We start from the raw sequence: 72089 nt of genomic DNA, 5'->3' as shown, positions 1-72089 counted from the left end.
CTGCATGCTTTATGTTGTCATACAGTAACATTTAACATACTTGACATCTTCTCACAGAAGCCTCTAAAATGCAAATTAGTTGTAATGCTGATGGCCTTGAATGGAGCAGAAAGTGACATAGAAATGTAAAGTTTTTCTTGAAGGTCCCCGAGGGCTTAAAGGTGTAGAAGCCTTGGATGTGTATAAATAGTCCAAGGAAGCCGCTGCATCCCATTTCCCAAATTAGAAATTGACAGGACAAACTCAAGAAGCAGCCCTTGGCACTCCTTGATACTCAAGGCCTGAGGGAGCTAAGGAGGAATGACTCAGACTTGAGAAATGACTAGACCTTCTGAAAGCTCAGATAAGAACCAGTAGAGTAGAAGGAGGTCTTCCCGGTGAACTGTTGGAGATCTCAGTCAAAAGTAGGCTATTTGTCTGAACTGGAAGAGCAAGTGTCATTTGAATGTTAAATGGCTGAGTCAACAAAGATTGTCCTAAATTAAAAGGACTATTAACCTCCCAGGGAAGAAAGGGAGAAAGAATAGTATGTTTTAAAGGGTGACATCAAAAAGTAGGTTGCAAAGACTGAACTGGGATCATTCTTCCCACACTTTTGTTTCATTTCCAACCACAGTTAACATTTATCAAATTAGGGACCTGAAAGAGTCCATCAAAGTGACAGATGGAGCAAACTGAACTTTACCTAATTCAGTTTCTGCCAAGGTGATGTTCCACCAGTGAACTTCAGTACTAAAAGGTCCCAACTAATAAGCTACTCCTGAACAGGCACCCAACATCCATTTCCAGTGTTGGTTTAAGGAAGAATTTAAAATATCCTCGCAGAACACACTAAGCCTCCACATGACAGTCATTAAAATGTTGTAGAAAATTGTTCAGATGTTGGTGTTACAATGATTAGGATTCGTATGCTCTCATTTAATTGCTTGCAACTTAGAGAATACCTCAGTATGTTTAACTACAAATTCCCCACCTAGTAAAATGAATGTGATGGAACTAGCCACATGTACTCATACAAAACATGCTAAGTCATGTGTATGAGGCATATAAAAGGCAAACATGCAACAAATGGAAGTTATTTTTATTAACCTAAAAAGAGGAAAACCCAGATGCCATTAATTATAGCAGAGTCTTACCAGTGCGTATATGACATGATCAAAGCATTTCACAAGTTCTATTGAAATTAAATAAAAGTGTTTCTCCCTTTTAATTAAAGGAAGATGATGTAAAGCCCTGGATTAGGGCTTCCTATCTCAGAATATCTGTGTTTAATTCCAGGAATTTTTCTGGTGGAGATTTTCTCTGAGTTACCACCGCTACTGAATAAGTCGTTACCTAGCAGTAACTTCTCTTCTCTGTAGTTTAAAAAATCCCTTGTCAGATGCCTTTTCCCATTTGTATACAAGATATTTTGTTTTGTGGTTACAAATTATCCTAAGTTTAGGAAGTATTTATTTGCCTTTGACTTTTTATCGGATGTTCCGTGTAGTTAAAGCCAAGTTGTAACCGGAGATTTCTCTCCCTTCTGCCAGTTCCTGAATAACCTACTCTGAGGTTTATTTTTAATTACAAACTGTTGAGTCTATTAGTTCAGGATTATTATTAACTAGCTCTTACAACTAAATTAACTCATTCTTATTAGTCTATATTTTACCACAAGGCTTGTGGTTTGTTACCTCACGTCTTGCTTCCCCAAGCAGCTATTGGCATCTCCCCAACTCTGCCTTTCTTCTCCCTGTATCTCTGCCTGTATTTTCCCTGGCTCTATTCTGCCTGGCTATTGGCCAAGTCAGCTTCTTTATTAACCAATGGTAATAAAACATATTAACAGCATACAGAAGGGCATCCCACACCAAGTGACTGATTTCCAAAAGGATTAGAAGGGTGGGATAGTCTGGCCAAATCTTAGTCTTCACTTGGATTGAAATAACTCTCCCTACATATTAAAAGTGCCCGCATATGTAAGTTAACATATCACCTGATCAGACAGGGTCTGATCTTAGTCTTCACTTGGATTGAAATAACTTTCCCTGCATATTAAAAGTGCCCTCATATGTAAGTTAACATATCACCTGATCAGACAGGGTCTGGTAGATCATTTGTCCTCATGAAGTACTCCTCTTTTTGCTATTTTGCTCTCTTTGGGGCATGAGTAGCTACACAACAGACTTTCCTACTGGAAATTGAATTAAGAATCTAATTTTTGTGTGTAATATTGGTGTAACTAGAATACTGACCATACAGCCTTAAATAAAATAGCTTCAAAAGCACTATCGAGTTTCTACAAAGAAAAAATGAATCTTGAAAAATGTACAAAATTAGCAAGAACTAGCTATCTGACCTAACACTAGTGTTTTTCTTCCAGTCAAGTTTTCCATGTGTTAGGCTTACTGAATTTCCATATGTGTCATCTTATGCAACAAATAAATAGAAAGTTAAGTAAGGGGTGAAAATTAACAGTGTGCCTCCTGTACCTCTGTATTTCTTTCTAATTATGGAAGATGCTAATTGAAATAAGATGCCACTGAACCCTGTGAAGCAATCTCCTGGGTATTGTAATTGGTTTGTGGAGCTGTTGCCTAGGGTCATTCACTATAGTGAGTCCTGCCTGGACTCAGAGTGACTGAAAAATTCTCACATAAAAAGAAACCTCTAGTTTATGAAACAGACATTCCAGGAGATGTGAAAACATTCATGATCAGACTAGATTTTTTGAATATTTATGGAAGAGTTAGAGGTTAGATGAGTTTACAACTTATCTTACCTTGGTAGTTATTTCCATTGACTCAGTTTTGGTCCCTTCTAGACTTTTCAACAGTTTCACAATAGCCTACAGAACAAATTGGACCATCCTACAACACTTTGCCATTTGGTCTCACACTAGCTTTCCACTTTTTTCTCTTTCTCCTTTGTTTTTAAAATCTTTTTTTTGTTAATTTTTTATTTAAAAAACAGTCTCACTTTACATACCAATCCAAGTTCCCTCTCCTCTCATCCTCCCTTTCCCCCACCACCTCCCCATTCCACCCCCCCCGTCTCTTTCTCCTCTTTCATCCACTGTACATTCCAAGCAGATTTGGTTGTCCCACTTTAAACAGTCTGTATCTCCCCACCTACTAGGTATATGGATGCTACCCAACTTCCAGCACAGTTATATGCTGATAAACCTGCCATGAGTTGGAAACATGCTGTATATGTACTTAATAGACCTAACCTACTTAGCCAACATCATCACACAGAAACAAAGTGCACTGTAGTAATTTCCCCCTCGTGATCATGGAGCTGAATGAGATCTGCAGCTCACTGGCTCTACCCAGCATTGTGAAAGTATTTCACCACATCTCACTAACCTAGAAAAAAAATTAAAAGTACTCTTTCTAACAGATGTATTTTCTCTCCATACTGTCATAAACTCGAAATATTGCATTAAGGACCATGGAATCTTACATGGTTCTACTCAATGAGAACGAACATGATAACTTACTCTGAGACCCCATGTAGCACCAATATTTATCTCATTTGCACACCTGTTATGTATTAACAAACTAATTTTGAATTCAAAAGTAACTTTATAAATAAGCAAATATATTTGTATTGCTTCAAATATAGTCTACATAGCACTTTTCTTTATTTGAATTTAGAAGAAACTAAGGACAGTAAGAGAGACAAATTAGGGAGGGTAATAAAAACCTTAAGAACAGGAAACAAATGTACATCTCTATAGCATTTACACAAAACACTGGAGAGACCTTATAGCAATAGATAAAGGGAATTATTCCACTTTGGTAGAAGTATAGGTCATACCTGTGTAGTAATATACACACATACAGAAATATATGTATATATCTTACTACATCTAATATGCTATTTAATGTTTATATGTATGCTACATGTGTATGTTACAGATATAACCAAACATATATTTGTATATATACATATATAAAACATAAACAGATGACTCCAAAAGCTGGTTGTGATAGTGTATGCCTATAATCCCAGCACTCAGAAGCTGAGACAGACTGGTGAAAAGCAAGAGCAGCCAGTGTTACATAGTGGGGCTTGTCTCAAGTAAACAGAATATTTTTTGAGAAATGTGATATAATATACTATAACCGATATACTAAATCTATCAGATTTAATTTGATTTAATATTATTATAGCATTTGACAAAGTAGTTCTTTTGTCATCTGTCTAATTTAAGGTAGAGAATATCAATTACTTCAAGGAAGAATGAGTTTGAAATGATAAAAATATTCAGGAGTTTCCATAAATAAGACATATAAATGAATATATAAAATAGAATACACATGTGCCAAAGAAATACAAATAAGAGTTGAAGGTTAGAGAAGAAACAGGATTTCTCTGCAGAATTTGTGTAGTTCAAAACAGATTTTGGACATGGGAGGAATGTATGCACAGAAGCTGGGGTAGGAAATTCCATACAGGAGGAAGAGCCCCAGCAAAAGTATTGAAAATGTATTCCCTTCTGGCAGAAATGCAAGATGCAAATGGTTATTCAAACAACAACAGGCAGCACCGATAAAGCAGTGTCCACAGGCGGTTATCTTATTAACACTTTGCATGTCTTATTTCATTTAATTTTACACCTTAACAAAGGGTAGACTTAGGATGGTCAGTTTCCATTTCCCATGATCAGGTTAAACAATGCCTGAAAAACTAATGAAGCATACCTCTGTATGTGCCTATGAAGATATGCTCAGAGATGATTAGATCATGGGGTCTCTGACCTAATGAATGAAGAGTTCATTGATGGATTTATAATATGAGGGCATTGTTGGGTGGTATTGGGAAGTAGGGAGTGGTGTCTAGTTGGAGCAAGTGGTTCCTGTGAGTATGTCATTAATGCTTGTCTTAGCACATATCCTTCCTCTAGTTGTTTTCTTTGTTTTCTTGCCATCATGAAATGAACTGCTATGCTTTCCCATACTCTTCCTAACACTGTGAGCCGACATCTTTGAAACTGTAAGCAAAAATGAATGATCCTTCCAAGTAAATTATCATGTCAGATATTTGTTCACACTGAGACAAAAGCAGTCAACACATATGTAAAGCTTAAGGAAAACAAGGACTTGGGGAGGTCAATTTCTACCACATGATTTCTTGCACCAAATGATACCATCTAACTATCTTTTCTTAAGAACCCAGCTGCCCCTGTAGCAGTCACATGACCAGCATCTCCCTAAATGAGCTCCCTGAATTTTCCTTCATTACCCCTGTGGAGGCAACAGAAAAAGAAACAAGGGCAGCTTTTCCTAAATAATCATGCTGCATTATTTTCATTACACTATTTATTCTCCTGTATGTTCTCTGGTACCTTCAGTCTTCAAGTGTGGATCATATGGCTGATAGATAAAACTGTATTTAATAATCAGTTACAGGTGAGAAACACTGAGAAACATATTGGGTCCAAACTCACAAGGGGAAGAAAATTTTCTTTCCCATCACTGGGTTTATGACTGAACTGTTTAAAATAAAATACAGATGACCAAGACATTATCAGATTTATTTAATGAGTTTTGCATGACATAGAAGTTTCCCAAATGAAGATCTAATGAAAAAGGCAAGCCTATGTATTCTTATGTTTTAAGTTCACCGATGACTCTACAGGTAAGGAGAAGTATGATTAGACAAAGACATTATAGTAATAATGTGGGAAAAAATAGCAATCTGTTCTAATTAGTCTGTGTTCTGTGTCTTCTCTGTTGACAAGGTGTACTTCCTGTAGATGAAGGGAAAAGTTTTATCACGTGAGTTGGTCTTCTTTGGAGGAGGTGTGTGAGAGCTTTTGCTGTTTCAGCAAAAACCACACTGTCATATTTTAGGGCAGAATATGATAAACTCCATCATTTAATAACATATAAAGTGTCACACTTGCTTACTGTAGCAAATTACCTGAAAATATATGCCAAATAAGAAGGAGCAACAGAAGAAACTTCCTTTTTCCCTTAAATATCTTAGTGACACAGTCTCTCCACCTCATTCTTTCAAGCTTCCCCTTACCTAATACAAATTCATTAATGTGACTTGGGGAAAGAGTTAATACATGATAATGAGGTACACATGAGAATGACTAGATTTATAAACCCAGGGACAGTCATGTAACAACACATACAAAGTTTAAACACAGATACTTTATGTAGGAAGGCATATATTTTTAATATATTTATGTGTATGTTCTTTGTATATGTTTGTGTGTATAACTGTGTTTTAAACCGTGTGTGTGTGTGTGTGTGTGTGTGTGTGTGTGTGTGTGTGTGTGTGTGTGTTAATGGCAACAAAGATTGAAACTTTTGTCTGAATGCTTCAGGAAAACCTTCAGTAACATACAGTTTTTTAAAAGTAATTAATGTCCAATGCTGTATACTAAGAAACACTTGTTGGCTGCTAAAATAAATGAACAATTTAGATCATACATATTCATAAGGTTTTGGAATTATTCCAGTAAAGGTTATATGTAAAAAGAATGGGCTTGCATTAAGCGTATTTTGGTAATTGGTAGTGCAGCCTCCCAGCTCCCCTGAATGTGCAACTCTAAAGGGATCATCTTCTAAGCCATGATGATTATACAAGCTCACATGCACTGATTTTACATAATTAAATTTTAAAGTAAATTTAATGACATGTTCAAGAATTTCGGGTAATAATCATCATTGCTGCAAACAAGGTAGCAAAAAAGAAGAATTTTCATGTTTCATCTTTTTTATTATAGCCAGACTTAATGTGTACTTAAAATACTCATATATGTATATATATCTTTTTAAATAAAATAAGAAAGTTAACAAGCAAAAAAGCTGAGAGAGGGAATAAAAGAAAGGAGGGAAGAGGGAGTCCAATGAATACCAACTTTCTCAAACAACATTGAACTCCTGTTACCCATGAGCACACAGGTGAAACCACAGCGTTTGGGGAACTTTACACATAACAGGCTCACTCTGCTGCTTTCCTTCTGGGGAGGAAAAGCCCTGGAGTTAGAACTGTAGCTGGCCTTTTTAAGGACATGAGGTGGGGCTTGTTCTAAAATCTGAATCCAGAACCTTACATATGCTAGGCAAGTGCTCTACCCTGAGCTATATCCAATTCCTCAAACTACAGTTTAAATTGTTATAAATAGCTAAAAGTTCAAGTGATTTAGCCCGCAAATTCAATCAATCAAAGCTATGCTGATAGGGATGATTTTGGAGAATTTTGTATGAAAGGTCAAAACTGACAGTTTTTTATTGTGTTAAGGAAAGGGTCACACAAAGCAGTGTCCATGAGCCTGTAGAATGGCATTATTTGACTGAATACAAAGTGAGAAGACTTTTATTCCTACCTTGAACAGAATTCCTTGATGGTTGTCATGACAGTTTGAGGAAGCTTCTCTGGTGTTTGTGTATTTTCAATGGCTACCTGTCCTTAGCTAATGAACAACTGACACAATGTGATAGTGGAAAGTGCCCTCTCTGCCCTTCCAGTCCTCTGGGACAACTGCCCATTCTCTGTGTCTGAGCTATGTCGTCCCTCCAACCACTGCTCTGTGAGCACATGGAAGTCTTACTTAGTACGCTTATCTTACCTTGTTTATTTAACTAACACATAAGAGAATGACCTAACTTGAAGAAGCCTGCAATATGAGTAATGGGGCCTAAGACTTCTTCATGTCTTTTATAGAGAAAGAAAATGCAAACCCCCTAAAATAGAGTTACTTCTCAATGAGGAAACGTGGCAAACACAATTTAAACAGGTGATGGTTGCTGATATTGCTAGTGGTTTAGTTCATGCTGATAGCGTGAACCTCCTAGTAATGCATGATGACAAGGTTCTTCACATCCTCCCAGAATTCCACAGCCCCAAGATAATCATGAGAAATACTTCTTACTCAGAGAAGTGGGTTCATCCTACAATATATGAGTATTCTTCCAGCCTATAAATACTATGAAAAACAAGAAAAAAAGCAAAAATCTATCACAGGTTAGAGGAGACAAGAAGAGTAAATTCAATGTGGTATCTTATCTTGGATAATAAAACAGGGTTGCTGGGGGCAGCATTAATAGAAAGACTAGTGGAATACAAATGAAGTCTGTAGTTTCCTTAATAGCAACACTTTTGTAAGTTTGACAAGCATACCATGCAGGACATTAGCAATGTAGGAAAATTAGATTAACTCTATATACCATCTTTATAACCTTAATGTAAATTTGAAATTATTCAAAAAATATTTGAGCCCAGGCAAACTGGGAATTCACTGTGTAGATGAGACAGACCTGGAACTCACAGAGATTCTCTTGCCTCTGCCTCCCCAGTGCTGGCTTTAAAAGCATGTGTCATCATGTCATGCTTCCCGTAAAAATATTTTAAAGTTTAGTATAGAAAAAAAAGTTTAATTGAGAAATATACATTATAAGATGAAAATTACTTGTCTTCTTGCTATGACAAAACAGCTGGCAAAAAGAGAGTACTTATTTTAGCTCACAGTTTGAGGAGACAGTCCATCATGGTGGGTGTTGTAATTTAAAAAGTGGCACAAGAGAGAAAGACATCATGTGACAGAGCTCACATGGAAGGTTTTCTTTTTTAATTAGGAGAAAAGTAATGGGAAAATAGGGGGGGATTGGCCCCTGGGGACAGGAGCAGCAGAACAGAAAAGAGAGGAATTGGGGAGGGAGACAAGACAGGCAGAGAAGCAGAGACAGAGAGAGAGGGAGAGAGGGAGAGAGGAAGATGGGAAGCAGGCAGGGCCCTGTGTGAATATATACAGGTGGTGCTTTAGTGATCCAAGCTGAAGACTTATCCTGTCAGAACCCCAAGGGCAGGCCCGTACATAAGCCTAAATACTAGCAGTGGGAGATTCATGGCAGGAGGTGTGTGAGGTAGCTCATCATACTGGGTCATCAGGAAGCAGACTCAGATGAATGCTGGAGCTTATCATACCTTTTTAGTCAGTTGAGAGCCCTAGCTAATGGGATATGACACTTACATTCAGTCTGGGTCTACTTGCTTCAACTAAACCTCTTTGGAAACTTAAAATCATAAATTCAGCCAAATGTGTGTCTCTTAGGTTAGTTCAAATCCCATCAAGCTGACAACCATAGTTGCCCACTATAAAAAAAAATCTTCTCTCCCTTCCTTAACCAAAGTTAACCACTATAAAAACCTTTTTTCCCTTCCTTAACCAAAATTAACAAGTATAAAACCTTTTTTCCCTTCCTTAACCAAAATTAGCAAGTATAAAACCTTTTCTCTCTTCCTAAGTACTTTTGCCACATAGTTTGTTAGAAGAAAAGTAATTAATGCCTAACAGAAACCCTATAATGTATAAATGCTATCGATGACACATGAAAGAGGCTGTCTAGTATTTTTTTAAAAATTGCTAAAAACTCAAACCTAGAATAATATTCAAACTATAGGAAGTCAAAAGTGAGTCCTACACCAAAATCTATATATAAGGAATTAGAGGTTGGGGTGCTGGCATGAAGATGTAACATCCATTTATCTAAGTTTTATCTCAGATGTTTTATTGTCAAGAATGAATTTCCTACAGACTGAGCTCACTCTTTCCAGATCCCTATACCAGTCACGCACTGCTTGAATAATCTGCCGACTCTGAATTTCTGTCCCTGCCATTGGCATACAACAGGAAGCATCCCCATCTTGGTCCATCTAAACTGAAACTATGAAGCCTTGATAAAACACTAAGTACCAATCCTGATTACTGATCATTAGAAAATCTTATGGGATCTTACTATCATTTCATAGTAATTTTCCTGTATCACAATCTCTGTGTCTCTTGTGTCCTTGAAGTATTCAAAGTTTATGGATAAATTACATCTGTATACCCCAAGAAGAGGAAAGCTATCTCCCACCACCAAATAGAATATTTATCTTTTTAAGTATGTTTCATCTCTGTTCTTGGTATATTTGTCTTAGCAAATTAAACTTCAGCAACTTAGACTTTCTGTCTCATGAGTTTATGCTATCAATGAATGGCTTACTTCATTCATTTCAGTTCGTCGTAAAGTGGATGCACCATGAACTATTTGCAGTGGAAATTCACAGGCATGTTTGGGTAAGGAATTACCTTCACAGTCTGCAAGAGGCTGTAGCCCTTACAACCTTGAAGAGGAAATGGAAGGGGGATGGGAAATCAGAGTAAGGGCAAGCTTTTAAGGAATATAGTGTGTCATGGATGGGCTGACCTTCCCCGAATGACATAGTCTCAGTTTGAAAAGGGATATGAACAGTGGGTAATTTGCAAATGAATGCAGCTGCAAATGAATGAATGCTTCCAACACAATGACAGCATTGTGTCCAAGATTAAACCATATTGCTCATGGCAGCAACTTCCACTGAATTTGTTTCTCCACCATCTGCATCAGTTCTACTCCACTCCCAGACACAAGGCCCTGAAAAAATGCAGACCACTAAGAATATCCTGTGAAAGGGGCTGTGTGAACAGCCATTATGCTTGTGGTGATTCCTTAGTACTCCTCTTTAATGAAAAAGAGGAAACTTACATCAGAAGCAGCACTTAAAATGCAGTGTGGAGAGGCCTCTACTGAGAAGCTTTTCCCCCTAATCTTTTCCTCTTTCTTATGTAATAATGTCTTTGGGCTAAGAGGGAGCCCAATTCTCATACCCATGACTGAAAGGGAGGATTACTTTTAAGAGGTAAATGGATAATTTTATTATTTAGATTTTGCTATGGCTATTTATAGCATGATGTGGCAATACCATCTTAGCATTAATACATTTCCCCTCAAATTTATTTTCTTAACTCCTTCCTCATACCTGTCTTACACACAGCCATTTTAATTCCATTTGCACTTTGTTTAAAAAATGTATTTTTATGCAAGCCTTTTACTTGATATTTAGTTCAAACTTACACTAATGAAGCCAACTAAATTACCTAAGACCAAATTTCCATCTAACTGCTTTCCGCAGGCAGGCCCAAATGAACTAGATTGGCAAATAGGGAGATGCACCATTAGTTGGTATTGTCTTTCTTTTCAGAACACTTCACATCGTTTTGCTACAGAAGGGTAGATTTAACCTTGACAGCCTCCTGGGCATCAAATCCTGAATTTATAACTTGAGCCCTGCAGGTAAATTTTTGATGACATCCCTGTGTTTCTGTAACAAGAGCCTTAGCATCTGGAACACATACCTCCTCCTTTGAAATGTATGTTCAAAAGAATAAATAATACATTGAAAATTAAAGAAAGTACACAAGCAAGCATGTTGTCCCTGCTTTGATGAAACTCCTCCAGGAGTTCTAAGTCAGCACACAACAGAGATTCCTGCATGCCTATGTTTATTTCAGCATGGATCATAGCAGCCAAGTTACAGAATCAGCCTAGATATTTATCAATGTGAACAGATATTTATGATGCCACATATATACACAAAGGACTTTTATTCATAGAGAAAAATGAAATGTTTTTTGCAGGAAAATGGACTGAATCAGAGTTAATCCTGTTAAGAGAAATAAGCAAGACTCAAAAGACAAATATCCTATGTTTCCTGTCTTAGCAGGAATTTAGGTATAAACACAAAAGACATGGAAGCACGAGAGATATTAATAGGGATAAGGGAGAACAAAGAGGACCAAGGGCAGGATGAATATAACCAAAGTACATTACACACATGTATGAAAATAGTTTAATGAAACTTCTTATTCTATATAATTAATGAGCTCAAGGAACAATAAGCTCATCAAGACTCTGGGAAACAGGCCTAACCAATCCTTCAACTATTAAACAAATATTATAAGGCCATCTTAACATAGTGGCACAGATCTGTAACACCAACACTATGAAGCAGAGGCAGGACAGTGTCCTATTGTTCCAGGCCAGGCTGCCATGCACAACAAGTTCTAGGACAGTTAAGGCTACCATAGCAAGACTTTCTAAAAAAAAAAAAAAAAACCAAAGGAAATGTTTTAATTATGAGACTGTTGTTTTTTTGAAGTACGCTCTTGAACCAAGACCCACCACATCAGATGAAAAAGTGTGGAGGCCACGCTGACAAAGCTCCAAGTTGCCACACAGAACACTTGCTGAGAAACATGAAAGGGAGCCCACAAAACTTCCGCAAATACTCAACAGACTGTAGAGTTTCTCTGTGTTAATCCTTAAGCCCTAGAATCCTTTAATTCTCAGGAAAAAAAAAAACAGCCTGAGGGAAGCTGACATTAACAATCTACCATTTCTTGTTTTGTTTTCCTTGCACTATCTTCCCTGGAAAGTCATTTTTGAAATAGCCAATCCATTTTTCATCCATTGTTTCTGCTTCCCTCAGCCAATTTCTGACTATAAACTCAGCTTCCCCTACCCAGCCCACTAGAACACTGTCCTTACAATATGGAATAAGGTAATTGCATATTCTAGAGTCAGAAATAAAACCCACTAAGAACTTGAAATTAAATTTATTGTAACACTTCAAATCAAAACTAATCAGCAGAGATGGGGAAGGACACTACATACTCATCAAAGGAAAAATCAAAGAGAACATTGCAATACTTAACATCTATGCACCCCCCTCCCAAAAAAAAAAGAGCACCCAAGTTCATAAAAGAAACACTACTGCAGTTTAAATCACGTATTGACCCTCATACACTGATACTGGGTGACTTCAATACCCCATCCTTGCCAAAAGACAGGCTACAAAGACAAAACTAAACAGAGCAATACAAGGACTAATTGGCATTATAAACCAAGAGGATCCTAAAAAATATTTACAGAACATTCCACAAAACACAAAAGAATATACCTTCTTCTCAGTACCGCATGTAACTTTCTCCAAAATTGACCACATATTCAGACACAGCATTAGTTCCAACAGAAAATTAAAGTCACTTTAAAAATTAGTACTCCACCGAATTAGAAAATCTAAAAGAAATGGTGAATTTTCTCAATTTATACTACCAAGGTTAAAACAAGACCAGATAGGCCATTTAAAGAGACCTATAACCCCTAGTGTAAACATCCAAATTTGTTTTGTGATGCTACAGTACCCAAGTATTCAAACCACTACCCTAGTATTCAAACCACATTAAAACCTCAACAAAGAAAGTGAACCACAGACCAACTTTGCTTCTGAACACAGATCCAAAAATTTCCTGTAAAATACTTGCAAACAGAATCCAAGAACACATCAAAAACAAATCTACCATGATCAAGAAAGCTTCATCCTAGAGATTCAGAGAAGGTTCAATATACATAAGTCAACAAATGTAATCCACCCTATAAACAAATTGCATGACAAAAATAGTATGATCATCTCATTAGATACAGAAAAGGCCTTTGATAAAATCTAAGGCCATTCACCTGGCATTGGTGGCACACATCTTTAATCCCAGCACTTGAGAGGCAGAAGCAGGAGAATCTCTGTGAGTTCGAGGACAGCCTGTTCAACAGAGCAAACAGAGCGAGTTCTAGGACAGTCTCCAAAGCAATACAGAGAAACCCTGTTCTAAAAACCAAAAAAGAAAAGAAAAGAAAAGAAAAAAATCTAAGGTCATGCAAGATAAATGTCCTGGAGATATTAGGAATACATGGGATGGGATATATCTCAACATAATAACCAATTTTCACCAAGCACATAGGCAACATGAACTTAAGTAGAGAGAAACTCAAAGCAATTCCACTAAAATCAGGAACAAGCCAAGGCTGTCCATTCTCTCCATACTTACCTATTTAATATAGTACTTGAAGTTTTACCTAGAGTAATACAACAACTGAAGGACATGAAGGGGATTACAGATAGGGAGGGAAGAAGTCAAAATATCTTTATTTGCAGATAGTATACAGAAGTGAGCCTGAAAATTCCACCAGAAAATGCCAACAGCTGATTAAAAAAAAACTTTCAGCAAAGCAACTGGATACAAAATTCACTCACAAAAATCAGTAGCTCCCCATTACAAACGACAAACAGGCTGAGAAAAAAAATCAGGGAAGCAACATCTTTCACAATGGCATCAAAAAAATAGAATAATCTTGGGGTAACTCTCACCAAACAAGGGAAAAACTTGTGTGATAAAAACTTGAATCCACTGAAGGAAAAGTTTAAGACAGCTGATGATAGAATGATCCCCTGCACTCATGGATTGGTAAGATTAAAATAGTAAATTGGCTATCCTATCAAAAGTATTCTACATATATAATGCAAACCCTTTCAAAATTCCAACATAATTCTTCACAGACCCTGAAAGGACAATTATCAACTTCATATGGAAACACAAAAAACAGGATATCTAAAACAATCCTCAACAATGAAGAACTGCTGGGCACATCATCCCCAACCCCTGATTTTACGTTGTACTATGGAACTGCAGTGATTAAAAAAACACCATGGTGTTGATGCAAAGCAAATAGGCTGATCAGTGGAATAGAATTGGAGACTCAGACATAAATCCACACATGTTTGGGCACCTGATTTCTAACCCCAAGCCACACAAAGATACAACTAAGAAAGAGGACTTCAGACCAATATCCCTCATGAACATTGATGCAAAAATACTCAATAAAATACTGGCAAATCGGATCCAAGAACACATCAAAACACTCATTCACCACGATCAAGTAGGTTTCATCCCAGGGATGCAGGGATGGTTCAACATACGAAAATCCATCAACGTAATCCACCATATAAACAAGCTGAAAAACAAAAATCACATGATCATCTCACTAGATGCTGAAAAAGCCTTTGACAAAATCCAACACCCCTTCATGATAAAGGTCTTGGAGAGATCTGGGATAACAGGGACATACTTAAACATAATAAAAGCTATATACAGTAAACCAACAGCCAACATCAAACTAAATGGACAGAAACTCAATGCAATTCCTCTAAAATCAGGAACAAAACAAGGCTGTCCACTCTCTCCATACCTTTTCAACATGGTACTTGAAGTTCTAGCTATTGCCATACGACAACAAAGGGGGATCAAGAGGATACAAATTGGGAAGGAAGAGATCAAACTTTCACTGTTTGCAGACGATATGATAGTTTACATCAATGACCCAAAGAACTCTACCAGGGAACTCTTACAGCTGATTAACACCTTCAGCAAAGTGGCAGGCTACAAGATCACCTCAAGAAAATCAGTAGCCCTACTATATACAGATGATAAAAGGGCTGAAAAAGAAATCAGAGAAACATCACCCTTTACAATTGCCACAAACAACATAAAATACCTTGGGGTAACTCTAACCAAACAAGTGAAAGACCTGTATCGTAAGAACTTTGAATCTTTAAAGAAAGAAATTAAAGAAGCCCTCAGAAAATGGAAAGTTTCCCATGCTCTTGGATAGGTAGGATCAATGTAGTAAAAATGGCAATCCTGCCAAAAGCAATCCACAGATTCAATGCAATCCCCATTAAAATACCAGCACAATTCTTCACAGACCTTGAAAGAACAATAATCAATTTATTATGGAAAAACAAAAGACCCAGGATAGCCAAAACAACACTGTTCAACAAGGCAACGTCCGGAGGCAACACCATCCCTGACCTCAAGCTCTATTATAGAGCTATAGTCCTGGAAACAGCTTGGTATTGGCACAAAAATAGACAGGTAGACCAATGGAATCGAATTGAAAACCCGGGTATTAACCCAGACACATACGAACATCTGATCTTTGACAAAGAAGCTAAAATTATACAATGGAATAAAGAAAGCATCTTCAACAAATGGTGCTGGCATAACTGGAGACTGGCATGTAGAAGAATGCGGATCGATCCATGTTTATCACCATGCACAAAACTTAAGTCCAAATGGATCAAAGACCTCAATATAAATCCAGCCACACTGAACCTCTTAGAAGAGAAAGTGGGTGGTACCCTTGAACGAATTGGTACAGGAGACAGCTTCCTGAACATAACACCAGTAACACAGACAGTGAGATCAACAATTAATAAATGGGATCTACTGAAACTGAGAAGCTTCTGTAAGGCAAAGGACACAGTCAGCAAGACAAAAAGGCAGCCCACAGAATGGGAAAAAATATTCACTAATCCCACATCTGACAGAGGGTTGATCTCCAAAATTTACAAAGAACTCAAGAAGCAAGTCTCCAAAACACCAAAGGACCCTATTAAAATGTGGGCTGCAGAACTAAATAGAGAGTTTTCAATAGAGGAGTCTAAAATGGCTGAGAGGCACTTGAGAAAGTGCTCAACATCCTTAGCCATCCGGGAAATGCAAATCAAAACAACTCTCAGATACCATCTCACTCCTGTCAGAATGGCTAAAATCAAAAACACCAATGACAATTTATGCTGGAGAGGATGTGGTGAAAGGGGGACACTCCTCCATTGCTGGTGGGAGTGCCAACTGGTTCAGCCACTTTGGAAATCAGTATGGAGATTCCTCAGAAAAATGGGAATAAAACTACCACAAGACCCAGCAACTCCACTCTTAGGCATATATCCAAAAGATGCCCATTCATACAACAAAGATGTCTGTTCCACTATGTTCATAGCAGCTCTATTTGTAATAGCCAGAACTTGGAAGCAACCTAGATGTCCCTCGCCTGAAGAGTGGATAGAGAAAATGTGGTACATCTACACATTGGAGTACTATTCAGCAGAAAAAAATAACGGAATCATGAGATTCGCAGGCAAATGGATGACACTAGAAGAAACCATCCTGAGTGAGGTAACCCAGTCACAAAAAGAGAAACATGGCATGTACTCTCTCATATATGGATTTTAGTCATAGATCTGGGGAGTGCCAGCCTACAATCCTATGGCCAGAGAGTCTGGGAAACAGAAACTTCATTTAGTGGCTGATCGAAGAACAGGCAGACTCCCTTGGTTAAGTACTGAGCTGAACTCAAGAAAGCCAGTAACAGAGAGGGAGGACTGATGATCAAAGGGATTAAGACTGGGCTGGTTTAACCCCAGAAACAGCTGACCAGACAAAGGTTAACTCTTGAATCCCAGGCATCAGCCTGGGAATCCAGCATGGGACTGATCAAGACCCCCTGAATCTGGGTTTCAGTGAGGAGGCCTAGGGAATCTATTGAGCCTTGGGCAGCAGATCAGTACCCATCCCAAGTATACACATGGACTTTGGACTCCCATAGAACAATGTGAGGTGCACTCTCACCCTGAACTCTTGGGGAAGGGTCTAGGCCCTGCCCTATATGAAATGACAGACTATGGACACCCCCATGGAGGGCCTCACCCTCCCTGGGGGAATGAGGGGATAACGGGGGGGGGGGGGAGGGGACGGGAGGAGGGGAGGGAATGGGAGAGGGACCTGGAACTGACTTGTGAAGCAACCTCGTTTCTTATCTAAATTTAAACTGGAAAATAAAATATAAAAAAATATTAATAAAAAATAAAAATAAATAAAAAAGAAGTCAGAAATACACACTGGAAATAAAGACATTATCTTCAACAAATTGTGTTGGCTTAACTGGATGGCTACATGTAGAAGAATCCAAATAGACCCGTACAACTCCAAATGGATCAAAGTCCTCAATATAAAAGCAGACACTTGAGCCTGATAGAAGAAAAATTGGGGATTAGTCCTTTCTGCATTATCACAGAAAAAATACTCTGAGTAGGCACTAAGATCAATAGTTCATAAGTGGGGACTCATGAAACTAAAAATCTTACACATGGTAAAGGGTACCATCAACCAGACATAGCACAACTGAATGAGAAATGCTTTTTAGCAACTACACATCCAATGTGGGCTAATAGCCAAAATATATAAACATGAATAACTATACCTGGTTTATTCCTTAGTTTTTAAAAACTAAGAAAATAAATAACCCAATTTAAAAATGGGGTACAAATCTAAACAGAGAATTATCACATGAAGAAACTCACATGGCTGAGAATCAGTTCAACATTCTTAGTCATCAGGGAAATGCAAATCAATATTACTTTGAGTTTTACACCAGTCAGAATGTCAAAGATCAATGAAACAAATGGCAGCTCATGCTGGTGAGGGTGTGAAGTAAGGTAAAACACTCACTCATTGCTGGTTCAAGTTCAATCTCTTACAGCCTCTATTGAAATAGGTGTGATGGTTCCTTAGGACAATAGGCAACAATCTACCTCAAGTTCAGCTATAACATCCTTGGACATATACCCAAAGGATGTTCCATCCTATTACAGAGACACTTGTTCAATCATGTTCATTGCTGCTGTATTCAAGATAGCCAGAAATGAGAAACAACATAGATGTCTGTCAATGGCTGGATGAATAAAGAAAATATGGTTACACATTGGAATATTACTTCACCTTTTTAAAACAAGGAAATCATGAAATTTACATGTGAATGAATAGAACTAAGCAAAACATCGTCCTGAGAGATATAGTCCAGACCCCAAAAGATAAATGTGTTCACTTATATGTTCATGTTAGCTGCTAAATGTGGATGTTAGCAACACCCTGTGGAACTTCCTGGGTATGTATAGTGTAAAGAACTAGGGGGAAGGACAGATCTCTCAAAGAAGGGGAAATAGAATAATTATGAATGGATGGGGAGAGGCTGTAAGTAGAACAATGGGTAGATCAAATGGAGAGGAGGGGGGAGGGAAAAAGGAGTAAGGGAGAGAATACAGGAAAGGAGAGCTAAAATTTAAGTCCATTTGAAAGGTTGTATAGAATCCTAAATTATATACCTCTATGACGGTGATCTAAATGAAACTTTAAATGAAGGGAGAGACATAGCCCCAAATGAACATCTCTCATCATCAAATGAAGCTTTGATACAAGGAATGGGTTACATATAATGGAGGTATTGTCCAAAGGAACCTCATGGGAAGCCCTCAAGCATCTCAGGCTGTTGCAAAGGCTATGGGATGCTCTCCACAAAATGACTACAAGGCATTCTTGCTGAAGACACCACCTATACAACTTACTTAACATGGGGAGGTTGAGCTGGTGTTGACCTAGAGCCTTCGTTCTCACTGACTAGTGTTCTTGGTACTAGGAGGTACTCTGCATACTATGAAAAGAGAAACACAAACACCAACCCAGCTGCAAACCGGTCCACTTACACTGATGTGCTGCCTGCAAGATATGTAAATGCAGTGGTGGCACAAAGCTTGTGGAATTAACCAATCAATATGAGATTTGATATAAGGCCCACTCCATACCCAACACTGTTTGGGTGATCAAGAACTTGAGACTAAATAGCACAAGGACTTAGGGGAAAACCTAACATTACTGTTCTTCAAAAGGAACATAGTGATAAAATGACTCCTGATGGCATTCCACTATATTCATAGTTCTTTGCCTTGCCATCCATCACAGAGAAGCTTTCTTCTGGTTTATACTGGAACAGATACAGATACCCTCAGCCAGACAATATTCAGAGAGAGATATCAGAACACTTAGTGCTAAACAGGATCAAATACCCCCCCCAGAGCTCAGGAGCCCACAAAAGAGCAGGTAGGAAGGGAATTAAGAGCCAGGGGAGACGGTACCAAATAAACAAGGCCTTCTGAATACAGCAGGCCAGAGGAACATATGAACTCACAGAGACTGAGGCAGCATTCACAGTGTACAAGTATGCACCAGAGGGAGTCATAGAGCTGAAAGAAGTGGACACATGCCCCATCCTAACCCAAAAACTATTCCAATTGATAACTACTTGCAAAATCAGCTTTCTGCAAGGAAGTCTCACTGGAGAAACAAACTACTCTTAAGGGTAGATGACCAACAGAAAACAAACTCTATAAAATCTTTGGAGTTACATGTCTTATACTGTGTCAAGGCCTTTTCTATTTTAACTTTTATTTTACTTTATTTATTTTCCCCCCTTATGGGCTTTGTGTTTTATGGAATTCCTGAGCGAAAGAACAAGTGTGTCTCTATGTATATATCTGTTTCTTGTACTTTTTTCTTAACCTTTTTTCCGTTTGTTTGGCTGTTTTGCCCTACTCTGGTTTTCTTTGTTTTTGTTTTATCTTGTTATACTATATCTGTATTATTATCCCTTACATGTCTGATTGTTTTCTAATGAGAGACAGAAAGGGGATGGATCCAGACTTTAGTGGACATGGGGAGGAACTGGGAAGCATAAAGGAAGAGGAAAACACAATCTGAATATATTCCATGAAAAAACTATTTTCAACTTAAAAATTATTGTAACACTTCTTGAAAACACTATTCAAAGAACTCCATGGCAAGACCTAACAAATGTTTAAAAACTTCAAGGGACTTGAGGAAACCTAAACAATTTCCCATATGTTCCAAAGTGTAATTAATTTATCCATTCCTCTATACTATTAGGGAAACCAATGCAATATTCAAACCAATGCAAATTTTTTGCAATCGTCCCATTTCCTAAGTTGTGTAAGCAGAGAAAATTTGCCAAAGCACAGTCTAAGTAAAGGCTGTTACCACCATCTTGTCAAAGTAAAGTTCTACCTCTATATTTTGAAGTAATACAAGCAAAGAAAACTTTTCTTAAATTCATCTATCAAAGATCAAAATTTATTTCTAGAAAATGTGTGCTTTCATTCCCATCAATGGGTATGTTTTTAGTGAATAATTAAGTTGTTTGCAATCTGTAATCCCTAGTCTGGGTACAGGACAATTTCTCTAAAATAATCCAGATTTCTGGAAAGTTATATATTTTACCCAAGAAATAACAATAAAAATATAGGTAAACATTGTTTTTCCTTCCATTAATCTCAGTCAAGTGTTTTCTACTAATTCAGCTTTTAAAATATCTCATTTTTAAAATTTCCCCAACCCGTGAGAGTGTAAAATTCTAACTACACAAAGGCAAAACAACATAATGAAGTGTGATTTATCTTCGCTAAAGCGCCATGGTGACACAGTATTACTTTGTCTAAATTAAGCAGTTATGACATAACAACTGAAGAATTCTTCCATGAAATAGTCATGCACTCCTGCTGTTTTTTGTGACTATAGAAACAATTTCAGAGGCACACAATGTACAATGTTCTGATTTTCTCAAAAAAATAACTGACATCATAAATAAATTATAAAAGAATGTTGTATACCCTGCAACAATGTAAATGACTTGCAGTAGTAGATTCCTGGTTGGAGAAACTATTAGTTTAATTTACTTTAAAGTAAGGAAACTTTTGAGGGTGTTTTGTTTTGTTTTGTTTTTACTGGCAAGCAACTTATAAAACTACTAACTTATTTTACCATATTACTAGAGTTCTCTAAAATGACCCAACTTCATTATTTGCTGTAAGAGGAAACCTTAATTCAGAAACAGGTCTTATATGGAAAAAAGTAATAAGAACATTTCTTTCAAACTAAAAAGCATGAGGTAAGATCTTAAAATACAATGAGGAAAGGGAGGAAAATTCTCAATATAAATTTGATACCCTTTTCATCCTTTTCATACCTATTCCATCTGTGAATCTAACAATAATCCTCCTCAATATCTTAAAATGATTTTTAAAATTAGTTAAAAACTCATGTTTAAGGCAAAACATACCTCTCTTCCTTTCATTAACTGCTGGATAATAAAATTAAAAGTTTAGAAGCAAACCCATTCTTAATTCATAAATATTGAAATAGTAAACATGCTGTTGGTTTTGGAAGTTGAGTACCTAGCCCTGGCATATCTAACCAATGATACGTTGGCTCCCATAGGAATGGGATCACATGTCACTATGGGATCAACTTCACACTCAGATACCATTAATGCAGCCGTAGAAGTCTGACTGATGATGGTCCCCATAGACTTAGATATTTGAATACTTGGTTCCAAGCTGGTGAAACTGTTTGGGTAAGATTAGAAGGTATGGCCTTGTTGGAGGAGTGTTTTACAAGTCCGAGGAGCTCTCCCTCTCTCCCGCTTGGTTGTTATTTCAACACACATAAATGCTCACCTGGAGTTATAGCACCATGTTTGTCCATGTTCCCTGACTTGATGGCCATAGTCTCACTCTCTGAAACTGTAAACAAGTTCCCAGTTAAATGCCTTCTTTTATAAGTGGCCTTGGTCATGGTGACCCTTAAGAACATTAGAAAGGTAGCTAAGACCTCAATGGAGCTTGAATTCACACTGAAGACACAGAAAAAGGCCTGCAGGTTAAGGCTGCAACACCTCTTCCCTTGTGGCAGTATGTATGTTAGGATACACAGGTACCCAAAGGAGCCCTCTGTATGCACAGGCTGTCGGCCAGAGATCAAACCTGTCACTGGGAGTACAAATATAGCCAATTGCTTGTTAGTGGCCAAATGACTTATCCTTGTCCTTTGTATATCTATATTGGTTCATGTTACCTTATGATACTGAAAGATGACATGATATCCTACAAGTTATCTGGAGTTTATAGCACACACACACACACACACACACACACACATGCAAACACAAAAACCACGAGTTCCTACACATGCAAGAACACATAGTAACAAAAGTAGCTAGTTAGCTCAAACATATCTTTCATTAAAAAAGGAAAGCAGAGGACAGGACTGTCCTATATATAACTTTCTGTGATTAAAAAGTGTGAGTGGAGGTTATTAGCCACTAAGGATACATCCACATGTTTGCTTGATGCTTGCATGATTTGCTGAATCATCCATATAAACATACACCATCAATACTGGTTTTCAAGGTCCCACAAAAAGGACACTGTTACATGATCGTAAGCATGAACTTCCCATTTGAAGTTTCTCAAATTCTTTCAAGTATCTCCTATACTCTCTGCCTCATCTCCTAAGAAGCAGAGCAGTTTGCCACTGTAGTAAATTACAGCCCATTCTCTGCTTATTCCGTCTGTAAATGCATTGCCTCTCATGTCACCCACAGGAATGGTGCACATGAGTACTTGTGCAATGATGACTTCTAAATCCATATTTACAGCCGTGACCTCCCTCCTGGGTTCCAGAACTCTGTAACAGCAGCCTGCCAGCTGCATCCATCATGCCACACACTGCTATTTCAGCTCCAGAAATAGGTAATTATGTTTCGAAACAAAATATATTTCTTCTCTTCTTTCTTCGCTAATCAAAATATCTACTCAGTATCCAATAAGCTAATCTAGATACATGGGAATTCTGAACATCCTTCAGCACCACTAGTCAATACAAAGGTTAAATATGATAATTATAGCATTCCCCAATCCTGCCTTTTTGCTCCATCCTCACAACTGTTTCTGTTTTGGTTTTTGACCTGAACTATAGGACCCTAGAGCTACTGATCTTCTGTATTGCTCTCAACCCTTCTAAATTTCCATCCTGTGAACTCCAGATGGATCTTTACAAAATATAAAAGTGATCATGATATGTGCCTGATAAAGTCCTCCAAACCACTGGTGAGATTGTTTACAGACCAACATGAGTATTAGGTGTGTGACCATAAGAAGAACCCATGGAGTCTATTACCTAGTAACTCACCAGCAAATAAAGTAAACTGGAGAGATAACTTAATGGGTAAGAGCACATGCTATACAGGCTTGAGATCAGACCCAGCACTTACATCTGAGACCAGGATCACTTGTGGACATATTTGCAACCTCAGTAATCAGCAGGTTGAAGACAGAAGGTCCACTGGGACTTTCTAGCTGCCAGCCTAGCTCTGGGTTCTGTCTCAGATGAATAAGATGGAGACAAATAGAGGACACCTGAGAGTCTACTCTGCTCAAGCACTTTTAAAGACCTGTGTATATATCACGCACATGTGCGCGCACACACACACACCACTTACACAGTTACATATAAACAGAAAATAGAAGAAATCTCAACAAATGATTCATCCACTATACTGCAGAGTACAGGAAACTTACAAAGCAAAGGCTACTGCAATCTGTCATTCAAAATAAAAATTGCCAGGGCCTCAGTTGCCCTTAAATAAACCTACTTACAATAGCCAAGGACCCTGGGAATGAAAATAGTGGAACATCTGCAGTTTAGCATTTTCTGAGGTTTATTATGGTCCTTATCAAATCTGACAAGAATAAAGAAAGCCTAGCAGAAGAGTGGTAAAACTATTGCATGTCAAATTCTTATTCTTCCTGGGCAGTATAGTTAGGAGTGATTTTTCCTTAAGGTTTTCCTCATCAACTTATTTCTTTAATTGAGCAAGAAGAAAAAAATCATCTGTCATTCAGGAAAGATTTGTTGAATGTCAACTGTGGTGGTGACATCTGCAGCAAGTATCACTGGAATCTCTCTCTGGCCCCTGCTTGGCTGCCTGACCTGTCCCTGTGATCTTCATCAAAAGAATTTAAATGAGACACACCATGTAGTGTAGAAGATAGATAGAGTATATTACAGAGCAAAGTGGGATACCCTCAAAGGATGAGAGAGAGAGAGACAGGCAGTGGCCAGGACTTCATTGCAGAGCAGAACACATTCACAGAGTGACAGTGACCAGAGAGACTATTGTGTTCATATACTTTTAGACACACAAATTATTTCTACATGTTGCAGACAGACAGCTTTCCTGAAGGGTGTTTTCTATCCTGGTGACTGGTGGGCAGGTTAGAACTACCTCCTCCATGAGGTGGCAATGACCTTTCTTGTTATCGGAAAACTCCCTTCTATATAGTAGTCCCACACAGGCTAAGCTCTAGGAATCAGGCTTGGTAAGTCAGTGGCCTTCTGGACAGCTCAGGATGCCATGCTTTCTCCCAGGGCCAAAAACATAACTTGGGTCCAGTACCTCTGTCCAGTAATTAGAGTCCTACAGTTCCAGATCTTAGTTTTGTAAGTTGCTAATTGAGAGAGGGGCTTGGCCCTAGTGTCCTCAAGTCCTGCTAACATCTAACTAGCCACCTAACATTAAGTGCTGGAAATTTAAAAACATTAATGTCGCAACCTCTGCCTTGAAGAAGCTTCTGTTGCCTTAATGAAACTATGCAAGAATGTAATTAGTAAGTAGATCCTTCAATAGCACTTACAGTATCTCAGGCACTAACTTGACAGCTTTATTTAGAAATGCCTTTCTGTTTTATAATAATCCCGGGAAATAGATTCTATATTATCCCATTTAACTGAGGTGGGAAACAAGACATGGGAAGGTTGTGAACTTATGACGAACCCATCCAGCTAGTAACTAAACACAAACTCAATCCCAAATGTTCTGGGTCCCCAGCACTCCATCCTAATGTAAACAGCAAGTTCAAAATTAACAGTATTTTCACAGTATAGGAATCAATTAAAAATATATCTAAGAATATCTAAGCTGCACTTATGAAAGAAGCGTGGAGAAATTCTTTTAATAATAATAGAGGTGATGTGCATCACATGTATATCCTAAGAATATGCAGATCCATGTCTGGGTTGTTTACTGTGTGATAAATACATGTACTGGCCCAATTCAACCTCCCAGAACTCCATGGGCACAGGTCATAACTACCTTCATTTTCTCCTTTTTCTGAATATTTTTTCTATTCTTTTATTTTTACATCCTGACCTCAGTTTCCCCTCCTTCTGCTCTTCCTGGTTCCTCCCACCTACCCAGCCCACATCCCCTCTCTTTGCACCCCTAATCCACTCCTCTTCCATTTCCTTCATATTGGTCTCATGAAGCCCACACTGGCCTGCATCTCACTTTGCAGCTGAGGAGGTCCTCAAGGCCCCGATCCTCCTGGCTCTGCTTCTTAAGTGCAAGAATGTGCCACCATTCATGGCCGCTGGCTTCCAGTTAAAGAAGATGAGAAGTTGGTAATTTATACAACTAGTTTAGTAAGTGCCTAAAACTTCTGAGCTTGTTCTCCAACACAAAGTAGAGTTATCTAGCACACTAAGTAAATGCTGGGAAGTGTCAGCAAAGACTACCTGTGCAAGTATGTGTATGAAGGTTAAATGGAGCATAAGTCACACAGAAATGCCAGTGTTCCCATCATGTAAGGGCAAAGGGGCAAGGCACCAAACAAGAGTCTAGAGTCTAGCATAGCAGATACCAGAGGAGCTAGTGAGTCAGACTTCTAGTTTTACCTCTCAGGACAGGTAGATAGCAGATGGATATGGCCAGGCTTATTCTCATTCTCTCTCTCTCTCTCTCTCTCTCTCTCTCTCTCTCTCTCTCTCTCTCTCTCTCTCTCTCTCTCTCTCCCTCCCTCCCTCCCTCCCTCCCTCTCTCTTTCTCCCCCTTGGTTGTTCAAGACAGAGTTTCTCTGTGTAGCTTTGGAAGTTGTCCTGGAACTTGCTCTGTAGACCAGGCTGGCCTCGAACTCACAGAGATCCGCCTGCCTCTGCCTCCTGAGTACTGGGATTAAAGGTGATAGCCACCAATGCCTGGCCAGACTTTCATTTTAAGTATAAACGACACCTAGCTTGGCTACCATAATGGCACTAATGTTGTGAGGGAAAAGGCAGAAGGAGAGAAGAAAGCCAGAAAATAACTAGAAAATAAGTAGACTTCACGCAACACTGTCTTCTCTTTCTGGTAGATTGCTTAGTAATTCACACCACCACCCATCTGTGGTTAGTCTCTCTACCTGCATATCTCTAACACCACAGAAATTAGTCTTTGGAGTGTTGGTCACACTGTCAGTGCTGGGCTCTTTTCACAGTCTGTATCTCAGAAGCTACCATAGGTTCTGTGATTTCTGTTTTGATGTAAAGGGCATCAAATAAAGAGTTCCTACTCTGCCCTTAATTGGATCAGGTGCCTTGTGTCTATAATGATGAACCAACTTTGCATTTAAAGAATGTCCACTAGCTTTCCTTTATGTTTTATATTATGTTTAGTGTTAATTTATAGTTAAAACCCAACAGTTTATGTCTGTGGTGAGGGACATTTACTAATGGCTAACACATTATCATTAAATAAGAAAATAGAGTAACAAAGATCTGAAATGATGATGATGGGGGAAAATGTAACTGAGGCAAACAGAAGTTCCTTTTCATGACATAAGAAGAATCCAGAGGAAAGAAGATCAAGAGAAAAATAAAGAACAGAGGCTCTGCCCAGCATCCTACTCTCCTCCCTCCCTCCCTCCCTCCCTCCCTCTCTCTCTCTCTCTCTCTCTCTCTCTCTCTCTCTCTCTCTCTCTCTCTCTCTCTCTCTCTCTCACACACACACACACACACACACACACTAGCGCCTTCCATCATGATGATTGTGTGTCTACCTTTAGGCATTCAGTGGACATACCTAATTAATAACTGGGGCATCACACATGCTAAGGCAAGTACTCCACTGAGCTACAGCATAGGCCCAATCCTCTAGACCTCAGTACATTTCACCAGCCACAACTGGTTCCAAGATGTTAAAGACATGACCAAATTCATCTAGATTGTTTTGAAATAAGTTTTATTGATGAGAAGTAGCAGGGGCTGGTGTAATAGATAAAAAGTAAAATTCCCACAGGGAGTGACATCATGAAAGACATAGCATTTGTAGAATGAATGGCAATGTAAGACCATGGGAAGGTGCATTCTAGAAGCATACAGACACATAGCAAAAGACAGTGCCGTAGCCTCATTTCCAGTAACAGATTGGCATGCACACTCCCACTGCACTTGGCAATCCACACATCACTAGTAGAACTTGTGTAACAATGGTACTACACATTGAAGGAAGCATGAAAGCAGTTTAAGAGATCTGAAAGTGTAGATACTAAAATAACTGGCAAAGGCAGGTATGGCCCCAAGTTGTATAAAGAGCTTAAGGAAGTAATGCTTCTGAGGAGGTTTGGTGAAAACAAATCCATGATGTAGCTACAGGAAGTGTGAAGAGATGCTTCCTGTGTGATTCCCTGTAGGTATATGTAGATGGCTACTATATCAAAGGTGTGATAGGAAAACATGAAAACTTTCAGGCTTCTATCCCATAAGTAGTATCAGTCTTTATTGCCATTGCAGAGAACTGCATATTCTGTCACTACATTCTCTTCTTCTTGCCTCTGGATTGAAATAATCACATCAGCCCCTCTAATTCCAAGACTGGGATTTATCAATTTAATACTGTATTTTAACTAGTTCTTATCTTGTTGATTCTTGCAGTTACTTGGAGATTTTTATCGAATGCTAAAGGAAAAGAGATATCATCCTTCATTCCTTAGAGCATGCGGGGGACACAAGAAATTGTTTTTGAGCTCTTTGATGTCTCTTTTAGGAGATGAGCTACATTTTCACACAGAGGAAACATACAGAAATATTATATTGATTTTCTTAAAGTTATGATGAACAAAGTGACCTAATTTCCAGCAGGGTCTCTGCTATGCTAAACAGTTATTCAAAGTCTAATTTATCACTGCAAGTATATTCTAAGCCAGAAAATCTTAGGAGGGTTTTGTGAGATAACAGTAAACTTGTTCTTTCAGGTTTTACCTCAACGCAAGAGCTCATCCAGCTCCTCTAATTCTGAGTGTATTAAAGATCTCCTAACTGTGAAACATTGTTTTAATTAGCTCTGTGGTAACTAAAATGGAAACATAGCAACTAATTATTTCCAGAGATGCCTATAAGTTATACAGTCTATTGGGTTTAGGTTCCTAGTTAGAGTGAACTTTCCATCCAGAAAGGATGCTTTGTCACACTTAAAGGAAGGTATGTTAAAATCTACACTCCATACAATATCATATTAATCTGAATTTAGTAATCTCTTGGGTAAAACTAAGTCCATTTAAGAGGAGCCAAAGTTCTTTTTAAAAAATCTCTTAAATTCAATTCTGTAGAACTGCATTCTATCTACATATAAATATTCCTTTTAGAGGTTATAAACACCAGTTATGAAAGGAATAAATGCAGGGAAGATGGACATAACCAATGATTTCCAGATCTCAAGAGGTGATAGGCCCTAAAGTTCAGGGTCTACCCAGATAACAAACTAAATGGAAGAAATGGTGGCAATTAAATTGACGAATGGATTTCAGCAGAGTTAGGAAAAACTTATAACCATTAGGAATTTCCAACTTAAGCAGGAATTAATGAATTATTTTCATTGGAAGGACACAATCACTTGGAAATGAATAATGTTTCTACATTCGAAGGGCATCTATTCTCTTACAGAGCCCCCAAATTCATGTTTTTCCTTATCATCTTAAAAGACATCCCACTGGCTCAGCTCCATGAAATAATTTCTATGCCTTCAATGAGTAAGAAGATGACGGCAGTTCAGGGACATAAATGACAGGGCTAAAAAGAAAATGAATTGTAAGAATGGAGAGGCACCTTGATGATTGACTAGACTCTCTATACATACAACAGCAACAAAACAGTGAGATAGAAATCCAAGGTCTGAAAATTGCATGACCCAGGAAAGATAGAGCTCTTACAGATGGGGAATTTGGGACAGGGAATCACTTGATGATACAAGACAAGAATAAATCAGTCAACTGAATGATGGCAGGAAGACCCAATCAAAATGTGTATAAATTTTATTGCTGCAACAAGGCTGAAAACTTATCGAAAATCCTGGTTGTTGTCCTACCTTTCATTCTGACCTCCACTAATGCCAACTTTTCACAGAGCAGAATTCAAACCACAATTGAGTTGAATCAATCATGTTTTATATCATGTGTTGGTTTCTCTTGACATACACCTAGCCAGATTCTCAGTGTATAAATTGTGCTGCTGGCTTGAGAAAGATACTGGAAAACTGCATTGGCTTTCTCCAGTCACTAGGATACTATTCTGAAAATTGCAGTTTCCATGGATGAAATGAGTTAATTTCTTGCCAAATAGAAAGAAATGTGTTCTCTTCTTGCCAACAGATTACTTAAATGCTTATGGCAAAAGCCACTGAGCCCATTCAATCAGGTTTATATTTGACCAACATTGCAATTTCATCAGAGGGTGTTATAAACAAAATTATAAGTAAGGTTCCTATTAGATGCAACTGGAGATATGCACAAAGATGAAACTTAGACCATTGCATAAAAAGTTTCAGAATGTAAAACTTAAGTTGTGTGTGTAAATATGGATACTTCAGGTTTTAGGTTGATAATTATCATTGTAAATTCATGATTGCTATACAAACATATAAATTCTTTAAGTTAAAATGAAGTTTAATGCATGCAATAGTCAGCATGTAAAAAATGCTGAAATTTGAAAAAGTGTGCAGAGATTAGCCATATAAATTCTAGAGCAGGGAGCAAGTATTACTAAAGCACCACACCAGTCATGGGAACATGTGGAAGATTCCAAGGTGAGAAGGAAATGGTGTGTTTGAAAAACGTTTAGAATATCAAAGTAGTTAGCCAGGGGAAGCAAGGGACAAGGCACTAAGAGATGGGGAAGATCATGCATGGTTTTATAGCTCACCTTAAATATTCTGGTCATTATCTTGAGAACAATGGGAAATGCTTGAATGTTTTTTAAGGAATAAAAAACCATTATCAGATTTACTTCCATAAAAGCACTACTCTAGTTGCAGAGTGGAAAATATGTGCATTGGAGGGTAACTAAATGGATGCAGTTAGAGAGCTATTGCAAGCAGGAGATGAGGGGAGCTGAGACAAGGGTAATGCTATGGGAATAGAGAGAAGTGAATGAATTTGGAAACTAATAAGCAAAATTGCATTGGTAGAATGGAGTCAATACCATTGCCAGCAATTATAATTAACACAAATAAGGTAACTTCTTCTGAGGAGTTTAGATTTCTCGTTTTCAGAGACTACAATCATATATGAACAATAGTGTAACAGATATTTACAAGAATGAGATAGAAAAGAAATAATGTTCCAAGAATAACAGATAGTTGAGCAAATCTTTTAGGAAGGTGTGGAGAAGTTTCTATGATGAAACAATGCTTGAAAGAAGAGATAAACAAGAGTGAATGTCTCTCCATATGCAGTATTGCATCAAAAATAAATCACTGCGGTGTACGACGGGCAGGCAGCCCCAAACAAAAGCTTGTATAAATGTTATTGTTCCAACAAAACTACAGACTTCCTGAGAATCCTTGTTGTTACCACACCTTTTAATCTGACTTGTACTAATGCCATGCTTTCAGAGAAGTCAAACCAATGCTCCCTGCATTGACTCAGTAATGTTCTGAATCATGCTATTGCACATGTTTATTGTGCTCTATTGAAAACTGGGAAGAGGAGCTCTTCCTTGGAAGACCCAAAGAAATGCCTGCCTACTCACCCCAGAGAGAGAACCAATGAGAGACCAAAATCATCATTCCACCCATAATTCAACTTGGTGAACCAATGACTTCATTGGACCTGCTGCAGCAGCATGGATTAGTGATCACTCATGGAGCTTCTGTGAACCCAAAACAACTACATCAAAAGTGTCGTATTCCACCATGGATGATGATTCTGCAGAGGTGCACTGATGGAGTCTGCCCTTCTCAGTTATCCTTCCACACTCTAGCGCTATCTAAGGCCATAAGACCAAGTACAGAAAGGTAGAATCATTTTGCTGGAAGGGGGTGAAGGAGGGAGTGGCTATCAAATCACAGGTGAGAGTCTGATGACCTACACACCTGTCTTCTATGAGGAATCATCAGAGCAGTCAGGCTACTCTAATTAAGACAGTACTGTGGCTCTTGAATTCTACGGCAGACACAGAGAGAAGACATATCAGGCAGAAAGAACAATTGCAGAAGTCACATAGCCATGGCTATCCTGGTTCATTCAAACAATGACAAGCAGGGCAGTGTAACTTAAGCAAAGCCCAGCATTGAGCTGAGTGAGGCATAGCCAAAGGTATGCTTATTGCAATAAGACACTTAGAAGCAACAAGTTTGGGACAGAAGGCCATGGGTACAGTTTTAGACATGTTGAGTTTCAGCCATATTTAAACCATCTAAAATGAAACTTTTTAACTAAGCACAATATGGATGTACCAAATTGGAGCTAAGCGAAACCTAAGATAAAAATACCAGTTTCAGAGTCCATATTATACAGCTGGTTACTTAAACTGCGGATGTGGATGGAAGAACCCTAAGAAGGATGTACAGAAACTGGAAGGACAAAGGATGGCGTTTCATGGCGTTTCAGCCATCAGTGGCCACACAGAGGGAGATGAGCCTACAAAGGACAGAAGCTAAGTGGGAAAGCCACACAACTGTTTCAGATGTCAGCGGCAGGAGCATTTCAAGGAGAGTGGCCACCGGGGTCAGTGGACTGCAGAGGAAAGCACACAGAAATGGATACACCGATAAGAACTGTGAAACCAGTGAAGGTGCTCTTAAACACAATCAGTTCTGCTAAAGATAAAGAGAATGCCCGATTAGAGTGGATGGATGGGGGACAAAGAAACACAGAAACCGATGGAACGTTACTACTTGGGACCAGTTTTCTGAGGATTTCCAATCTCAGGATAAATACTTTGTTAAAGGAGGTGTTAGATGAGAAATTGACTCTGAGATGAAGTTTTGGGGGTTGATTTAGTTGGTTTTCTGTTTTCTTTCTGAAAAGAGCATTTTTTTCTATTCGATGTTAAATTCTTTTTACTATGACCTCATTTAAACATATGAAAATATAAAGCCCTACAGTTAGGCTTACAGTTGTTAAAGAATTGCAAAAATAAATTACCAATCAAATATAAAATAACCTATCAAACTAGTGCAGTTGGGACCAGTCCGGGGAAGTCTCCCTTAAACCCGTTGTCTCCTCACAGCACAGAAGGCCCTTGGCTCTGATTATTCTGTAAGTTGGAGTCCAGCCTTGTCAGAAGGTTCAGGATTGGTGAAGCCTGGATTAACTGGAGAATACAAAATTTAAGTCTATCCAGACATTATGAAGATGTCTCAAAACATAAGACTAAATAAATCAAAGCAGGAGCTCTCACTGATATCCACTTGGGCCCATTTTCAGTCTGGCTGTTGTTTGATACTTTCTCAATTTCTTATAGCCATAATATACAAAATTGAGCAGATAGTATTTTACATATCCAAAATTCCTATTTGTCGTCATCAAAATGAATGCTACTTTAAATAAAATATATCAAAATCAATGTGATATGTTAAATTAGAACCTGAAGAAATATAGAACAATATAATCATATGTGTTCATATTGGGTTTTTATTTCATTTTTGAAAAATATTATAGAATAAAACATAGGAGAAAAAACAGAACCCCAGATCTATTTCATCCAGAAGTCTTCACAAAAGACATAATTGATAAAAATATAATAATTTCACAAATTAGTATATCTTCATAATTATTTTGCTTAGTATTATATTTACAATAAAATCTCAAAGATAAAAGAAATAATTAAAAATGAAAATAGATAACTAAGAAGACAAATCTCATCCAGTTGTCTGTCAACATTAAAAGTTGTTCAAATACATAAAGTATAGTATTCAGATCTATCTTTCATTGTTAATTCTATGCATGTCTGTGCATGGGTGTGAGCACATGAGTGCAGGTGTCCCTGGTGGCCAAATACAAGGCACCCCTAGAGCTAGTGTTCCCGGCAGTTGCTACCAGCTGGGACAACTGTGAGTACTAAAAATGATCCTTGTAAGAAGAGTACTTTATCAGGAACACTGTGCTAACTCTTCAGACCCTCTAAATCTGAGCTTGAGGGAAGGGGAGGAGGAGGAGAAGATGGAATAAGAAGAAGACGAAGAAGAAGAAAAGAAGAAGAAGAACAAGAACAAGAAGAAGAAGAAGAAGAACAAGAACAAGAAGAAGAAGAAGGAGGAGGAGGAGGAGGAGGGGAGGAGGAGGAGGAGGGGGAGGGGAGGAGGAGGAGGAGGAGAAGGAGAAGGGGAGGAGAAGGCAGCTCCATTATGTTACTCCCATACAGCAAAGATATCACTTAATATTAGCAAACCATTTTTAATTTTCTCTCTTGCAAAGATAAGAGTAAAATTACATACACTGCAAATTATTGTTAATAACAACTGACAAGGAATCTGGATTCCATACTAAATACAGCAAAACTCTTCTGTTTGACCAGCAAATAGTTATCACCTGGTAAGATGTGAGGTTAGATGGACAATTAAAGATTAACTCAAGTCCTAGCCACTCATGATACAGTGCCCCTTACATACCATACAAGGTTTTAAATGATTAATCATGGACCAAACATCTGAAATAGAATGAAACACAAGCCAAGGTTTTACATTCTGATTTCTCTATCCACAAAAATGTTGTAGATACCCTTGGGGATATTTTATAAGATAGTATGACTTTATTGAGTTAGAACACAGGAAGAAATATGATGCCTTGAAAATAAAGATATAAGAAAAATAATAGAAATTCAAAGAGAAGACACATGACTCAAAGACAGTAGAAAGCATGCCAAGAACTCCTGTCTAACATGCTCAGGGCTTACATGCACACACACAGAAACACACACACACACACACACATACACACATGCACACACACATACATACACACATACACTCATATACACACACTCATACACACACACATACACTCATATACACACACATACACACACATGTGTTAGTTTGCTAATGAAAGTGGGAGCTCATTAATGTATAATACTTCATGTATTGTTCCCACTGAGTGGGCAAATGCAGAGTGCGGAGATACAGTTGGATAATTAACCAAAGACAGAACAACAGCTAGTAGGTAAAGAATTATTCTTGGGGAAAAAAAACAGTCAAGGAAAGTGACCTATTCATAGAAAGGGATAGACTCTGGATTTGCCAAGGGAAAAAAATGATTTGAGTAGTGACCTTGGGAGGGTAAGATTTGGCACTGGGATCAGAAGAAATCTGGTCTGATGCCAAAAAATACATGGAGGCTTCTCCCTTTCAGATTGAATAAGTCATACTTCCTAAAATGTAACTGAGATAAATGTAAACATGAAAAAGACTTAAAGGGGTTAGACATAGAAATTAAATCTATATAATTTTTAAAACCATAGAAACAAAGAATTAGGGAGAAATTTATTTGAGTCCCTCTAATGCTCCACATAAAACATCCCTCAGCTTATTGGATGTGTTCTTCCATGTCTGAACACAAGCATACATACCAAGGCTGATAGAGACCTTCTACTTAACATTACATGCAGCGTGAACATTTGAATGACTTCAAAGTATTTTGGGAGTATTTCTGAAGGAAGGACTGACCTGCTCGTCACACTGTCAACATGAAGTCATCCAAACACTCTTCTGTGGCAATGAATCCTGGCAAAGGTTAAGCACAAAACAATGAACCCACAGCGCTGATATTTCTCCACATACCTTCTGTTAATCATTATTCACCATTTATATTTTTCTTGTAACCCACCAGTACAAAAGGTAAAAAAATTGCAAACACACCTACTGACACTGGTGATTAATGATCCATTCAGATAGGCATGAGGCGAGAGAGCAAATGATTAACCACTTCATCATTGCCCTGCTCATTTCCAGAGCCATGTCAGTGTGAAGGATGTTCTGAAAGCAAACACTCACGTATCATCTGTTGGTTTCGGGCAAGCAATGGTCCTTTCAAAGCTGTGGTCTTAAGTATTGATTTGTAAAATGGCATCAGGTCTGACAAGAGACCTCAGAGGCTTTGGTGACTGTGAGCTACAGCTTAATTCCCAGAGTGACCTGAATCAGAAAAATATCTCAACTATGGGTAATTTCTGAGTGACAAGTCTCTTCCAAAAGGCAAGGTACCTAACCTCAGAATATGATTCTTGTTTATAATCTAAGTAATGCTGACATAACAGCTTCTGATGTTGAAGTACAAGCTAAAGGAAAACAGGGCATATTTAATATAGTCAAGGTTCTAAAGGCCATTTTTCATGCATTGAGAATCCATTTTTCTTTACATTTGCCAAAGGTACCAAGCCTAGCCATGTTCTCCACAACTGTTCAGTCTTCACGCAAAACTTTCAGCTGTTTATTTCCTTTGACTAAGATTCCAACCACATATTAGGAAAATACAACAGATTTAAACAAACAAGTAGCTACTTAGGTCAAGGTGCTGTTCTTTCTAGTTATGACTTAGTATCTATAAAATCTTCTCCCCAAATATGTCACATATAATATTTTGCTTTCTCTTCCCCAAACATATTTCAGAGCTATCTAGGTTAAGTTCTTTAATGTACATGTATGTCACCCTAACAGACTGCCATTTTCCTGCAAGATTAGAAGTTCAAAATACTTCTGAAATTCTTTGGATTAACAATAATTGCTTCAGACTCTAGGCAGAGTAAAGAAGTAAAAGAATAATTTTATTTCTGTTTTTATTTCTGTTTTTATTGCTTCCTAGGAGCTCTGGGAGAAGAAAGTTGATATTGAAATATAATTTATTAATAATAATTTGTTTCAAAACTTTTACAGTGGAAAGGGAAGATGGAAGGATCTGTGAAAAGCTTTAGAATTCTCCGAGAAGGTGGCTTGCTCATGGTGTTAAGTATTGACAAGAATAAAAGGATAGCTATTAGTGCTGCTTTTATGAGTACAGGGCCACATTCTCACAGTCAGGCTTAACAGCTTCCTCAGAGTAGACCAAGGAATTTTCCACGTTACAAGTTCTCTATACAAAGTTTCTGTCTCACTCCCAAGCAAGGGCAGAGGCAGATCTCGCAGGCCATTAGCACCATGCCTGACTCATACATCTTGGTCTCCCTTACTCATAAGGATCCTCTCAAACAAAAGGTAATCAGATACATGGATGCTGTACAAATTGTAATTTGCACCCAGAAACTCATTTATTTAAAGTAGTAATGCAAGAACCAGGAAATACCCCCCCCATGAGTAGTAAGTCAGACTTCTGTTGCTATCAGGTTCGTAGATAAAGAAGGGATGTGAAGAAACTCCCTGGAGGAATGGCCAAAACATAAACATTTTCTGCAAGAAAAATGGAAGAGGATTTTGGTTGTGTGGTTAAGAGCAGAAAAAAATCAAGAATTTTCTGAATGTAAGGATAGAAATATTTTTTTTGTTTTTGGAAGAGAGAAGGGGCATCATTGATTAATTTGTCTGAACTACATAGTTTGCAGTTAGCTCCATGGACCTACCTTGGCTGTACCACAGCTTATCTGGGAGTCTTTAAAAGCTGCCAACACTAAACCAGGTGTGGTGAGGGAGGCCTGTCATCCCAGCCCTTAGGAGGTAGATTGAGTTCAGGGTAGATGGCAGCATACATTTCAGGTACAGAGCAGCCTTGAGGCCAGGCTAAGTTATAAAGACCTAATCTCAAGCATTTGAAGTTCATACTAAGGATTCCTGCAGTGAGTTTATACCAACCAAAGGTATCAACCAACTATGGCTTTCACTTTATATTTAATGTTTGGAGGGGTCTTGCTGTGTAGACCTGGGCCTGGGACACGGATTATAGATCAGGCCCTCCTGCTTCAGCTTCGCAAGAGCTCTCACATATGGCTTTAAAAATTGTCCAGATGTTCCCAATGTGCCACCCGGATAGCAAACCAATGACATGATTGAAAGCAGTTGAGATTTTCGGAGAATTGGACAAACATCATAAGGCAAGTTTTCCACAGACCCCAGACCCAGATTAGATGCAGAATTTTATGGAGAGCTGTTTGGAAGCATAAAAGACACGCTCATTTCCTCACTCTCACACCATCCAGTGACCCTTGTAAGATTCTGATGAATGCTGCCTCTCCTGAAGAAATTTCAGTTACACCCCTTTGAGTCTTTCCCTTTGTGGTCTCGGCTTTAGTCTCCACACCTGCTGGATCTACAGAACACATTTTAGCCAGAAACCTAAGTCAATTAAAGGGAATCCACAGCCTTTCTTATCTCATTTCCACCCTTCACTAAATTCCTAACCCAATCATCTCAAGCCAGATATTAGGTCATTCTGCCTGCCTTCAGCAGCAAGCCTATTTGGTTGGTAGAGTAAAACTTTCTCTCCATTCAAATATCCCCTTACTGATTTTCCAACTGCTAATCATTCCCTCACTCCCTCCAACCTGCATGGCTATAAATTTCCACTTGATGTTGTCTTTCTAGTTAAACTCAGCCTGTCTCTCTCTGCTTCAATGGTCTTGCTTCCTGCTGTGAATGTCCTGAATAAAGTATTTCTTAGCAATATAGCAAGAGTCAGACTAGCTCTTGCTTTAGCACATGACATTCTGAGACAGTGATACTTGCAGCCTTCTGCCTCCTGGTTCCCTATCAGGAACCACTTTTATTTGCCACCTGGGTGTCACCACTTTAAACTGTGCTATCACTCAAGTGTTATGAACTTGGGTACCACCAAGGTCCTAAGGGAAGAGCATAGTAGAAAGTGATATATATAAGGAACAGATATGTGATTTTCCCCCAAAAGATAAGATGAATAAATGTGCCTCAGCAGTAAATATTGAAGGAATAATATCCCTTTGGGATAACAGATGCAGAACTATAAAAATGGATAAAGGGTTGATTGATGGTTTGGGTAGTAACTAGGTGTGGGGAAGGAAGAGGCAACAAGATAGGATTTTTTAAAAATACAAGGCAGCATTTTTAAGAGACTCATTTTGGGAAGTGAAATAATGTTAAAGCTCAGCTCAAATCAGAAATGGGTCCACAGAGAGGAGGCCAGGTGACAGATTCCTCAATCAAGACCTCTGGGTTCTAATGGGATTAATGAGAGAGTAGTACCTTACTTAAACATCTTCACAATTGACCTTGGAACTTAAGATGCAACCAAGCTACTTCTGGTAAATATGTTCACCTCATCAACAGACTTTACCTAGTGTGTCATTCCCAAGTGTAATATATATATATATATATTAGAAGGAAAGCTATGTGTACTGATTTTCATGTAAAATTCCATGAAAACAGTATCAACACATATAGTGCATTCAATATTTTGAAAACTAAACATAGCTTTTTATCATGTGAAAGTAATAGGCCCAAAAAGTCAAAGATTTAACCAAATAACCTAAGCCTGTCTTTATTTAGTTTTTGCAAGTTTGTGGAGAATTTTGATTTTAGATTGATTTTATGGTTGCAAAAATAAGGGAGGTTGGAGGGAGTAGAGGAAGTAATGGTAAATGGACGTTCCCAAGGTGTTAGAGAGGATGGCTATCGGAGTTAAAGTTATAATTTATGGCCTCTTAATTGCTCAACTAATTACTATGCCTGCTGTTAAAAGCACTAAGTTATACTTTCTGAATACCAAATTTGATGCCCATTTCCTGTGATATCGAGAGAATTACATCAACTGGAAAGCTTGCTTTACTTTTGATGGGTATTTAGAATTTAATTTCGCATCGATTACATGCGGTTTTCAGAGAAATGTTGTCCACAGTGTGTAGGGCAACTTGCTTGCACAGAAATAATGGATATAGTGGTTTATTCTTCGATTGTAATCATTTCTACTGCCTCTCAAATTCACTCTAGGATGTTTTAAAAATATAAGATATCCCCGCACTGACAATGTAAATGAGGAGTTTGATAAAGCAGCCATCGTTATTCCTTACATGGTATAAAATAAATGGGCAGAGTGCTAGGGAGATTTCTTAGTGGTTAAAACACTTACTATACAGGCTGGAAGAGTAGAATTTGAACCCCCAGGATGTATTAAATGCTGAATGGACTTGACAATCTGTCTGTAATCATAGCACTTGGGTGGCCAGGGATAGTTGATCCCTAGAAAAAGCTGGGAAGCCAGGTTAGCTGGATAAGTGAATAAAGGAGAGCAATTGAGGAAAGCTACTGATATCGGTCTCTGGCCTACACACATACACACACATACACACACACACGCGCGTGTGCATGCATACCACACAAAGACAGATATACATAACAAAAAGGTAGATAAAGCTACATCTTATGAAATATGTTTAACTTTTTATGTTTAACAAGTCTAAACTTTTAAAAGCATTATCACAAAGCCTTGTTGCATAAGAAGATTTGGATGTTCACAGCTTTTATTCAGAGCTATGATGAAGGGTAGTGAATGGAAATATTCAAGAAGAAATCATTAACTGAGCAGTGATCCAATTACTAGCCTCAGAAAGGTGTGTGGGAAGAACTGTGGTATGGTCCTCTTCATTTACATGTTGAACTCCTAACTCTAACACAAAAAAATAAATGACCCAGGTTTGGGGGTTCAAGCTTTAAGCTGAAGATCACAACAGCAAAGGAACAAGCCACTAGCTCTTACCTCTACTTCAGGCTGAAAGGGCTTATCATGTCTCCACCAAGCCTCAGGCTGATGCCTCTCCTAAGTGTGGCTGGAGAGAATTAATGCCTTCCTCTCCTCAGTGTGGGTGGAGAATGAATGCCAGCTCTGAGACCCTGTTCCTGTCTTAAATACCTCTCATGAATCCTGGGATTAAAGGTGTGAGCTCTGATACTCTTTTAGACTGGTTTAATCTCATGTAGCCCTGGGTAACCTTGAACTCAGAGAGATCCATCTGCCTTTGTCTCCTGAGTCCAAGGATTAGTGTGCCATCACTGCCTGGTTTCCATGGCTAACTAGTGTGGCTGCTTTGCTATTTTGATCTCCAGTGGCTTTAATAAATCATAAACAATATATCACCCCACCTAACCCCAGGTTATCTTCAACTGTTGCAGAATTTGGAGACAAAAAGTCTGCTAAGAAATAATGAAGGTAGAATTGGGCTTCAAGAGTGGACTCTGGGCTGTATAACTACCGTTCTTATAACAGATTAAGACAGACACAGAAAAAAAGCCCCACAGAAGATGATTATCTACAAGAAAAAGAATGAGGCCTTAGGAAAAGCCGACCCTGACACCCTAGCTTTGAACATCTACCCCCTCAGAACTATGGTAGAATAAATTCCATTTGGTTCAGCTGAGGAAACTTGGATTTTGATTAGCAGCCAAAGCAAACATCTATAGAAGCCACTTTAAATATTCTCAATCAGAAAGCAAGAGGCTGAAATTTCCCCATCCTTTGCCCTAGTTAAACTTTTCTAAGTTGAACATGATGTCCAAACTGCAGGTACCTCATACTGTCTAAATGACAGCCGGTCATAGTATGATCATTATTTTCTTCCTGTTGATGCATTTGATGCATGAAATTAATATTCTCTAAGAAATATTAGATAAATACCTTGAGTAAAATTTTAAAGTTCAGGAAAGAAAATTAATAGAAACAAAACGTCCTTTCAAAGAAAAGGTCTTTTTCAGAGAAAAGGTACAGACACATACTTTCTATGCTCTGTCACAGCTGGCTCTCCTTTTTTCCCCCCTTTGCTATTTCTAAATCGACCCTAGGGACTATGAAGTTTATTCGTTTAAGAGAGCCACAGAACACTACATGGCAGAAAAAGTGCCCTGCTTCACAATTTTCTCATTCACCTTGATTTTCCCTTAACTTTCATCTATAATCTTCCAAATTATGAGTTTGGAATTTGAGGTTAGGAAGGTCCTATTTAAGAAGGTACATCTTAGACTAATTCTTCTCTCTGAAGAGCCATAGACCCAAAACATGTGTCTCCTTTCTTGTTATTCCCATCAATCCCAAATTAACTAACCTGGAAAAAGCAGAAGGGGATGTCTCCCACACAGCTGGTTATACATTGATAAATAAATCCAATTTTTTTGCATGCCAGTATATGACCACTGGGGATCCTCCCAGAAAAAAAATTAACCAACCCTTTCTGTATTGAAACAAGGCAATGAATAACAAGGGATGACTTCAACCCTAATCTGGAGCCATAAAACAAACTGTATGAAGCATGATAATTCAGGAGGAAGGAGATTACTGACCCTTCATAGACTGGCAGGTCTTTAAATTAAGACAACTCCTAAGAGGCAAGGAATGGTTCTTCCAGGTCAGGCAGCCTGAGGTCTCGTTAAAATTAAAGTTGAGTGTTAGTCCACTGAGTTTTTTGAGGGAAACAAAGCAAATATAAATAAGGAAGAATTCAGAGTGATGCGGTAGAGCCCCCAAAATTCAAGAGAAGCTGCACTCGGTCTCACACTATCAGTCACTGGACCTGAGTGTTGTAAGCCCACTGATATAGTGGGGTAATTGTTTTGACCTCAGAGAGATTGTGGAGAGCAAACAAAACATGTAAAGCATTTGATAACATACTGACATAGGGAAGACACATTCAGTTGTATATTCTACTTCTTCCCTTATTCCTTCATCATGAGTTTATTTTATAGCATTGCCTGAGTCCTCAACAAAAATGAATCAAAGAGTAGGAAAGCCAGGCCCTCTTCTGTACTTGCTGAAGTGTTCTGTAAACCATACTGAAGGTCACAGTGACCTAGTGAAGATTTCCAACTGGCTTTTCCCTGTTTCACTTTCACAGCCTTTCTAGTCTGTTTTTGTGTTTGCTATTTTAACTGTCTGGAGGGGGAGCACTCAGTCTATCAGCTAGGTCAGCTGTGTAGAAGGAAAAAAAATGCTAATGACAAAACTTGAAACATTTATATTAATTTCATAGAAAGCATTCCTAACAATCAAGTAAATAGCAAAATAATAAACCAGATGAAAGTTATTTGTAGATTGTCTTAGTGTGAGCTCCAAGAACAAAATGCTACAGACAAGGGAGCCTAAAGGTCAAAATTTATGGCTCATGTCTCTGGAGGATAGAAGGTCTAAGATCAAAATGCCAAGACTTAGTTTTCTGTAGAGCCAACTCTTCCTGGCTTACAAATGGGTATTTTGATACTCTGGCCCCATATGGCCCTCCCCGCTTCTTGTATGTAGATCCTATAAGGACACTAATTCCACAGTGAGATCCCACCAGTCTCACTTCTTAATCTCATCTAACGACCTCGTCAAAGTCTCATTTCCTCATACCATCACATTAAGAGATATGGCTCAATTGGATAATTGAAAGGTCATGCAATTTAAATATATATATATTTCTTTTTATATTTCAAATAAATAGAAGCCCCTCTCCTGAAAAATTCTAAGAAGGGTCTCCTGTGTAAACTGCTATCCCCATGTGGGATCTCATAGAAGGTAGGTACTAATAGTTTATTTTGAATGAAATTTACACAAACTTCTGCAGCAATAAGTCTCAATTAAAAGCACACTAGAACTTCTGCATTTCAGAAAATCTGTATTTTTATTTAAACAAAGTCCTCCATGTAATTCAAGGAATAAATCATAACATGTTGAAAATGCCATTTCCGAAAGGCAAAGTAGGTTGGAAAAGGAGAACTACTAGTAAGAAGCACATACTTCCATCTCATTTTAGCAATTTGAGGAAATAAGATTAACATTTACCCCGGGATTAGGAGCAAAGAGTTGCCCACACAAAGAATGAAATGGTGGAACTTGAAGAAGACACAAACTAGAGCAGCCTGTGCTAAAGTGGAGATGTATAAACACACGTGTCAAAAGAGTTGGGGAGTTCATTGGCAGTGTCTTGGAACTGAGACTGACAAGAAAGCTGTGGGAGACTACAACTTTTAGTAGCATGGTCACTATGGTAAGAGAAGACAATGTTCTGAGAATGAGGCTACAATAAACTCAGGAAGAAGCTGGAGCTTAAGAGCAAGCCAGGGGTCCTAGCCTAAATATCAACAAGAATTCTTGACATTCCACCATCTCTTGGCTGTAGGGAGTCAGAGACTCAACCCCAATAAAAGCAGTGGGAGGGCTCAGGGTTCTTGTGGCCAGCATTGTCTATGAAGTTGCCTTCTGAGGCACAGGGCCTAGTGTAAAATGAAAACTTAGAATCCTTGGTAGGAGCAGGGATTTCAGTCTTTTTTTTTTTTTTGGCCTGTCTCCAACCCAAAGGAGTAGCCCAATGGGCTGTAGCATCACTGTTGAGACAGGCTTAGTATCCATATATGGAAAACAGAAAGTACCATGGCATTGCCAGCCTGGGGAGTAGATGGCCCATGCTCTTCTACTCTAAAACTACACAAGGTACATTTTTCAACCTTACCTCCCCTATGTCAACACTTGAGCTCCTTCCAGAGACAGAGGGCATGGATTACACAGGATGCAAACATCTCCCCGTTAACACAGAGGGCAGATGTTGTTGAATTATTGAATCTCCAAGACTAAAGCTCCCCTTGAATGCTCTGTTTTCCCATGGGACTTCACTTATGAAACAAGTTCAAGGATAAAATTGTGCAGAGCTAGATGACTACAACTTCATAGCAGAAAAGTGTAAACTTGTAACTCTCAGCATGTGGCCCCAGGTACAAATCAGAGAGCTGCATTGCATGGTCTTCAGTGGCATGAGAGCTGATGCCCAGTGCAATCTATTTTATTCCTAAATCATTCTATCCTAAAGTAATTGCCTCCATCTCCAGTCTTCTTTGCCACCATCCATTCCTAATCACTGGTAAAGCCTTCTTACTGTTCACCTTGATCCCTCTCAATTGGATCAGAAAAAAAAACCGAAGCATCTACAAAGTTATAAAAAGAAAAAGAAACTGTTCACAATTGGTTCTTGAGCTTTTGTTTTGTTTTGTTTTTTTATAGACCTGACGGTAAAGACACACCACAGTTCTCTCAACCAGTTGCTTTTGTCACTGTTATCTTTGGGAAATGCTTTACTTACAGAGTAAAATAAATTCGAAGCACTTCAGAATAGAAGAATTCCACCTCTCTGTGGAACTGTTCAACCATTCAAGAGTTATCACAAGTAAGATTATTTGTTTTTGTTTGTTTTCTATGTTTACTGGTAGTTATGATATAGACTAATAAAAATACATAAAACCTTAATTTTTGCTTTATCAGTAAAGACAATGAAAAGTAGCATCTCTAGTCCTCTCCCCACTCTCTAACTCTTGCTTCACTACTCCACCGTGTTTGGCCATTTCTCTGTTAGAAGTGCTGATGCATCCTTGGTTTATCTTCATCCTAAGTACCTGCAGGTAACTTTTTCATACAGGTATCGTGTGTAATGTTCTGGGCTCACACACATTCAAAATGCAAATTTGAAGCTAATATGTGAGAGGCAGCTTCAAGCGTCACCAGGAATTACAATTTGACTGTCATTTGTACCTCCGTTTTGTCATCACTTAGTTACTGTCTCTCATTTGGAGTTGCCAACATTATTATTCTTTCTCTTTTTTTAAACCATTAAATCCGTGTCTCCAGAAGCTTTTAAGAATTTTTCTTTTCTCTTGGAATATTCTCTTTTTTTCCCATTACTTCCTCAGTGTTCTGTTCACCTTCAAAGTGTCCTGAGGCTTGAGTTTCGTTATATGCTATTTTCTTCCTCCTTTTTTGAAGGAGGTGGTTGGTTTCTTATTTTTTTGAGATAACATCCCACTATGTGGTTCAGACGGATCTTGAACTCATCATGCAGCCCAAACTTCCCTCAAACTGGAGGTTCTTCTGCCTCAGTTTCCCAAGTGTTGGGGTTAGAGTCACATGGCACCATGCCCAGCTATTCCTGTCTTCTACCAGACTTCATTAGCATTTGTTAAATATGCCTTTATAGTTTTCATCTCTCAGCTTTATTATTCATTCCAGGAGATTTTGCCAACTTTATTTTCCATATAAGCATTTTTATTTTCTGCCATGAGCATACCATTGTTCATCCTGTCCACTAAATTTTGTACTTTGGCACTTACATTATTTATGTCATGGTTTTCTTTAAAGTGAATCATATATTTCCTTCATGTTTCCCATTCTGTGTTTGTTAACCTTTCTTGGAAGCCTTATCTTCTCTACTCTCTGGGTGCTCAGTGCTACCACTGCTTCCTCTGTGCACATTTGTTACAAATTTTTATCTTTGTTCAGATTTCAATGCTTTGTTCTCTCTAAATTCCAGTGGTCCTAGTATTGGTGCATTTACAAATAAAGCTCTAACTGATTAACTTAAGCAATTGATCTGGATTTCCTCTGCATTTATCTAAGTCCCTACCTGCACTTCCCTTATTAGACAGATTCTCTAAAATAAGGACTGATTACCTGTTCTATAAAAGGAATAGTGTGTGTTTGCAAACAGAGAAACCAGGGCAAGTGAGCTAGCAGGTGCAGAAGTTCGATACCTTTGTGAACAATAACTCAAAACTCAGCATCCATTCTAGAGTCGTGTGATGGTGCGCGTGCGCGCGCATGTGTGTGTGTGTGTGTGTGTGTGTGTGTGTGTGAGAGAGAGAGAGAGAGAGAGAGAGAGAGAGAGAGAGAGAGAGAGAGAGAGAGAGAGTTGTGAATGTTCCTTTTGAGGATGGTCCAAGTATTTCTTAGTTACCTACTATTCTCTGCTCTAAATTTCATTATAGGCATTCTGGGAAGTGACACAAGTTTAGAGAAAATAGGGCTTGGCAAACCCTTGAATGGAAGTCTCTGAACTTGTAGGAGAAAGAAGGTGTTTAGATACAGTTACTAACAGATTTATCTTGACAGTCCTTGGCCAGGCCTAGTGTATGCTCCTCTTCTCACTGGGGTTTCTGGTTGCAGATTTTACTAGTTGAGCTGCAGATATGTTACTTGGCTTTAGTCTCTCTGGCTGTGCTCCTCGCATTTCTGATTTTTTTTTCCTCCAACAATCCAAATCAACTTGCTTTCATTTTTTGAAAATTTTTATTTTATGTGTATTGGTGTTTTCCTATGAGTATGCCTGTGTGAGGGTGTCAGATTACTCTAGAACTGGAGTTACAGACAGCTATGAGATGCTATGTGGGTGCTAAGAAAGGGACTTCCAAACTCTTCCTTAACATTGGTTAGTCTAATATCTGGTCTTAAAATAGTGATCATTTAACACCTATGCATATGCATGGTAATTTCTACAATGTCCCTATCAAAGTCTTCAATCAGTCAGGGAGTGCCACGCTGTAAAAACTGAGACTGAAATGTTTCATTTAAATTATTTTAAGTCAATATAAACATTAAAATGATTTCTCTCTCTCTCTCTCTCTCTCTCTCTCTCTCTCTCTCTCTCTCTGCAAACAGACAAACTTTAAATGTAGCCATTAGAATACAGTGGCCTCAATTCATCTAACTTGGAGAAAATAAGCATTGTCTTCCCTAAGGGTTTAAAAAGCATTAAAATAAGATAATTATTGAAAGAGGCGATTGACTTGACATGTGTAGAGAAAGTTGGCTAAAGTGAGTGGATTATAGTGAGTTATGGAGAGATTCTGGCTAAAACCCTGAATGGATGAGAGCCATTCGTACTCGATTCCTGCTCAAAGTGCCCAACTCTGCAATAACACAGCTACCATTAGCCTGCAGCTTACTAATTAACATCTTGCATTGTCTATGTTCTTCCTTCCTAAGCTTATTCACAACAGGAAAACACACAAACCAACCTCACGTCTTACTGGGACTCAGCATTAAAAGCAGATGCTTAGATTCTCAATTCTATATTTACTCCCTTGAGACCCTTTGGGATCTCATCACTTCTGTACACCACCTGGAAAGAAAGAACAAACATACCTATTCTTTAGATGTAGGATTCTTTTAACTTTAAACATGGATCATATGATTAAAATTAGTACAATCTTTTCTAGTGAATATACTAATCAAATATAATACAAGAAATAATGTAAACCAATACGTAAAGGTTCAAAATCAACAAAATGTATCAGAAGTTTATCTGTCAAAAGTTTTAGTGCTGACTGAAATATATCAATCAATTGACAACTATCAAACTATTGAGAAATAAATGTTTCCTGTTATATCATCATAGGACTTGAGTCAGTCAAATGCCAGTTTGTGGATTGAGAAAATTTATTTCACTGTGATGTTTTTTTTAAAGTTGGGACCTCTTAGGGTACAGTGTTTTGTTTTATGGGTTTTTTTTCTGAACCAAGGTGGATAGCATCCTTTGGAAAGAATTTTCTGATATGGAATATTCCTTAATGATGACTGTAGAATCTCATCAGCTTGTAACTTCCCACAGGAAATACCACAGCTGGTGAAGAAGGAAGTAGATGTTTCTTTCTGCCTAAAAACCCGATCTTATTTTATTTGAATTGCTAAAGCTGTACTTTCATCTCCCTTTAGTCATGTTCCCGGAAACTTCTGAAGTATTAAAACAAATAAATAATCCACTCTCTAGATCACCATGTGTTCTGAGAACATTGGATACATAGCAGATGACCAAGACAAAATTGGAGACGGGCCAGTGGGTGGGGGGGAGTATACTCTTTGATATATGTGAGCTCTCATTAAAGAAAAAATATAACAAACTAGAAACTCTTCCTGTTCTGTCAGTGGCATGTTTTGTGAGGAAAATATTAATTTCGCATTGATAAGCATGGTAGCTCCTTCCACATCCAAAACATGAACATCTCTAAGATATTTGAGGCATTCAGAATATAATTTCATTTTATTTTATTGCTATTATATGGTTTTGTGAGACAGTGTCTCATTATGCTGGACTTAAAGTCCTATGTAGCCCAGGCTGGCCTGAAACTCTTGGTCCTCTTGCTCCCACATTCCAAGTGAGCAGTGATAAGTGTGTGCTAGTATAGCTGTCACCACTACAACTTTATCACTAAAATGATATGATCTAAATTTATTACTCCAGTGGCCCTGGCCTCATTCATAAGCATATGTTTCTAACAGGACTGATACCTTGGAATGACAAGTTAACAAAATTTGTCATTTCTTCATAGACTGCTAAAGTTTTATTAATAGGAAACTAGGTAAAAATTGTTCTGATTTGAATATATCGTGGTAATTTAAATTTTCTTTTTTAGCCAGTGATGGTGCATGCCTTTAATCTCAGCACTCTGAAAGCAGAGGCAGGTGGATTTTTGTGAGCTTGAGGCCAGCCTCATCTACAAAGCAAGTTGCAGGACAGCCAGGGCTACACAGAGAAATATCAAATTTTTTTCCTTTATAATTCTTCTGCTTGTTTCATAGCACGTATATGATCAAAACAGCTGTACTTTTCCTGGGAATTGCTATTTTTTTAGTATAATAAATTAGAAATTTTATGTTCAAAGACTTGGGTCTATTATTTTAGAGGTTAGTGTTCCATAACCAGAATTATTTCCTTACGTGTAGGAACTACTAGCTTTCATATGTTAAGAAAGGGGAGACATCAAATGACAGCAATCCAAATAGCAATCCAATAGCAGATTGCTAATAATCTTCTATTAAGAATGAGTCTGGATAATTCTTCAAACTATAATCTCTCTGCTTTACAAACGAGGAACACACGACCAGAATGGTGGTGCCACTGAACACAGGCCTCTGACCACACACAGCATCATACATGCCTGTAATTCACATAGATGAAAGAAAAATGGTAAGCAGAATGAAACAACAAATTCTATCATGGGAATTTCCTAGGAAGCACCATTTGTAGACTAAGTTTTTTTTTCATTGCATATATTATAATTTAGGTTAGAAAACTGTGTGTCTACATATAAATGCTCATGGTCAGATTATTAAGTATACAATGTAGAGTTATTAAGTTTTTAAAAAGACCAAATTTCTTTGTTTCTTTTCACAAAAATGACTGTGTTCTATTTTTTTCTGTATAACCTACTTTCCAATACAAGACACTTCCATAAATAGATCAATGAACATATTGTAATAAATCATTACATACTTTTCAAAAAAGTAAATTTCCCAAAGGCTATAGATAGATACTCGACCTAAGAATACTTTGTTAAACACAAGCCTTTCTTTGGGAATTTTAACATCACATCAATGCTAGCAGAACTACTATATGGTAAATGGTCACAAAGCTTTATGATTAAGATAAAATTCTGAGAGAAACTTAATTCCAGAGTTCAGGTAAGTCATTCATTTACAACTAGAAACAGAGAACTTCTAGGATTCTAGGACAGGAAGATTCCCAGGGTAAACAATGGAGACTGAAAGGGCATGAAGTGAGAGAGGGTGCCAGTGAGAATACAAAAAGGGCCATCTGGTCTACCTGCTCACCTCTCTATACCCCATTTCAATTTCACATATGAGCATTCTTGTTTCAGTTATTTACTTGCTGCCATGAGCGTTTTGGAGAACACGGCTCAAATAGGCAAATAAATAATGCAGTGACTTCTAGAGAGACAAAGATCAGTGTGGTGAACAGAAAGCCACAGATTCATTGGAGGAAACTCTAAGAGGGTCAGAGACCCTTTCCAGCTCAGAAAGTCTATTAGTTTAACTTCTAAAGCCAAGGGGAGATTTTATGAAACCCAGTAGAATTTAAGCCATGAAAAAAAGAGAATAATGGCAATAAAAGTACTTTATCTAGTTTGCCCTTATTGAAAAATCCACAGGTAAAGACACAATAGAAATATAATGGTAGGTTTAACTCAGTAAGGCTGTATGAAAAAGAATATGGCAAAGATAGAATATTACAAAGAATACAGTTTTAAAATAAGAATTTTCTCTTGTGTACCCAGGACCTGATGAAGGAAGTATAATTTTTAGCATTCTATCTACTCAGTTTTTGGTTTTTTGCTTAGTTGTTGATTTCTGATAGAAATAAGCGTTAAAGAGAAATGTAAAAAACTTATTTAGTCTTCAGAAACTATGTGAGCAGACATCTTAGTCTGTGATTTCAGTGTGACTTTACCATATAAATCAGTAGAATTTGAATAAAAAATTCTTTACATGGCTAAACTGTTTCAAGAAGGTCTCACACTCAAGATTTAGCAATATATATATATATATATATATATATATATATATATATATTAAGTCCATGTAATACAGTCACTCATTGAAATGTCTCCTTTATGGATCAGAATAATCATATAGAAAAGCATCCTTACAATAGGAAATCATTCTAGTGTTCATGAAAATAAAACAATGTCAAAGTTTATTTCCCCCCCAAAAACACTTATGTCCCAACAGTTAAAAGGCAGCAATTTCCCACATATATCCACAGAAAATAACATAATATGCAAAAAATGTTTGCATTCAAGCAAGTATGGTGCTATGTGCTTTTAATTTCAGCACTCTGATGATAGAGGCAGGTGGAGCTACATAGTGAGATCCAGAGCAGCCAGGTTTCCATAGAAAAACCTTGTCTAAAACAAAGTATTCAAAAACATATAATAATAAAATAAATGAGGTCCCATGCCGGACTTCTACTTGCCCACTCTGCGATCTCTTGGTCTGGGAACTACAGGAAGGTCGACTTGCTCCCAGGGGACCAAGCAACCATGAGTCTGCTGACATCACTGTGCTAGTCCCACTCCCACCCACCAGGAGAGGGAACCTGCATGCACACTCCATGAGATCCACCAGAGTATTAGTCTTGCTTGCACCCACCAGAAGAGAACCTTGGACTCATACCCACCAGGAGAGGAAAAGACCCCATATGTCCCCAATGAAAGAAGAGATGGAAAGACAACAATATAAGAACACATTCAACAACAGAATAATCAATATGACACCACCAGAGTCTAGGAACTCTACACCAGCAAGACCTGAACATCCCAACACAGATGAAGCAGAAGAAAACGACCATAAAAACAACTTCATGAAGATGATAGAGACCCCAAAAGAGGAGATGAGAAAATCCTTTAAAGAAATGGAAGAAAAGGCAGACCAAAAATTGCAAGAAATAATTCAAACAGTGCAAGGTTTGAAAACTGAAATAGAGACGATAAAAATAAGACAGTCTGAGGAAATACTGGAATTAGAAAATATGGGTAAATGATCAGGAACTACAGATGCAAACATAACCAACAGAGTACAGGAGTTAGAAGAGAGTATCTCAGGCATTGAAGATACACTAGGAGAAATAGATTCATTAACCAAAAAAAATCTTAAGTCCAACAAATCCCTAACACAAAATAATCAGGAAATATGGGACACCATGAAAAGGCCAAACCTAAGAATAATAAGAATAGAATAAGGTGAAGAAACCCAACTCAAAAATGCAGAAAACATATTCAACAAAATCATAGAAGAAAAATTTCCAAACCTAAAGAAAGACATGACAATGAAAGTACAAGAAGCCTACAGTACACCAAATAGAGTAAAACACAAAAAAGTCCCCTTGTCACATAATAAAAACCTAAACATACAGAATAAAGAAAGATTAAGAGCATCAAAGGAAAAAGGTCAAGTAACATATAAAGGCAAACCTATCAGTTCTCCATGAAAACTCTGAAAACCAGATGTTCTACAAACACTATGAGACCAGACTACTATACCCAGGAAAGCTTTCAATCACTATAGATGGAGAAAACAAGATGTTTGAAGACAAAATCAGAATTAAACAGTACACAAACACTAATACAGCCCTGCCGAAAGTACTAGAATGAAAACCCCAACCTAAGGAATTTAACTACACTCACAAAAACATAGGCTAAAGATAATCCCACCTTACTAGACGCCAAAGAAAAAGCAGGGCAAATCCACACACAATACCAACAAGAACAACTAATCCAAACCAAACAAGAATTAACACTCAATGATCCTTAATTTCCCTCAATATTAATGGTCTTCGCTTGCCTATAAAATGACACAGGTGAACAGAATGGATACAAAGACAGAATCCATCCTTCTACTGCATACAAGAAACACACTTCAACTTCAAAGACAGATGGTACCTCAGAGTAAAGGGTTGGGATAAGATTTCCAAGCAAATGGACCCAAGAAACAAGCTGGTGTAACTAGCTATACTAATATCTAACAAATTAGACTTCAAACTAAAATCAATCAAAAGAGATGAAGATGGTAATTTTATATTCATCACAGGAAAAATCCATCACGAAGAAGTCTCAGTCCTGAACATCTAACCCCAAATAAAAGGTGCCCACAGTAGTAAAAGAAGCATTACTAAAACTCAAATCACAAATAAGACTTCACACAGTTATAGTGGGAGTCTCTAACATCCCACTCTCACCACTAGACAGGACCACCAGACACAAGCTTAACAAAGAAACTAAGGAACAAAGAGTTGGTTCTTTGAGAAAATCAACAAGAAAGACAAACCTTTATCCAAACTAACCAAAAGGTAGAGTGAGAACATGCAAATTAACAAAATCAGAATTGAAAAGGGGGGCATAACAAAGGACACTGAGAAAATCCAGAATATCTTGAGGTCATACTTTGAAAACCTGTACTCCACAAAAATCAAAAATTTAAAGGAAATAGACAATTATATGGATTGATATCATTTAAATAAACCAAGAACAGATAAGCAATTTAAACAGGCCTATAACCCCTAATGAAATAGAAGCAGTCATCAAAAGTCTCCCAACAACAACAAAAAAAGCCCAGGGCCAGATGACTTCAGTGCAGAATTCTACCAGAAATTCAAAGAAGACCTAATACCAATGCTCCTCAAATTGTTCCACACAATGGAAGCAGAAGGTTCATTGCCAAACTCTTTTTAGGATGTTATAATTACCTTAATACCCAAGCCACACTAAGACACAACTAAGAAAGAGAACTATAGACCAATATCTCTCATGATAAAAATACTCAATAAAATACTGGCAAATCTGTTCCAAGAACACATCAGAGAACTCATCCACCATGATTAAGTAGGCTTAATACAAGGGATGCAGGGATGGTTTAACATATGAAAATCTATCAATGTAATCCACCATATAAACAAACTGCAAAAGAAAAAACGCATGATCATCTCACTAGATGCTTAAAAAGTCTTTGACAAAATCCAACACCCGTTCATGATAAAGGTCCTGGAGAGATCAGGGATAACAGAAACATACCTGAACCTAATCAAAGCAATGTACAGTAAACCAACAGCCAACATCAAACTAAATGGAGAGAAACTCAACACGATTCCTCTAAAATCAGGAACAAGACAAGGCTGTCCTCTCTCTCCATATCTCTTCAATATTATGCTTGAAGTTCTAACTAGAGCAATAAGACAACAAAAGGAGATCAGGGGGATACAAATTGGAAAGGAAGAAGTCAAACTTTCACTATTTGCACATGATAAGATAGTTTACATAAGTGACCTGAAAAACTATACCAAGAAACTCCTACAGCTGATAACACCTTCATCAAGGTGGCAGAATACTAGATTAACTAAAAAAAAATCAGTAGCCCTACTATATACAGACAATAAATGGACTGAGGAAGAAATCAGAGAACCATCACCCTTTACAATAGCCACAAACAATATAAAATATCTTGGAGTAACACTAACCAAACAAGTGAAAGACCTGTATAGCAAGAACTTGGGAGTCATTAAAGAAAGAAATTAAAGAAAATACAAGAAAATGGAAAGATTCCCTATGCTCTTGGATAGGCAGGATCAACATAGTAAAAATGGTGATCTTGCCAAAAGTAATCTATAGATTCAATGTAATCCCCATCAAAATACCAGCACAATTTTTCATAGACCTTGAAAGAACAATAATCAACTTTATATGGAAAAACAAAAGATCCAGGATAGCTAAAACAACCCTGTACAATAAAGGATCTTTTGAAGGCAACACCATCCCTGACTTCAAACTCTATTATACAGCTATAGTCCTGAAAACAGCTTGGTATTGGCACAAAAATATACAGGTAGACCAATGGAATCAAATTGAAAACCCTGATATTAACTCACACACCTACGAACACCTGACTTTTCTCAAAGAACTTGAAATTACACAATGGAAAAAAGAAAGCATCTTAAACAAATGATGCTGGAATAACTGCATGCTGGCATGCAGAAGATTGCAGATAGATCCATATCTATTGCCATGCACAAAACTTAAGTCCAAATGGATCAAAGACCTCAACATAAATCCAGTCACACTGAACCTCTTAGAAGAGAAAGTGGGAAGTACTCTTGAAGAAATTAGTACAGGACACTGTTTCCTGAACATGACACCAGTAGCACAGACACTGAGATAAAAAATTAATAAATGTGACCACCTAAAACTGAGAAGTTTCTGTAAGACAAAACGGCAGCCAGCAGAATGGGAGAAGACATTTGCCATGCCCACATCTGACAGAGGGCTGATCTCCAAAATTTACAAAAAGTTAAGAAGCTAGTCTCCAAAACACCAAATAATCCAATTAAAAAATGGGGGTACAGAACTAAATAGAGAATTCTCAATAGAGGAGTCTAAAATGGCTGATAGACACTTAAGAAAGTGCTCAATATCCTTAGCCATCCGGGAAATGCAAATCAAAACAACTCTGAGATACCATGTTTCTCCTGTCGGAATGGCTAAAATCAAAAACACCAATGGCAGTTTGTACTGGAAAGGATGTTGAGAAAGGGGAGCACTCCTCCACTGCTGGTGGGAGTGCCAACTCGTACAGCCACTTTGGAAATCAGTATGGAGATTCCTCAGGAAAATGGGAATCAGTCTACCACAAGATCCAGCAGTTCCACTCTTAGGCATATATCCAAAAGATGCACATTCATACAACAATTACATCTGTTCAACTATGTTCATAGCAGAATTATTTGCAATAGCCAGTACCTGGAAGCAACATAGATGCCCCTTAACTGAAGAATGGATAGATAAAATGTGGTCCATTTACACAATGGAGTGCTACTCAGCTGGAAACAAACAATGGAATCTTAAAATTCAAAGTCAAATGGAAGGAATTAGAAGAAACTATCCTGAGCCAGGTAACCAAATCACAAAAACAAATATGGTATGTACTCACTAGCATATGGATTTTAAAAATAGAGCAAAGGATTACCAGCATATAATCCACACCACCAGAGAAGCTAGGAAATAAGGAGGACCCTAAGAGAGACATACATGGTCCCCTGGAGGGGAAAGGACAAGATCTCCTGAGCAAATTGGGAGGATGGGATGAGGGGAGAGGGAGCTAGAAGAGAGAGAAGGAGAGTAGTGGATCAGTATTTATCCCTTGTGTACAAATGGTCATTGGGAACCCATTCCACATAGAGGGATACTCTCTCAACCTAGACACTCGGGAGAGGGTCTAGGCCCTGATCCAAATGATGTGACAGACTTTGAAGAGCCCCATGGAAGGCCTCACCCTCCCCTTGAAGCAGAAAGGGGATGGGATAGGGGGTTAGTGGGAGTCAGGGGAGGAGAGGATGGAGAGGGAACTGGAATTGGCATGTAAAACAATCTTGTTTCTAATTCAAATTAAAAAAATAAAATAGGAAAAAATAAAGTAAAATAAACATAAGAAATCTCAGAAATATAAAACCTATGAAAATTAAATTAATATGAATTAAACAACCCAAAATTTAGGAGATAACTAAATGAGAGAAGGAATGATACCAAGCATGGAGTGAAGAGAAATCAAGGACACAAGCTGAAATGGAGTATTTCTTGAGATAATTTAAAATATCAAATAGTTCAGAAGTGACAGACTATCTATAGATAGAAACAGTCCTGATCCCCCCCAAAAAAGTTAGAAATGAAGATTTGCATAAAAAATTTAACAACAGAAGAAAAAGTTAAAACTTAAATTTCAAGAATAAATCAATAATCTAAGAAGTACCCAAGAAGGAAAATAATTAAAATACTAGTCTAAACCTTCACTTTTGCAAATACAAAGGCCAGAAAGTAATTATCCATATAATATCTTCCATTTCAAAAACAATGTTTCTCTGATTAGTTTTATGTTAGCGAAACTGCCCTTCATGTCAAAAAGGCAATTAGAGTAAAAAATAAAAAACTTTTTAAAAAAGGCAATTGGGAGATATTTTGAAATCTGAAAATTCTGTACATGTATCAGAGAGTTATTTTTTGAGGAAGTCCTAATTTTAATTTAAATACATTTCCATCATACTAAAATAGAATTCATTGTTTATCTGACATTCAAATGTGAATGGAACTCTGTATTTAATCTGACAACCTTATATATTAGTGAATTAGATTGGAAGAAAAGAGAACAAATTAGTCATAGCAAAAGAAATTTTAAATAGGTGTGGACTAACCTACTATGTAGAAATTTCTATGTAGAAGCTACCATGGCGCTATCAAATACTGACCTCCCAGATAATTCTAGGACAGTGAATCCCATCAAAGCTGGGCAGTGGTGGTGCATACCTTTAATCCTAGAACTCAGGAGGCAGAGACAGGCAGATTTCTGTGAGTTCAAGGCCAGCCTGGTCTACAGACTGAGTTACAGGACAGCCAGGACTGTTACAAAGAAAAACTATGTGTCAAAAAACAAAGCAAAACAAAACAAAAGATTGTATTCTGTTTGATCTGTCTTACTTCCCAGTATATCCAGAAACTCAGAAACGTGAAACTCCCATACACGTGAAAATGAATCACCACGCCCTTCCCCCCCATACACACACACAGCACTTTATCATCTCAGTTACTTGGAACCAGGTTTCTAATTTGTCTTACCACTTAACCAACAGATCTGAAGGTGACAATTTCTTAATTTAACACATAAACCACCTTTTATTTTAGAGTTCCAGAGAAAAGCCTAAGTCCCCTTCCATTTGAAAAGCATGCCTATGATATTTTTTAAATTAAATATATTTTGATCATATTCTTTCCCTCCCTCAAATCCTTGCAGATCCTCCCATCTTCCCTACCCACCCAACTTTAATTTCTTTCTCAAAACCCAATACAACAAACTCCCCAAACCAAGACAATACAATAAAAAACCACACACACCCAAAATCAAAACAAACTGTAACCAAAGAAAAGCATACATATAAAAACACCAACAACAAAACGTGGAGTCCATTGCGTGTTGGTCAACTACTGATGAGGATGAGGTCTGTTCTGGAGTGTTGATATATCCAGTGTCACTCTATTGGAGAAAACTGACTTTTCCCTCTTCCATCAGTTATAAGTGACAGTTCAGTTGTTAACTTGTGACCTAGTGGTTAGATTTTTCATTCATTAATTCATTCATTAAAAATAAAATAAAATATAGTAAGATAAAACAAAAACTATCACATTGAAGTTGAATAAGACTATATAGCACAGGAACTTAGGGTATATCAAATAACACTGATGTAAAAAAAAAGAGAGAGAAAGCAGTGATAAAATGACTTCTAATGACATTCTACTATATTAATAGATCAGTGCCATGTTCTTTTACCATCAGAGAAGCTTCGTCCTGCAGCAGTTGGGAACAAATACAGAGAACCAAAGACAGACATTATACAGAGAGTGAGAGACCTTGGAACACTCAGTCCTAAATAGGATGTCTCCATCAAATCCCTCCACTCAGAGCCCCTGAGACCTTAATGACTAAGTTTAAAGTTGCCCAGGGTCAGCAGCCCCTCATTCTAACTTTGTCTTTATACCTTCTGCAGGAATTAAGTTTGGAACATCTTTCTCTACCAGCTGTTACTTCCTTTTCCCTGAGTTTGAACTTCCTTCTTCCCATCATACACTGCAGCACTACCCTTAGAGGCTGTAACAACCAATGGAGCCTATAAACTAACACCAACTCCTGTCAACCACTGAAGTAAAGCGTCAGCCATAGCAAAACAGTGTTAACCACACTGGCAGCAACCAGAACATACTAAACAAAGACATGAGCCAAATTAAAGTCAGGTATATCACTTTAATTCATATTTTCCAACATTTACATTTATTGTGTGATAAATTTAAGCTCTGAAATTACTTATTTCTACTTTAGTTCATCTAAAAAAAGACTTGTTTTTAAGGGTTGGTGTGGGGTACATGTGCATTTGCCTACAGGATCCAGAAGAGGATGTTGCATTCCTAAAGCTGGAGTTACAGGCTGTTGTAGCTGCCTGAAGTGGATGCTAGGAATCAAACACAGGTCCTCTGAAAGAGCAATATATACTTTTACATTCATGGTGTGAGCCTAGCCTTCAACGACTGAGCCATCTCTCCAGCCCACAGTATATACTTTTAACTGCTGAAGCATTTGTTCGACATCTTCTGTGGTGTTTTCAAAGGTTATATTAAAATCATTACTTTTAACTTTTTAGTTTTTTTAACCATAAGAGCAGCCAAGAGACTCAAATGCTTTCTATCATATTGTATGCTGTTAATTGACTAGAAAATGATGATCCAGAACCACTATAAAATTCTGAAGTGCTTTTTGAATCTTAATGTGCTCTGCACATACTGATCACCTGTTATGTGACTATACTAAGACCCTTCAAGATGTCAAATGTGTTTACTGTCATACAAGCTTCTTTGAATTGCTGATTAATTATCAAAACAAAAAAGTGCATTTTGATAATGCAAAAATCATTTACATGCATAGTGCCTTCAATGACAATAAAGCAGTTCTCGATTTTCCAGCCAACTCCAGCTCTTAACACATGGTCCAATAGAAAAGGTTTACAAAATAGGAATTTATTAAGGATAGAATTAAGAATTCAGCAATTAAGATTTCCAAATTAAGAACCATAGTGAGCCATGCTTCTGAAACTAGCTCGTTTTAACTCTGCATATGCTCTTTGTCTCTTCTGAAAAATCTGGTTTACTGAGACCATAATTACCACAGAATTTGTGGCATCACTGTGTGTGAATCTTTTCACATCTCTCACCTTTTTACAGCTGATGAGTTTTCTTTCAAACATCTACATTCTCAATTCTGTTCTGTCAAGTCCAATTAACTACTGCTGGCAACACTATTGGAACTTGTGACCTATTTGGTTGTCTCTCTCCTTAGGGACTGCCAAATGCAACAACAACAACAAAAACAAACAAACAAACAAACAAAGCCACATAATCAGGAAATAAGAACTCCAGAAGCCATTTGATATCTGAGAGGCAGATAAATTGAGAGATTAGCTACTACCAAACTGGGAAAGGAACATTAACATGCAAAAGATGCAACAATCCCCAGGAGAACTCCCCTCGCCTTTCAAGGGCTGGTATGCCATGCTGGTACCCACAAGGCCCTCCAACATTACCCAGCTTAAGAAGCCTCTTAAACCCCTTATTTTGGGTCCTGTGTTCTTGTTTCTAGCACATTTTACCCCTCACTGCCATCATCCAACCAAATGCCTGTAGAAAAGTTTTACATTAAACAGCTTTTAGAAGGAAAGAATGTTAACTGAGTCACCCGATTCTTCTAACTCTAGAAAGGTTTTCATTTTAAGGACAACTGGAAATGTTAATTTTTCTCTCAGTATCAATGTGTGTATCTATATATGACCTTAGAAAATATGAATCTCAGCACTCCTTAGTCACCTATAGTCCTTTGTCTAGAGTTGAGGCCGCATGAGCTTTCTCTCTTCCATGTTGGCATGTCTAATGGTGTGGTCCATGTACTTCCCATGTTTAGGGAGCCATGTTGGTATGACTTAATTAGTAGTGTAGCTTCTGGCATTTTGGGGAGACAGGATCTCACAACAAACTTTCTCTTGCTCTGGCTCTTAATCTTTCTGGTCCCTCTACCTCAATGATCCATGTTGTAGATGTACAGTTGGGAGCCAACTATTGTGTTGCAATGTCAAAAAATAAAATGCTATTAAAATATGTTTCTAAAAGTGTCAAATAAAAAAGATTACCAAAAAAAATCAAGCTGCTTTTATTGGACTATCTTACTGTGCTCAAATAATTTATTGCTTGGTCATGGAATGAGTATAGTCAGAAAGCTACCTGCCCAAGTTAAGGTCCCAAGTTCACATATGAAGAAATTTCAGACTAAACCTTGGTAATGAACTGGAAAATTATAGGTCGACGCAACAAAAGCTGTGATGAGCTATGAAATTTTAGGATTCTGAAATTTTCTAGTTGATCTGCAAATGGAAACTATCAAATGTAACTGAACCCAATCTTCCTCACAGAAACCTTCAATTGAATAATTGTAGGAAAATTTTTGAGAGAAGCTCTTCATCTGTAACTCACTTTGCAAGCCAGGTGGGCTCTGAACACATAGAGATCTGCTTTGCTTGTCCCTCCTGAGTGCTGAGATCAAAGATATGCATCATCACACACAGCTCCCTGGCATGATTTTAATCTAAATTATATTATGACTGTGATAGCTCCTCATTCCAGAATACTGTCCTAGACGTGGAGTTAACCAATTTTTACACAGAAAGTGAATGAACTCTTTTGATCATTGTTCAAATGAACAAACAAAATCCTAAGTGTTCTTCCAAAATAACAACTCCCCTTTCAGTTTTACAACATTAAAATAGTAAGAATCATTTAATGTATAGGAAACACTGATAATGCAGTATAAGGAGATCACAGTTTTGTTTTCGAATGGACAAACAAAAGCAAACAGGTTGCATGTTTTAAAAAAGCATCGGGGTCATAGATAGAGACTAGATCCTTGGCTTAAATAAAATATCACTTGACTGGATTTTTATAAAGAATCAGTAAATGCAAATTTCTACAAGGGCCCCACACTAGTTAATTTCTTTGTTACTATGACAAAACATTGACCTAAAGCAACTTGGGGAGGAAAGGGTTTATTTCAACTTAACCTGGAGGCAGGAAATGATGCAGACAGAAGCCATGGAGAAAGGAAGCTTAAAAGGTCGCTCCCCCTGGCTTGCTTATTCTGCTTCTTAAGCCTAGGGTTGGCATTACCCACAATAGGGCTAGGCCCTCCCACATCAATCATTAAACAAAAAAGTGCCCCACAGACTTACCTTCAGACCAATATGGTGGAGGCATCTTCTTAATTAAGGAACACTCTTCCCAGATGCCTCCAACTTACATCAAGTTGATCAGTAACTAACCTGCAAAGGTGATTTTTTTTAAGACTTATTTACTTATCATGTATACAGTGCATGCCAGAAGAGGGCACCAGATCCCATTACAGATGGTTGTGAGCCACCATGTGGTTACTGGGAATTGAACTCAGGTCCTCTGGAAAAACAGTTAGTGCTCTTAACCCCTGAGCCATCTCTCCAGCCCTGAAGAAACAGACTTTTGATGAACTAAATAATAAACTGTGATAAGTATTAAAGGAAGAAATATGACACACACATAGATATAAAACAAAGAAGGAAGAAACAGCTGTCTAAGCATGGGGAAGTCTTCACAGACCAGTGAAGAATCTCAGAGCAGTTACCTAAGCAGAAGGAACGGGCTTTAGACCTCAGGTTTGAATGCACAGTGCTTGAAGGTTTAAAGTAGCTTTGTGGTTCAGTTTCTTTTAGGGAACATATGTGTCCTGAAATAAGTCATATGAACACTTGTGGGCTGTTCTGCTGCCAAGTCTTATCAGGGAGGGTCTGGATTTAGGATTGGAGGGTGGTGGTGGTTATTGTGACATACTGAGTCCTTGATGAATGGAGCAGCTGGAAGTTTATGCCAGCTTGGAATTGCAGATGACAGGTACAGTGGTGACAATGCTGAATTTGTTTCTGCTTAGAAATAAGAGATAGCTGGAGATGATTTGGTGGAGAGAGGAAAATTGAACTGTCTTGACTTGAGTCTCTAGAAGAAAGGAGTTCAGGTTGAAAAGCAAAATAAAATTTCAAGGATTAATCCTTGGGTACAAACTGTGAAGAGCAAAAGGCCAGTGGTGAAGGATTCCTGGGAGAAAAAAACAGGAAGTGGGATGTCTTTGAGGAGGATAGAGATCAGAGTGGAGAGGTTATCTTTCATTCTTCTTCCTTCTTTCCTTCCTTCCTTTTCCTTTTTCTTCTTCTTCTTCTCTCATTTTTTAATTCTTTTTCAAAACAGGGTCTCACTGTGCAGTTCTGGCTGTCCTGAAACTCACTATATAGACCAGGCTGACTCTGCTTCTGTCTCCCAGTGCTGGGATTAAAGGCATGTGTCACCTTGCCTGGCTAAGGAGAGGTTAGCTTTCAAAGAGGGAGGATGACTGTATTCTTAATTGGAAGACAAAATATGTCAGGAAATGACTGTAGAATGTCACTGTTAAGTGGTCTTGGGTATATAATGAATTTGAAGGCCAAGTAAATACGTTAGCCTTGGAGTAGGAAGAAATTAAGGAGATTTTGAATAAAAGTAAGAGGTAACATTTTATTGAATCCTTATAGTAAGAAAGGTGCTGTATTAACTGCATCTTGGATTATGTAGCTCTGTCCTCTATATAAGACATTTGAAAGTCATGTGGTTATTGTTTCTATTTTGCTTAGGCAAAATAGTGGTAGAGCTAAACTATTGAGTGATGACAAATTTTGTAGCACTATCATTTATAACTGCCTAAAAACAATTCTCAACAAATTTAAAGCTGTTGATTAGGAGTTCCCTTTGTGTTTCTACAGTCAGTTTCCACAAAATGGAGTGTTTTCTGATGGGCTGACCAGAGGAGGCTAGTTAATAGAAAGGCAAGGAAAGCAGAAAGGAAGGTCAGAAGGCTCAGTCCTTATTCTGGGTTACTGTCCTAAAATGGGGATGGGAAATCAGAATAGCAGATTTGGCTATGGTTAGGTTAGTCAGGTTGGTTTCTTGGTTAGGATTTCAGCACAGGATGCTCCATGTTATGCCCATTGAAATTACACTATTGGGGAAATTAGTCTGCTATCTTTGCTTGTTATGTTAGACCCTTTAGCTAGTTCTATGGGACCCACGTGAAGGAACCTAGCACAAAACAGTGGCCTGTAATTTTCTTGAATTTATTAAGGAGAAGGGAAAAGTATTAGGAATTTCTGTGTTGCTCACAGTGGCTGCTCAGGACTTATTAAACAGAATAATTTGTTCTTTATTTTCTCCCACCAGGTCCTCCAGCCCCTTCCACGGGGGATCTCCAGAGTCTGTCATTTCATCCAAGGCAGGGCCTATGCCCTCCCCCAAGAGTCCAGGCTGACAGGGTATTCCCTCATTGCATGCCAAGGCTCCATAGATTGCCTAGGCCTCCTCACCTACACCCACATTCAGGGTGTCTGGATCAGTTCCAGACATCATTCAGGGGTTCAAGAGCTCCTCTTTGTTCAGGTTATCTGATAAACCAACCCAGTCTTGACCCCTTTGCTCATCAGTCCTCCCTTTCTGTCACTGGATTCCAGGAGTTCAGTTCAGTGTTTATCTGTGGGAGTCTGCCTCTGCTTCCATCAGTCACTGGATGAAGGTAAAAGCCTTTAAAAATACCAGCCATGGGCTCCAAATTTGCTATGGCAAACTCCAAATGAGGCTAGAGAAAGTGAATTTGAAACTCATTTAGAGCAGTGGTTCTCAACCTTACTAATGCTGTGACCCTGACTCATAAAATTATTTTCATTGCTACTGCATAACTGTAATCTCGCTACTGTTAAGATTTGGAATGTAAATGGTGTATATGTAGGATATCTGATAATCTTTATTGTTTTATAACGATAGGCCATTGCAAAGTTCACTGGAAGCAGCATCCCTTATTTGAGGAACTGGATTTCTTTTAAAAGTCCCCCCAGTAGCAAAGCAGATAGGTATCTACAGCTACCAAGCAGAGGCAGGAGTCCACTGTGATGTTATTCAAAGTAAGAAGCTAGCATATATATAAACTCACAGCAGTTATAGGAAAAGTAAATCCCTTCCCAATTCAAGGATGCCTTTCTGTGCAACCTGAACAAGAGCTTTTGTTGTACTAAACACACATGCTAATTCAATAATTCTTTAGAATTCTGCCCTTCACTAATGAATCATGGAGGAGTCATAATTGGACCAACTCATTGTAAAGTGGGCAAGCCACTGAAAGACTCCACAATCCAGTATCTCCCGATATTTCTGTCCTGCCTTTCAGAAAAGATGTTTGGCACCAGGTTTTCTCACATCTATGACACACACAAAAATTCATTCACACTGGTTTTCAGAAATAATGTGTAAAGTAAATGAATAACAGACCAGCAGGGCCATTTTATTTGCACCGACTGCAGCACGTGGAAGCAAAATAAGCAAGAGCGAAATCTAACCTAGCCATGGGAATTCCTGTAACATTGATTTGGTTCCTCATCGATTCTCCTCTCCAGGAAAATCATGGCACAAAAGAGACAATCAGCCAAAAATTCTATGTTCAGCCATGCTAGATTGTCACAATAGCCATATGGTTATCTAACTTAATAAGGTTCCCTGAATGTATAACCCAAAGTGAGAAATATTGTTTCTGATTTGCTAAATCCAAGAATGAAATGTTTGTGCAGAAACCTGACATGATATGTTCATGGAATGAATGGCAGAGCATGAGGACTGTCAGGAAATAGGGGTTTGGAATTTTTTTCAAATGTAGTAAGCATATGTTTAAGTCTCTACTTGGTTTAACTAATTGGTGAGGACTGAAGACAATTAGTGGCCCTAATGCAGACAGTTTAAAGTGTGACAACACGGGAGCATGTGGGTTATGTGATGCTGTGTCATAGCTGCCATGCCCTAAGCGCACACTCTGAAAAGAAGTTGGGAAAAAAAAATAAGCATGCATCCATGACCTTAAGAAGGACATTTCTAGGACACTCAGTATTTCAGCCCTCTGCATATATGATTTACTTAACATTTGGCTGCTTTTTGGAGCTTAACAAATAGGACTTTTTTTTCTCCAAAGATGGAGAAAGGTTGAACTATTGAGATGTAATCTGCTACAGGTAATATATAAAAAGAAGTGCTAAATATGCCATAGGCTCCCCCACAATTCTTCAAGAGCGCTCTGTGATTTATAATGACTTCAGAGGTAGGCTCAGAAGATGAAGCAGGCACCACAGGTGGAGGAGGTACAGTCAGTTACAGAGAGAAGGCCAAAGGGGATGTCATTCTTATGTACATTTTGTATTCCACTGCTCTTGCAGGAGGGGGGCTAGGCAATAAAGAGTTGCAGAATGTCTCTATAATGGAAAGGTTGAGAATTGGATTCGCTATCGTCACCCGATCTTCTATCTCCCTGCAAGCAGAAAATGATCGCAAAGCATCCAGAACCTTACAGCCCTCCATGCCTCCAATGATGAAGCGTTCTGGGCCACTGGCAGGCCCATATCATTTTGAGGAGTAGACGTGATTATGAGAGAGGGCTCTCTTCTAGTCAATCAATATCTGCTTCCCTACATCTTTCCTCCGTTGCGTGTTCCCTAGGACTTCCATCTACACGGCTGGTGAAAGTATTGAACACGGGCGGGTGGGAAGCTTGACTTCACAATGATCACCTGGGCAGCACTTGTTGCTGAATCACAGAGGGCTTGCTTAATTATATTGCTTTCTGTGGGAAGTGGCTGCCCAGAGTCTATGGACAGCATCTGCATTGCTGCAGTGTTGAATCCCATCAGACTTCAAAGAGGGATTTGGCAAACCCAATCTGAGAATTTTTTCTTTTAACCCTGAATTATCAGCACTTTGTCTTTTACGGATCAGCAGAGCATTTTTTCCAGAATTTGTCCAAGAATTAGAGTAGGGTGCCAATTTGTCACTTTAGGCTTACTGAAATGAAGTTCAAGTCTCAGTATAAGTATAAAGGTTTATCTAATTATGCCATGTATCTAACAAAGGAAATAAACAAACAAACGAAAACTGATTCAACCCTTAGTACTTCCACACGGGACGAAACTTTTACAAACCATTTACATTTTTAGTAATGATTTCGAACAACTTAAGAAAAATAACAAGTGGGCCACTGAGATGTCTCAGAACATAAAAGAACAGCTTCATTTTCAGTGAGTTCAGTCATGGGACCAACACGGGAGAGAGAACCACATCCTTAAAATTATCCTCTGACCTCCACAGGTTACACACACACACACACACACACACACACACTCACATTTACATACTCACACTCACAATACTCAAATCACACAACTCACACATATGCTTAAACTCACACAAACTCACATACACTCACACACACTCACATACACTCTCACGCTCACTCAAATTCATACACATTCACACACACACTCACATACTTACATACTCAAACTCACAGACACTCACATAATCAAACTTACACACACTCACATGTACTCACACACACATTCACATACACACATACTCAGACTCACACACACACTCACACACACACACACAAATATAATGAAAACTGTAAATAAGTAAACTAATGAGAAGAATTGCCACTACCAAACTGCAGCATTCTGGAAGCCTAACATCTTCAGATGCGGGCTTAGGTGAACTCCCATGCAACATTCCTGTGGACTTCTTTATTTTTTTCTTTCAAGTTCCTCCCTGGACTGCAGTGTTCTTTGCTTCTCTGCAAACCTCTCTTTTCACACTGTACAGCATCCCCTTCCCACAGTTAGAGATACTTGAAAATGTCTTTGCCTTGCCAATCGCAGGTAGTGTAATCCACCACTGGAGGCATTTGATTACTTTGAAGTTGTGGATAGGTTATGGTCATTTTCTGCCCTATACAGAAAGATTGGGCCAGGTGAACACTGCCTTTTATTTATTTTTTTTTATTTATTATTATTTTTTTTATTTTCCATTTTAAATTTAGATAAGAAACAAGGTTGCTTCACAAGTCAGTTCGAGGTCCCTCTCCCTTTCCCTCCCCTCCTCCCGTGCCCTCCCCCCATCCCCCCCCGTTATCCCCTCATTCCCCCAGGGAGGGTGAGGCCCTCCATGGGGGTGTCCATAGTCTGTCATTTCATATAGGGCAGGGCCTAGACCCTTCCCCAAGAGTTCAGGGTGAGAGTGCACCTCACATTGTTCTATGGGAGTCCAGAGTCCGGAACACTGCCTTTTAAATTGTTTGTCACTGCTGGGATATCATATTATTTTTATTCTTTCTGCCAATATAATGTCACCATGTTCAGAAGTACCAGAAAGCCAAAAGCTCCCCAAATCTGTATTGCCAACACTGACTGCTTCTATAAGCCCTGGACTAATGAGTCTAAAACCTCATGCTCAACTGCCCTTGCCTCAAGACTTTGTTTGCCTCTTCATAGAGAACTTGCTCCTCATACATTTGCAACAGGTAGATTTTAATCTCTTGTTCATACAATGTGAACAGTCATTCACAGTTTTTAATTGACTGACACTTAAGTCACTGCACTATATCTGCTCTATGGATGCATATGGCTTATCTCTAAGCCATAAGTTCCTTCAAGACAGGAACTGTGATATATTCATCTTTATATTACTAGAACTTAAAGTGATGCATGAATTATTCTAGGGGCTAAGAAAAATATTAGTTTGAATGACATAGAATATGAAATTAGTTTCTCATGAGATGGTTGAGGCACTGGTGCTTAAAACTCAATCACTGAATATATATAAAGCAAGTGCTTTTTCATATGAATATTTGGTGTGCATGCTTACCAAGCATGCATGGTTTATCCCATCAATGGCCTGTGCTTAATGCTCCCTAGGTACCCTAAGGCTTGGTAATCTTTGAAAGCACTGCACCAAAGTTAAAAGCCTAGCAAGCATTTACAGACAATAACAAAGCTAGACCCCAGTCTTTTTCTCAGAATAGCCACCTACTTTGCAACCCCAGTTAAACAAAATGCTTGTCAGTCTTCATATGATTACTTAGTGATACATTCTGCAAGCCATGAAAGATGGATATATCTCAATAAAATATTCCATATATCCCCAAGTAAAACCAATACTAGGCACCATTTTAGCATAAATTGGTGACATGCATGTTCAGCAGAATTCTTGTGCTGTTTAAAAACTCGTATGGCCAAATGTTTTGTGTATTTTCTTAGAATGGTCTAAGTCGCAACAACTATGATAGTATAGAGATAACTCTGAGTTCTTATAGAGTTTATTATGTGTGATAGCAGGGTAAAGAGACACGCTTTAACAGTAGACGCTGAAATTCTGAGGAAAGAGTCGACATATTTCCCACAGAAGAACAAAAATAAAGATTTGTGATGAAATAGATGAGAGAGAACATGAAAATACAGACTCTTGTATGAATGGATCTTATAAAACAGTGGGGAATGTGTCTAAGCAAAAAAAAGCATGCACAAGGGAAGAATCATTTGAGGGGATGTTAGACATGGGAGGAGTTGGACATAGGGGGATTAGGATGGAGGAGAGGAAGGGAATACATGATGCAATTTTACTTTAGTTAACTAAAAACTAGTAGAAAAAACAAAACTAACAGAGTTCAACAACTACAGTTGAATGAGTGGGGACTCCACACACAAGCCTACACTGGACAGCACAGGGATGCTGCTCTAGTCGAGAATCGCCAGTTTAAAACAGAGAAATCTCTATGGTAAGCATATCAGCTTTCTTTCTAATGAACCCTCTTGAGCCTGGAGGATAGGCAGTTTGCTGCTATGAAGCCTAGTGCTTCTGAACTGCTCCCACTTCCACCTCAGAGATTTGTGAAGATGGAACCTAAAACATATCATTACCAATATTTTCCTTGAAGAACACACATTTCAATAATGTGGAAAGTGAATGTGTCTATCAAGGTAGAGGATGAACAGAGTTACAGTCTTTAAAGAAAAATCTTTATCATGTAAGATCAGCAATACTGGATAGGACAGTAAAATGAATATATACCTATGTATGTAATTACAGGAAGTGTTGCTTTAATCTATCTCCATTCCTGTGGCATTTAAGTGCACAAAAATATCCTTTGAAATCAACGTACACTGTCTGACTACTGACTTTGGAGGACAAAATGTTAAGGACAATTCAAAAAGACTTTTACTTTCTAAAGTGTAGATGAATGTCTTAACCATTAACAAGGTACAACACAGTAAGCAAATGTGAACAGTGTGGTAAAAATGAGCTTCAACACACTTTATGCGGACTTGGATTTTTAAATGCTATGGCATTTCTGGGAAGCTCCTTAGGGTGTTGGTATAATTAAATAATTAAAATAGTAATTACTGACAACAGCAATATTTCCATTGTAGATAAATGAAAGAGCTAGCAGCATAAATGGAAATAACAGGTGAAGATTGTATTTAAAAGGCTCATATCATGCATTAAGAAAGGATGGCTTTGAAAAACTAGTTCTCAGTGTACATGACAAGCAAGTACCTAAACATAGAATGTTCTACTTAAGAGTATATCCAGATAAGAATTAGTGCATCTGATCTATGACATTAGGTTATTGTTGTTCAGACAGGGTCACTCAATGTAGTCTGGGCACTTGCTATGTAGACCAGACGATTCTCAATCTCAGAGATCCTCCTGCCTCTGCCTCTAAAGTGCTGGGACTAAAGGCATGCATAACTGACCATACCTAGTTTCTCTTGCTAAGTTTTAGTGGTAAGATTAGAAGGATATTCTTAATGAGCCACTCTTAGTTAGACACAACTTCCTGGGCTCCAATCTGAACCCCTGGCACAGAGTGACAAGTCAGATTCTACTCCACTATATTCTGTTCCATCCTAAATTTTTCTATTTCTGAAGAGTTATAAATGTCTTCAACCATTGTCACATATTTCTAGTGAGTCCTTTATTATAGAATAATCCCAGTCTGACCTTTCCTGTGGCTTTAATATGGGTACATCTTCCAAACATGTACATGTTAGTGGCTTCATCCACAAAACCTCTAAGGCACAGGGCACAGGGGATGAGTTCTAAGTCCTTCTATGAGGGGATTCCAGGACCTCAGTCTTTCCATCTATGCCTCCTGGCTCACAAAGTAAGTACTCTTGCTCAGCCATATGCTTCTATGTGATGTGTTAGCCTTACCAAATGCCCAAAGGGCAATCTGCTTCACCTTGGACTGGAGCCTCCAGAAGTAGGAACTAGAAAGTGTTTTCTTTTTGTAAATTAAGCCTCAGCTATCCCTTTATATTAGCATGAAACTGACTGGTACACACTCCAAAGGGATGGATACCTTTTCCTAATATATTTGCCACTATCCAAGGTACCACCATTCTGTACTCCCTGCATCTGTCCAGCTGAGCTGTATGGGCAGGTTACTGCCACTTCAGAAATAGTATAGCACCAAGTCCCTTGGGATTTGCAATGAACATTAGAGAGTTGTATTACCATGGATACACACATGGAAGGAGTACTGATGTTAAATCTCTAGCTCATTGCCATTCCCTTTTATAACAACCTGGCAGTTGAACAAATTACTATAACTACTGTATGCCTTGAATGGAGCAGATATGAGCTTAGTGGGAGTTGTGGCTCATTGACTTTAGTGAGAGAGTATGACTCCAGTCCTTTGAGTTTTATAGGGTGATGAGTTAAGTTGAGTTAAAGCAAACCTCAGAGTATAATTTGATTGGTTTTTCCTTCATCAATGATGGATGCTTGATAATCACTTTCTGCCTATTATATCAATAAATCAGCTGAAATTCAATTTTAATCTGTAAATAAAGTTAAATCAAAGTTATGAGGATATTACTTGTGTGCATTAGCTACTTAAAGGTGTCATTACTGTCTGTGGCTATTGAGCCAAATGCAGTCATTTGAGTTTTTAAGTTCTACATTTAAAGAAGCTGAGACACATTTGCTAAATGTCCTTACAAGAAATACTATGCACCAAGAAATTTGTAAGTGGCCCAAAGTGCAAACGTAAATTATACCATATCAGAACAAATAAGTATTTCAAGTTTCTAGCAATAAATTATATTATCTTTGGATTGTCAGTCAACATGCAGGGGAAACAATATAGACCAGAGTTAAATTCTTCTCACAAAAAAACATGGAAAATAGGCCAGTAGTCTCATTTCAGCTATGGAATTAAAAGCAGACAAAATAAAAGTATGCTCCAATGTGTCAACCTGCCATGTTTTGCTATGCTCACATCTGGATCCCATCATACAGGAAGTATTAAAACATCTAGTATGCCATGTGTGCTCATTGAATATCAAGGAATTATATGATCCAGTCCACACACATGACAAGCTGCTAAAGGCTCTAATCCTCTGATACAATGGTGTGAATCACAGCAGGATGGATGAAGCTGAATGTCAGCTCAGAAGACAGGAGAGGCTGGCCATACCTCTGCAAGGTTGGCACAAGTTAGAACAGTCCAGAAGCAAGGGAGGGAGAACACTTCCTTTAGCTCTGTGTGCCCAGATCAATTCCTCTGCCTCTTGTGACAGAAATGATGGCAATACCAGAGCGGCATTATATACCAGGCATGTTTGACTCACCACAGGTTTATATGGAGCTTCTGAGAGGTAAAAAATTCAGAATGGTAAATATTTTCTATTAAGCTAGGTTAGAGAAAGACACACACACACACACACACACACACACACACACACACACACACACACACACACTGAATAGGGACATTCTGTACCAAGAATTTAAAAAGCTAACACAAATATCCTATAACATCTGTAAAAGCCAAAACCCAATGCAAGGATTCACACAGACCTGAGGATATTAAAGGAATGATAATTTTTTAAAAGAGAAATTTGGACAGACATTGGCCTTTTAAAATAGCTATATTTTTCTTATTATATTATTTAAGCTTTGTGTTGTTCAATACCATCCTACTCTTTGAGGTAATTATTTAAATTATCAAGTTTTGGATTTTTTAAATATATTTTGATATATTCTGAAAAAAATTAAATGGAAATAGAGCTCACCACCACTATTCAGGGCCCCAGATGTCACCATTAAAACAGTATCTTAGTTAGAGTTTCTATTGATGCAACAAAACACCATGACCAAAAAGCAAGTTAGAGAAGGAAGGGTTTATTTGGCTTATATTTCTACATTACTGTTTGTCATTGAAGGAAGTCAGGACAGAAACTCAAACAGGGCAGGATCCTAGGGACAGGAACTGATGCAGAAGTCATGGAAGAGTGCTGCTTAGTGACT

Source organism: Mesocricetus auratus, unplaced genomic scaffold, assembly GCF_017639785.1.
Source record: "Mesocricetus auratus isolate SY011 unplaced genomic scaffold, BCM_Maur_2.0 Super-Scaffold_100015, whole genome shotgun sequence".
Classification (NCBI taxonomy): Eukaryota; Metazoa; Chordata; class Mammalia; order Rodentia; family Cricetidae; genus Mesocricetus; species Mesocricetus auratus.
This window is presented reverse-complemented; position numbering follows the sequence as displayed.